Below are 72089 nucleotides of genomic sequence, written 5' to 3'. Positions count from 1 at the left end.
TAATGACATAATCACATTGTTGTTTTGCACTGATTTATCAGATGCTTTTCCAACGTCAAAGGTATGAATTAATATGCATTCTACACGGAAATGAGATTTGTCGAGGTTGTCGCGCTGCAGCAGAACGAGCTGCTCTGATGGGAATAATCCGCCGATTATTTAAACACAAACACAATCCCATTCATAAGCAGCGTGAATCCAGAATAATCTCTCATGTTTTCACTAGTTTCTCTCTTGTTTCGTCGGGTCAGGCAGCACGCAGAACATTAATTACTACAAAAATAAAATATTCGTTTTGTGAGTCGTCGCTCCTTCATCTCTCGGGCTTTCGTGATGCATGTGACAGCAAAAATAATAGTTTTAATCTATTTTGTAAACAGACATATTTCTCTGGGAATTATTGTCCTGTCGGAAAGTTCTGCTTTAGCTTTTGTCGTGCTTCTTTAATGTGAATATTTTCTGGTTTCTTCAAATCATTCAATCAAATAAAAAATTAAGACATCTGAGACCTTTGGAACCAAACGGTTACTCGATTAATCGAGAAGTAGTTGCCGCCCTAATCTCGTGTTTTGTTTACCAGTCATTTAAAGCTGCAGTGTATAACTTTTGGTGTTTGTTTTGTCGTTGGTATTCTGCCTCTGTTTGGTCTTTGTCAAGCAAAACTATCAGCGTATGTGAGGCCATGTGAGGCAGCAGCACCATGGCGAGCGGGGACAAGAAGTATTTAGTCCGTTAAATTGCATAACAATCATGGTTTTTGACAAGTAAAACTCACTTTTTTTGGATTTAACAATTTTATCGAAATCCCAATTTTCAAATCCCAGGAAGCGCAATATTTGTTCAAAGCCAAAATGTGTGTCAACATATCATTTTTAGATTATTGTCTCGTTCTATAAACATCTTATTCTTTGTTTCTCCCAGATCTGCACAAATATCACACCAGTAATCATTTTAAATATATCTTAACGACAAAATTATATAAAAAATCAGGGATGGGAATCAGTATCAGTATCAGTCCAATGTTGGTCAAAAATGACTGGATCTGATATCGGACAGATAAAAATGTCAAATCCGATTCAATAATCTTATATATCGCATGTTAACAGCTTCACATGTTCATAAATGGTCTAAAATGACTGTATCAGACTAATATCGGTCGTTTGTGATATCGGTATCTGACACAGAAAAGTCTGAATCCTATCGCTATCGCAATTCCTGTCAAAACAGTCAGCCTATTTTCCGTCGTACTTGCGACCACAACTTTCGCCTTCGTGTAAAACAACGGACGATAATTGTGACGACGGTTTGAATGTTTCTCCAAATATTTGTTTAACTCTAGATTTTACCTGTTCTTTGTGTTTGTTATCGGCGAAGAATCCAAAGGTTCAGAGCCAGAGTTGAGCAGGAAAAGTCACCACATTCAGGTTTTTTATGAGGAAACCTTGTTGAAAATGCTTGAATGTCCTGGTTTCTCTGTCAGGAACGTTCACAGTTTGCAGACGGCTTGGCTGCTCATCATCAAAGTCGCTCACTGGGTTTACTGGGTCCTCTATGTCTATGTCAACATTTATTATTATGATTATTATTGTTGTTATTTCCTTTATCTCATATGCTTTTTGAATCCATCAAACGCAGAGAAGCTTATTACAGCAGCCATTAGGGATCAGAGTGGTGAGGAAAGTGGAGGACAAAGCGTGTGTTTTCTTGTCCTCGTTTGCCTTTTTTTCATTTTCAATTTCCAGAGCAGAAATTTTTGATTTATGCATCTGAGTGCAGTCTGTCCGCTGACCTTTAAAACCCTTTGAGCTCGCTCTACAAACCGAAAACAAACAGAAAACCATCATACTTTTAATTCTCCTCCTCAGTTTGTTCTTTGCTTGCTGTTGTTGTTGTAGTAGTGATAATGTATTCCTTAAAATGCACTTAAACTAGTGTTAAGCAGAAAGATTAAAGCTCTTATTGTTGAGTATGCAAACAAATAAGAAATCAGTGGTGATCGTTAACCCATGTATTTTACCTTAAATATTTCACTAACGGGCACTTTAAGAGAATTAGCTTCAGGCTTTACCAAAATATCAAAACCTTTTTGATATTTTTAAAGTAAATAATTACAAATTAATTAAAAAATGTGTTGCATCAAACCATAAATGAACATCAGTCAACATTCATTTTCTTGTTTCTTAACAGCATGCTACTGAGGAACACAAAGAATTGCGCAGTATTTTATGTCTAAAAGTTACGTACGATTATTATTATTAATTAAATTGTATTTTTACCACCATATATATATATATATATATATATATATATATATATATATATATAGTTTTAGCTTCATTCATTTGCAAATACCATGACACAAAACCCTAACGCTAACCCTCATTACGTAAGCGCTAACTGTGCTTCCAGGGAAACTGGTCATCTCTAAAGATACTTCATGAGCAAAATATATACACTGATGTTTGTGAGGGACTTTGGTGGCCGAGACTCGTCTCATTATTTCCGTCCACGCTGAGAGCAGGACGCCCCGCGGACATGTTGATTAGCCGCAGAAGTAGCAGTAGCGCGTCGCTCACAGTCTGCTCTCTGGGTTCGGGGAGGGTGTGGGTTGTAAAAGGGATTTGGGAAGGGAGCGGACAGACGGACAGACGTCCAGAGCTCAGACCTGTTGCCAGCAGCAGTGGGTGATTTGTCTAAGAGCCCAGCTGGCAGGAGACACAGCGAGGACGTGACCTCTCTGCCGTCTTTCGTCTTCAAATAGAAAATAGAACAGCTTACTTTCAAGTACTTTCTTTTTAGAGGAGAAATCCTTTTTCATGCAGACTTTTAGGGAACTTTCTGTAACTATTATTGTGACCTTGACCACTTTAGGTTATGTGTATGAGGGTTCTTGCATTTAGGATACAAACACTGGCCTTGTCAGGACCAGTAGTCCTCGTGGAGACCCAAAAACCTGGTCCTAATGAGGCAGAACCTCATTTCTGAGGAACTGCTTAAGTGTAGGGCTGGGATTTGGATTGTGGTTATGTTAAGGTTAGGGTTAACCGTTAACTGGTTAAGGGTAAACACTTTGAAGTCAGCACAGTGTCCTAAGAAGTATAGCTGCACAAACCTGTGTGTTAGTGCGTATTTATATCTTTGTGAGGTCCAAAAACATACAAACTTAGACCTGGTTTTAGGATTAAGGTTAGGGTTTCGGTTAGTTAGGCACTTAGTTGTGATGCTAGGGAATGCATTGTCTCCTATGATGTGTCCTCACTAAGATATAAAAACAAGCCGGTGTGTGTGTCACACGTCACAAAATGGCATATTTGAGCTGAACTTTAAAGGTGTCTGCTGATGATTCCTGGAATCACATGACAGGCCGTTGCTCTTCTGACGGGATTCAGGGTCAGAGGATGTGATATTTCACTTCAGAAATAAAATGAGGATCTTTCCCCTGAACTTATGAGCATTTGCAGACGGCTAATGTCTAAAATATTCAAAATATTATCCCGGATCGGTGTATTATTGTCGTTAATCTCCCACCACTGTAATTACAACCACAGCGTGATGATGATAGTCTGCGGCCGACAACAGACAGTAAATACAGCTTCAGGGAAATGACTGACAGCTTCTTAAAAATAGGTAAGATTTCTCTGCAGATCTGTAGCCGTCATGAAGCAGTTCTTAAAAATTGAACCCTGGCTGTTTTTTCCCCCCCTCGTGAAATGTGAGACTTGTTTTGGCCCCTGACACGTCCACTGTCTCACTACTAAGCTGCTATAAAGAGAAAAAGCCAAAGGGAACGACAGCGAGGCTTTGACAGGCTGCCACCAAACTCACGCAGGAAACTGGAGGCTGATCCCTGAAGGCCTTTCAGAGTGAAAGTGATGCTGTACCCCACACCGCGCCACCCTCAACCCCCGGATCTCTGTGCCGCCACCAGCTACTCGTAAACATATATAAAGGCAGGGCGAGATGAATCATCGGCTCAACGTCGATCCATGACTGCAGTACACTGTGCTTTCACTCGATAACAAGTCTGCGCCGTAGAGCAGGAGCACACCAAGCGAGTGAAAATCACTTTTTTATTGAGAAATATTGTGAAATTTTAAATATGAATCAAATCGAGTGCCTTTAGTTTGTGTAGGAATTATTGCTGCACAAGACGTCACATGACTCGGTTTGTTTACGCCGCCATGTTTTGCAGGCAAAGCCTCCGAGCTCACAGGTTGTACAATATACAATATATATAATAATATACGATGTGGACGTTAGTATTCACAGTCTTCCACTCTCTCATAATCTTTCCCCTCATCCTACACAAGAGAACGCTTAGATATCGTAAAAAAAAAAGATATTAGAATAATAAAGATATAAAGGTAGTGATCCAACTCCTGCCATCTCTCAGGATCTTCAGTTGGGCAGCCCGTGGCCAAGTGGAAAGGGAACTTGACTTGTATTCTGTATGATAAATAGGCTTATATTTCCTCTGCATATATTGTTAATATGGGGGGAGGGGGAGGTGCAAGTTTGTAAATCTATTCTTATTTTATTCGTATTCTTTTAACTTTGTAATTTTATTCTTAGGTTTATTCTCACTTATTCTTATAGTTCTTAACTTTGTAAAAAAAAATTTTTTTAAAAATTGCTGCTATAATATTCGTTACCTTTGTACACCGGAGCGCTGTGACGGAAGAATTTCCCGCAAGGGATTAATAAAGTATATTCTATTCTATTCTATTCTATTCTAACCAAAGGGTCGCTGGTTCAAATCCCCACCCGGCCAAAAAGGGCTGGGGTACCCCTGAGCAAGGTACCCAACCCCCCAATGCTCTCCGTGGCAGCCCACTGCTCCTAATTCTAGGATGGGTCAAAATGCAGAGGAATACTTTCCCTAAGGGGATTAATACTAACTAACTTAACTTTAACTTTAAAAATGTCCTCCCTGTGCTTGTTGCCCTTTGTTTTGGTGTCAAACATCTTCGCTTTTGATTAAAAAAAAACAGCCAGTAAAGAGAAGTGTTTCCTGACGTGTTTTACTGGCACTGTTATTAAACTGTACGTCCATGGGGGTTTAGGTTATATTTATGTCGGGAGGAGTCCTTTTTTGTTGTTGCATTCTGCAGTCTCACCATTAGATGTCACTAATTCTTACCCCACGGACCTTTAACATAACGTAACTTGCTGCGTTTTAGGTCAAACCATGAAGGAACAGTCGGGAAAACACACCAAAAAAATCTGTGCCAAATGCTGAAAATATCAAACCTTTATTGCACTTTTCCCGTCATACACTTTTGTATGGTCGTATAATTCTCGCCGTGTCCTGTGGTGAACCCGATCCAAATATGAGGGGTTCATCATTGTGAAATGTTGCATTACACTTTAGAACTGGTTTGTTGTTGATGTTGATGTTGATGATGATGATGATGATGATGATGATGATGACAGGGTGAAAGAACAGCCTGTACTCCTCGGGAAGACTCGGCAGGTGGTGCTGGGTTGTAGCCAGGAAAAGACCAACTGCTTTTCAAACGCCACGCCGGAGGTGTTTGACACTAACATCGGCAGACAAACAAACAAACGCACCCAAATCCCACCTGAACGGGAAAAAAACGAGGTCACGCACCGTCTTAAAGTCTGGAAAGGTCGGACCGTGCGTGTATGTGTGTGTGTGTGTGTCTGTCTGCAGAGCGATTATGCGTCTATCAAAGGTTTAAGGTAGTTCTTTACAGACTGAGCCCTGCACACGTTCATCAAATAATCATGAATGAATCCATTATTAATTGGACAAACTTTACTGTTCATAAGAGACGCGGCATGGAAGGAAAAAAGGAGGATGAAACTATCCAGGCTTTGTCGAAAACATACGAATCTGTGGCGAGCGTTGGTGTCGTCGCGGACGATGTTGGGAAACGGAAAGAAGAAAGGTCAATGGTTTTGTAACGAGTCAGTTTACGTTAAGCGCAAAATAAGCGAAAGGCCCAGAAATCCAACCCAAAAACAACAGAAAGGTCAACCGTTGTCGCTCCAGCAAACGCTGACTTACTCCTGCTGATATCTGCTCACAAGATGACAGATTTCCACGTTGTTTTTGGTTATAAAACTTGTTCTAGCATTACTCGCCTCGTCGCGTCGTTTTCCATCACTTTGTAGTACGTAACTCCTCAGCGCGGGCTAGCACTTCATAGCACGTCTGACGTTGATTTATGCGCGACACAAACTCGATGAACCAACAACTATTTTGATGATCGGTCAATCGGTTTGAAGCTTTTCTCATGATTAAAACAAGATTTCCGATTGTTTCAGCTTCTTAAATGTGAATATTTTCTTCGTTTCTTTGCTCTGGATAACAAAGTGAATCATTTTGGTTAGTGGACAAAACAAGACATTTGAGAACATCATCATTTCCAGGTTTTTTAAGGTTTTCTGATATTTTATGGACCAAACGATTAATCGAGAAAATAATCGACCGATTAATCGATTATGAAATTAATCGTTAGTTTAAAAAACTTTTTTACTTTAAAAAAAACAAACACCAGGTACGAACTGTATAACGGAAAAGCGCCTGTCACCTTCGTTATCAGACTGAAAAGGTAATGGAAATGTTTTATGTTAATGACCTGTCACGACACACCTGCAGTACCTTCAGGACCCACCAGGGGGACTTGGCCCACAGTTTGGGAGTCACTACACTTATATGAGGAAAAACTGAATTTGGCCAATTAGCAAATAAAGATCTCACCAAAAAGGCTGCACCAAAGTCCATAGAGAAAATCAGTGCTTTTACATCGCAGCACACGGGAGCTGTTGATCCACTGCTGCTTCCATTAGTAAATTCAAATGTGTTCTTTTGTGACTTTGTTGTTTGAAATGCTTTGTTCTTATTTACCTAAATGACATAAACGTACCAAAAGAGGCAGACGTAGAACAGTAACTCTGAGCTAAAATTGCCGATTTTCTCTATGGACTTTGGTACATTGAAATTGAATATCAATAACTGTTGCACTCCACATTTACATATCTTTAGCGACATGGTTTAGCAGAGAGGGATCTGCTACAAACAAACAGGTTTCATGCCCGTCAAAGCTAATATTAGCTCAACACACGAATGATGTAACGTCACAATGGGGAGCAGGGCTGGTGTTTACTGTACACACGGGTTTATCCCGCAGTCATTCTCAGGGAGCTTAGAGTCTGCAGTAGATTTATGACAGGATTAGTTAAGCAGGGATTCAGGGGAACGCCTACGCTTGTCCAGCTGTTTTAATCTGGAGATTTATTCGGCAACCGGCAGCTTGTGTGGATCTCTTTGAACTGTTTCCTCACAGATGTGCAAAAAAGAAAACACACAAAAGTGATAGTGCACAATATTGTGCATTCAAAATGGAGGATGCATATATTTGTATATATATATATATATATACACATATACTGATATTCACACTTTCATTCAATTTAGAGCGTCCAATTAACCTTATCCACTTTTTCTTGGACTGTGGGAGGAAACCAATAATCACACGTTCAAACTCCATACGGGTCTCAAACCTGGTTCTTTTCTCCTTTTGTCCCTAGAAACCTCAGTGTCAGTTTTGTGTTTTTTAAAGCCTGTCATTCGTCGTCACGACAGGGTCAGAGTCTTCTCCGTTCCTCCATGAGCAACATGTGCAAATGCTCCACTCTCCTTCAAGCGCTTCAACGCATGAGGACAAACACACACACACACACACACACACAACATTGGAGAGTCCCTCGTTTGAAGGAGGAGAAAATCTTCCACTGTGACTCAGTCCAGTAATGTGATCCCCTTTAGTGCGACAGACAGCGGCGCGAGGTCTCAGTATAAACATAATTACATTTATGACTGAATCACGCCACATCTCATTAGTCAGCGCGGCGGCGAGCGAGGCTGAGCTTATCCGTTTTTTTTTGTTGTCCGTCCACAGAGTGAAGTGGGGGATATCACTTCACCCACTTTGAGCGTATTAGGCTTCAGCTAATTGAATGAATTGGACGGGTGCTCAAACCACACGAGGAGTCTATCCTCCCCACGTCGCCCCCTCAGAGTCTCATCTGTAATGACATCCTTCCACACATGAGTGGATTTTTTCATTTAAAAGCTTTTGTCCTCTTTGATCTCGCCGTAATTCTGCACTGTTTTTAATTTTACCGCAGTCATTTGGTGTTTTTTTGGTTTCTTTTAATTAGTCCCTTTGGGGAAAACAGAAATAAAGTGGAGGATTAGATTTGTTTAATAATGTTCACGTGGAAAAAAAAACACACGTCAGTTACAACATCCACCGTCGCTCTTGTCCAAGTCGATTATATGCACAGTTTGATGTGGGTGGTGCTGTGCCGGAGCGTGTGCGCTGAATACAAACAAGCAGAGATTGAAAACAAATGTGTGGGAAATGGCACCGAGCATAGTGTGTGTTTGTACCCCAAGATTTCCACTTATCACTCGGAGGAGAGACATCAGGTTTGTTTACCGGGCTGCGCTCTCCCTCCCAAAGTGCGTCTAAACTTAGAGGCGGGTGTCTTGTTTTACGGCAGACAGTTTTATTACACGGTAAATTTGGGCGGAGGAAGATTTGGTGAGGCCTGTGGAAGATTTCACACTATTGCCGCTGTAATCACGCGGACTGGAACGAGTGCGTGTACGCATGTGTGAGTCTGTATATCAATATATAACTTATAAACACACACAAGAAGCACGAAATGGTGAAGTGAAAGAAAAAGTAAAAGTAGACGCTAAAGGAAGGAGCATTATGTGTAACGAACATGAACGTAGTCTTAAAATCAGGGACGTAAAACCAATAGAGAATTGTCTGAAACCTGTATTCTCTTGAACGGCCTATAGGGGGAGACAAAGAATTTCAGACACCACAAATGTCGGATATATCTGATGTAGGGTAATGGGTAATTAACTGGCCAAAACAGTTGTCACAACAAATCACTTGATGTTGCTAATTATTGCGATAAAATATCATATTGTTAATACTAAGTTTTGCTACTGATCTAAACAAATTGGTTTATTGTGGTTTAAAACTTTTTAATTGGCAGAAAACAACAAACAATTGTTGTTCACAGAAACATTTACCTAAATTTACCTAAAATGAACAAGTACCGGTGCTAATTAGCGCTAACGCTGCGTAAACCAGGAAGACGGTGCGTCACAAATAGCAACTGTGCGTTTAACGTTGCGACACGTGAGTGTTTATTTACAGATATTGAAACTTTTGTGTGGAAAGCACGATTTATGTGTTTTACCGTTAAGTCTGTGCCCTGTTCGAGGTAGAAAACAAGTAGTGACTCGTTTCCCTGACTAAAAAAAAACAAGGTAGGCTGGTTTTTACCTGTTAGCATGCTAACACATACTGGTTAGCACGACACATCAAAAATGGCAGAGGCTGAAGTGTATGTTGTTTGCGTAGGTTTTTAGTCATAAGCTAGCTAGCTAGCTAGATAGATAGCATTTTTATAGCCATGTCTGTTCTGTTTTTTGCTCCGACTGTGATTTCTGTGTTGAAAATTCCTTGTAGTAGATGATTTTCATCATGGACAGATTGCCTCAATGGTAATGTGTGTGTATTGGAACTGATGTCACCATCTGTTCATGTGTTTTGTTGTTATTGTGGTAAATTTCAAGAAAAAAAGAGAAGGAAACGCTTTGGACAACAGGAAAGGAAATCATTTTCCCTCCTCAAACCTTACCCACAGCTCTTAAATCTCCTAAATCTTGTAGCAAGAAAACAAAACAGCATCTTTTTCTTCTCTTTTTTTATCTGTCTCCTTCCAGGTTTTGTTTTTCCAACAAGAGACGCGGTGATAAAAGCTTCCGAGCACACAAAAAAAAAAAAACAGAAGCACTTTGAATTGGCGGCGTTTCGTTCAAGCACAAAAACACGAATCAAACACGCACATTTAATAGATGAATCGTATCTCATGTGCGTTTCGGATTAAACATCGTTGCCTCTGCCAGACACCATTAACATACACGGCGTCACACAAAATTGGATCATTTCACAAAATGTCCTCCACCGCTCACGTTTTTTTTGAAATTGCAGAGATCAACGGGGTGGAATGTTTTCAGGTTAATGTAGCACGGTGCGTCCACCCAGATTTGAATTAATTATGTGTGCGAGTGGCTTCGTCGTCGCTCCATGTGCACGTGTGTGTGTGTGTGTGTCTGCTGTAGCCTGTTGCTAGGTTTCCCCCGCGCCGTACCTGCCAGCAGACGAACCAAACAGATGCCTTTGTGTCAGGAGACCGGCTCATGAGGTGTTCGCACACGAGAGATTGACTGAATTGTATTTTGTAGAAGGGCGAGAGATTGGAAACCGCACGTGTCGAGCGCTGAATAAACCCTCAATTCTACGCCTGTGTCACATTATTCTGTGTTTTTGGTGGTTGCCTTGTTGAGCCTGAGGATCTCTTTGTAACCATATATTGTTTTGTCTTTTCAGGACTAGTTGAATAGTAATTTAGCGGTGCAGCGGTTGGCACTTACACAGCGCAGCCTTGTTCGGTTCAAATCACCCAATTTGGCCCCCTCGGTGTGGAAATTTGCATGTTCTCCTCATTTGTGTGTTTTCTCCAGCTTTCTCCCACAGATGTGACTTGATGAGAGATTTTAAAAGACGCGTGGTACACATTTGCGAAGATCAGAGAGCTCTGTCTTGACATGCGGACTCCACGAGTGATTGAATGATCATGCGGAGGCTGGAAGAAGAAGATAAGAAGCAGAAATCAGCAATTTATAACATCACAGCTCACTGCAGTTGTCGATCCACTGCGGCCTCCATCAGAAAGTTCTAGCGTGTTATTTTGGGACTTTGTGTGTGTGACGTCCTTTGTTCAGAGTTAGCGACACAAACTTTACCAGCAAGAGGAGATTAAGTGTCTTACAAGCTTGAAAATGCTCTCTAAACCTGGACGTATACATCAGCTCAGCCAATCAGAACAAGTTAATGGGGATTTTTAGAATATTTGATTATGTTTTGTTTTTTTATCGTATGTACATATGGCTGGTGGCTGTTTGTCCCTAACTGTGCTGCTGACCGATTTTGGCCAGGACACACTTGGAAAAAGATACTTTTAGTCTCAGTGTGGTTTTTCCGGGTTAAATAAAGGACGACGCTAATCTCTGACCAATCGGTGGCCAGGAGTCTGTCAATGACACTAGAGCTGCGATTAATCTGACGATTATTGAATAATCTGGTTTGAATTGAAGGTCTTGTTTTGGTCCACAAACCAAAATGATTCCGTTTTTTAATGATTTCTTTGTTATACGGAGCAAAGACACATTTAAGAAGCCGAAAACAATCCGAAATGTTGTTTTAATCCTGAAAAAAAGCGATGAATCACTTATAAAATAGTTGACATTTAATTTAGTAATCCAGTGATAAGTTTCATCGAGTTGAGTCGAGTCGTTCTGGAACTGTGTGATGGAAAAGTGGCGTGATTGTCGACCTGTCGCACCAATTTGGTCTCTTTGGTCCGTTGGTTTTGGGCTAACGGCGCGCAAACGATAACCACGGACTCACACAGGATGCATGTGGAACACAGCTGCATTGTGGGTATGTAGGAGCAGAGGAGAGCGCCGGAACTGTGTCGTCAGTGGGTTTACGTTGGCGTCAGTTGAAAAGCCCGACGCGTCTGCACTTTTGGTAGCTCCTCGGTTAATCGCGGTGAAACAGTGTTTACGCTAATGAGTCATTCTCGTGTCACCGAACACTTTCCGAGGACTCCTGGAAATGTTCTTTTTGTGCACCTCCTTTTATCTTTAATGGTGTTGATTCAACGTCTAGACAGTCCTTGTAATCGCGGGTGCTCTTTCGACGCTCGTCTCTCTCTCTTTCTGCCCGACCTCTCTCTGTGCGTTCCCTCCCTTCAACTGACTCCGACGTTTCAATCGGCCACTGCTTTATTATTAGCCTCTACAGAATAATTATGGGATGTCAGGAGGCTTTCTCTCCGCCTGATGGACAAAAGCTATTTGCAATGTGTTCCTGTCTTTCTCTGCACAACTTGCTCTTAGTGTACGCGTACGCCGTGCTTTCGAGAACGACAATCACACGCCTGTTGAATCTGGGAAAACTTTGAGGTTTATGGATAGTGATCACTGTAGGGTTACAATTGACGGTGACCACGGGTTTGAACCTGTCATTGTGAGGAGGAGGAGGAGGAGGAGGAGGAGACTCGGGGACCCTCAGAGACCTCGCCACCTGAGCCTTCGCCTCATTAATTGTCACTCTGGCAGGTGTGTTGCATAAGAAACGCAGAGAAAACACAAAAGAAGCGCTTCTTCAGTGTCATGGCTTGATGAAGGGATCACTCATCCTTTCATAGAATTGATCTTGGCGCAGCAGAGTTCACTTCTCTTTTGCATGATTCACTTTTCTCGAGCGAACACCTTTGCAGATGCAAATGTTCTTGTACTTTAAAGGAGATACTTCAGTTAAAGTACAAGTATTTTGACCAGGAAATGACTTTGGTTGAAGTAAAAGTCACCGATAAAAGTCTTAAAGTTTATGACATTTACTGTACTTGAGTATCAAAAAGTCATTTTCTGATATAAAATGTACTAAAGTTGTCTTCAACATTGCCATTTAAAAGATATGTAAGAATTAGCGACATCTAATGGTGAGACTGCAGATTTCACCCCTTGGGGAACTACGGTGGCCTTCGCATACCAGAAAAGATCCTCACCCTCTTGGAGGTTTCCTCCTCGAAAGGATTCAACATTGATGGAGGACGTGATGGCTCGGTAGCAAGCGGAGTTGAAGAACTGCTCGAGTTGTCTGAGGGAAAAGGATTCTTTGATTTGCATTTCTCTAGAACGGCGGACTCCGACCTCGCTTTCTTCTGCCCACGTGTGTCACTGTGTCGCTTCACAAGAGTAACCGCATGTGCAGCTGTATGTGCGATGTATACTGGGTATTTCCATTGAGTGAGATGACTGGCACTGCATGGAGTCAACGAGAGAGGTGTCCACTCAGGCTGTCAGCAGCGCAACTGTTTGACGACTAATAATAATTCAAACCTCTGAGTTTGATTGGATAGAAATGTAAGCGGGGTTTTGTTTCGTCATTGAAACCTTTGGCGAGCTACTTGTTGGAAAACCCCTGCTCTACAACGTCTTTCGGCAGCTTACCAGAGCTAGTCGGGGGTTGGCTTTTTGAAAACCACCTTTTTGAAAACCTTTTTGAAGACCGTTGCTCTTGCTTTGGTCAAAAGCGACAATAAAGAAGAAGGTGGTAACCATGGAAACTTGAGTCCACTGGAACCTGTACTCGTGTACCACAGGGACGTCAAGGTCATACAAAATGAGAATCCACGCATGGAACACTACAGTGATGGTGGACAGTCTGAGTGTAAAGTACGACCTGGTCCAAAGAGGCATTTATAAAGAGTATAATATGCGTCCTCATAAAACCTTGTATATAGCATGTGGCTACATACAGAAACGGTCACTCCAGGTGTCATAAAGCCACATAAACCCCTTTCCTTCAAACCTTACCCAACAATAAGCCTCCAGACAAAACACCACCAGTGCTTTTGGTGTTTTATTTTTTCCCCCCATCGATTGTCGGTGTGTTACAGCGGCGGTTCTTTGTCTGTGCACATGGAACTCACCGTGTCCTGGTTTCAGCGCTGGCATTTGCACTCACATATGAACGCCGTTTTTTTTTTCTTCTTTCATTTACCCCCGGCTGGATATTTCTGTAACCTGAGTGCTTCCACATTAAAGCGCTCCCAACATGAGCACTTGACCTCGGCCTGGAGCTCCAAACCAGAACAACTTGACATCAACACCCGCCGCCGTTGGTCTGGCTCCTTCGCCTCGCAAAAGATATTTAAAAAAATTGTGCTACGGGGGTCGCGTAGGTAATTCCATGGAACGCGGTTGCCGTGGACACTGGAATTGGATGTGGGGACATTTTCTCCAGAGCTTGCTCGCGCTGCACAGTCCAAACACTTCATGAACAGCAGTCAGCAGAGGAATGTCATATATAATAGTAATTACTTCTGCTGCTGTGATTGCGATACGATGAAGGGACACGTTCCCCGCAGACCGCGGCACAGAGGAACACTTCTAATGACAGTCGTAGTGAGACTGAGGCTGTGCTCTGAACGCAGGAGCTGCTGTTTGACTCCAATAATGTACAGAATACAGCGGTGTAGTTACAGAGGGGAATAAATGTCCCCTGTTAATCCTATTAATCCTAATAAACGATTTGTATATGTTAAAAGTTACAGGTTTTTTTTGTATTTAAATCATGTGATCGAGACGACCTGCTGAAGTTCAAACTGAAGGTACAGTGTGTGAAGCTGAATATGTCCGCGCTTCCGTGTACGTGGCGGCCGACAGATTTTCTCGTTTTAAGAAAATAAAAGCAAAAATCAGATTCCCGAATTACCAAATCGACAATCATTGAGAAGGGAAAACAATAGAATGATCAAATAAACGGAAATTCGGGAAAACAGTCTGTTTTCTGCTAATATAACAGTCGAAAAGTCATTTCATTTCCCGATTTCCGTTATTTTATTTCTTTGTAGCCTTCAGTTAGCATCAAAACTCAAACTCCATAGAGTTTACATGTTCTCAGAGTTATACTTCCACAGTCCAAAAACATGTCAAAATGAAGGGATTAAGTTAATCTGACACCCTTTTTTTTTTATTATAACCATAAAAGGGCCAGAAATTGTCCTGTGAGTAAATGCTTTTGCCCATTTTTCCAGAATAACGTTCAATATCTGGCAGTTATTTACAATGTACTGCACAAAACACTAAACTAGTGTTTTATTACTGTAAAAAACACTGTAGCTGTACACAATCACCATATTTTGTGTGTTCAATTTGAATATTGAACAGTAAAAAACATATTTTGCCTGCTTGAAATGACCGTAATAACCACACGTTGCTTTTTGATGTGCAACTTCTCAGCTTTCGAAAAAAAACAAAAAAAAACAATGCCACACAAAAAAAAAACATTTTGTCCGGGGAAAATTGACATAATCAGAAACATTTATTTTCAGGTAATGGATGAGAAAGGAGTCAAATGGATGCGTCCCTTGTTATTATTATTATTATCATGATTATTTTTGTGTTTTTCAAGTCACAGGGTGATTTAGGAAAACATTCATTTACATAAAGGAAGAAAGAAAGAAAGGTTTTCAGCTCCTGTCACTGATGGTTTTTATCACACACAGCTAATAGTCCCTTTGTGTCTGAAATTAAAAGTGCTTTTCAAGAAATCTCTTTGTGTCAAATCGTCTGCGTGAGACGTGACAAAATGTTTCAATACAACATGTTACACAATTCGTCCACCTTTCCCTGACATGTGTGAGCTCGTACTTTCGTCGCGTTGACACCTTTGGCCTTTGCCGCGCTGCGTCTCCGTGTTGCCTTTTTTGTGCTGCTGCTGCTGCTGCTGCGGTGACCGCTCTGTTATATCACACATCTTTGTTACATTCACGTGTTGCACTGTGAGATAAAGTCAAGGCTCCATCGCCCCTCACTGTTTGTGTCTCTCTCCCTCTCTCCCTCTCTCTCTCGCTCTCTCTCAGTGAGTGTGAGTGCGTCTCTAACTCCACCTGCTGGTTCAAAACCAATCAGGCCGCACTTCACCCTCTAATGTGACTCAGTGGGAGGTTTTGTAACAGCTGAAGGTTGTTGTCTCCTGTTTTTGCAGGTTTGGACAAGGTATCCTTCATTTCACGTGCCGTTCAATTTTACTGTGATAAAAAATATGATATTTTTCCCTTCGTATCTATATATATAGCATATTTTCAGGATTATTTCAATTATGAATTATATTTTCTGTTTTTTGTTATGAACACAAATTCCTACAGTTAATATATTTTGTAATTTTAAAAAGTTTTAGTGTAGTTTAGTGCAAAATGAGCCACGTATTTTGACGTGTCACAATTATTCAGACCCAATTATCTGCGACGCTCAACAAAAAATAGTTATAACTAGCTTTTCTTGAGTTAATTTGTGCCTTTAAGTTTAGTTCGTAATGACATTTTTGCACATTTTTTACAAAGTATCTAATGCCACGAAACATTACTGATTTTCACAAATGTTGTCCTGATACGAGAAAGTGTCACTGACGGAACAAGGAGTGTTTTTTTACGTTACAAAATATTACAAAAACACTGTCGTAATCGCACTAAAACTACAAACAAGATACCTTTCCTGAACGTTTTAAAGTGAAAACCAAGAAAGTATAATATTGTCATGAATTACGATTTCTTGGAAGGACTGGGGAGAGAAGCATTTTTTTCAAAAGAGTGATGTTATTGCGATATCTTATCAGCGTGTGAAACTCATATATCTGGTTTACCCATTCAAAAATAATATTAATTGTTACAAAAATAGCAGTAAATTAGTCAGAAACATTGTAATACACACATATTGTAATGGGGCCTTTGCATAGCGGCCATGTTGATATGTTTAAGTAGAAAAAGCTGCCACTCCTGATCATATCAACGATGATTAACGATGATTATGATGGCAATTCAGATCGGTGTGACACAGAAACAGCATTTACTTTTACAAAATTTCAATCCCAAAACAGAAAAGAAGATCACAGTGTTGTAATGTAACAAAGTACAAATACTTTGCTATCTATCTTTCGAACGAGGAAGTCCACGCTTTTAATTTGAAAGTCCAACCAAGAGACTTCCTGTTTGCTGCCGTCGTCTTCTCGCTAGCTTGACGTCGCTGCGTGTGTTTGTAAAGTTTGGATGAAAAAGTCGACTTCAGTCACTAAATTCAATGGGAAGGTGAACGTTCACGATGAAGCCGCGCTCATAGTTCGGACTGAACTCGGCTGTACATCTGCGGGAATCCTCGTTTACATTTCCTGGGCTCGAAAAGTGTAAGTTTACGATTTATAAAGTTGTTTTCAAACATTTTTCCACTTCACATTTAAACGGGATTTAAACGTCCCGCGATTGTTAGCTTAAACTAACGATGTTGAAGTCTAAGCTAATTCTTGTGTTAATGTCATTAAATTTTGATTTGACGTGGTTAAATATGCTGTGTTTGTTTTGGCTGATGTCCTTACAGAGAGTTGACCCTTTTTAAATCTCTATTTAATGGGTATTGTTCCTTTTTTGTCTGCTGTGGATAAAATATTATATTTCCCAGGTGTGCTATTAGCTTATAGTTTGTTACGTTTGTGTTAGCTTATATGTTTAGCTTCTTTTCTAGCATATTTACTGTTTATATGTGGGGATTACATTGTTATTTTTTTCTAGGTTTTTTTAATTATTATTAATAACACACATTCCGGTAGTTTGTATCTGTAGGATTTATAGTTTTGTATAATTTTGATTCATTTTTAAAGTTTTAGTTTATGTTCATACTCTGCTGAACTAAGCTAAACAATAAAGTAGATATGGGTAAGATATGTCACGATTATTCATTGAAAGCTTACATATTATCTAGTCGTACGAAACATTACTAACATTACCAAAAAACTATACTAATCGTACCACAAATAGATACATGAATGTTATCTGAACATTTTAAAGTGAAAACCAAGAAAAATATCGTCATGAATTACGATTTCTTGGAAGAACGGGAGAGAAGCATTTTTAAAAAAATGCTTCTTTACTTTCTTCATTATTATTCTAAAAATGGAAATTCACTGTGAGACATGATAGTGTCTTATATTTGGCTCTTTCTAAACAATAGCATTGTTACTTAGATTTCTTAACAGCAAAGTTCTTATCCTGCTTTCCATAGAGATTGAAAGAAAACAGAATACTATGAGATAATGTCATTTTCCCCCCAGTCTTCAAAGCAGTGAATTCATGCTTTTTAAATTTAACCAGAGCTGATTTATGCCTCACATGTCCATTAATGTAGTTGCCAAATACTGAATCATTGCGGTGAACCTCCAGTTAGACTCAGTTCGGTTCCCAGCTGCAGATTCGGCAGAGGAGACGGGCTATTTTAATCTGCTGCTGGTACAACGGTGGCTTCTTTCATTATCAGTCTCAGACTTCTGCAGCCTTGTTTGTGAAAACCTTTTGTAGTGTACATTCGTTCAGGAAAAAAAACCTCCCTCCTGAGGCGCTGCATGACCTGCTGGCAGCCCTCCACTCTGAATGCGTCTGATGATGTGTCGGCTTCCAGGCAGAGAAACAGAAAACAAAAGATTTTTATTCCCCTTCTCTTCTCCGACAATAACCATATTTGTACGTCCCAGCACTCTCCTCAGCTAACGTTCCACAGCTCTGGAAGCTGTTGCACGTTTTGTCACGCAGCCATATTTGATGTCACAGTGGGGGAACTTGTACACTAAACACTTTTATGCTCTGGTATTTTACAGGCAGGAGTAAATAAAACGAATCTCCTGGCAGTTATTGCTCAGTGAGGTAGAGGCAAAAATGGAGGCTACAAAGTTGATACGCTTTAACATCAACATGCAATGATCCTGGGGAAGAGATTCTCGGTGTGTGGAGGTGTCACTTTTAAGGCTACCTCCTCATTACTCTGTTATTGTTTAAAAATGCATATGTTCCACTCAGGAAATGTCTGCCTTCCACCATGCCCCTGTAGAAAACATAAAACCTTGTAAACACTGCTGGCTCCATTTTTGTTTGAAAACTCTGGGGCAGTTTAGTCTGGATGGGTAGAAATGGAAACCTTAACTTCCTGATCGGTCGTTAGCGACCACAACTTGTCTGACACTTTGCCCAAGTAAAAAGTTGTCCTTAAACAGCATTTTGAGACTCCAAACACTGCAGTACATATGCCAGGCCTGTATATGGCGCTGTAACGCTAGGGAGATGGGGCTAAGTTGTGTATTGGTTGTATTCATGCAAGTACGAGATAGACGTTTTGAGATTTTTGAGCGTTTTAGTGCTTTGTATGGATGAAAAAGCCGATAAAATATAAACCAGATTTTTTACCATTGTTGTTTCGAGTATCAGAACTATATCCCGCCCCTGTGGTGTGAGGGGTTAACAGACGCTGTTTTAACGTAATCGGACACACCAGAGTCTTCCCAATTTCAAATCGTTAAGTAGTAAAAACCTTTTCAATATTTATAGCTGAGGAGCAAAACATCGCACACACAACAACGCTGACAGTCCATCTCCTTATATTCTGAAGTCATGTTAAATGGCGCGTGTTTCGGTAAGATCACAAATCCCTGGAATCTCCTCCCTGAAATCATAATTGTAAAGCGTGTGGTCCTGTGTCTTGACTGGATCATCTAATCTGTGCTTTCTGAGGATTAAAACATTGAAAATTGTTTGCAAAGTTCGTTGTGTGTCTGTGGTCTCCCAACTGAGAATCAACTTCCTGTTTACTCCAGCACATACCCAGTGCACCTCAATAGTCACATGATTTGTATTTTTAGTTGTGGATGTGGATCATTTTTTTTGTTTTCAAATGCTAGTAGCATGGATGTTCTCCAAGTCACATGATGACATGATGTTTCTGAAGTTAAATCAGTATCAGCAACTTCAGGATTTTAATTAAAGACCAACTTTATGTGAACTTTTGAATGTGTCTGTAACTCAAGGAAGATTAATACCCCAGTGATTTTGCTCTGTGATGTAATGAAAGCCGTGCAGTGGCTTTTTTTTGAGTTTGGAGATTTGACTGTTGTTGTTGCAATCAGTGCTGGGTGTACTGGGAACTGGCCGTTTCTGACCAAGAGGAAGACATTTTTCCAGAATGTGCCAGGAAACGCTTCCTGACAGGGCCGAGTGAGGGTCTTCCTGTGTGTGGGGATGCCTCCATGTCAAACCTGTTTATGGTTTTAGGTCCTTCATGAGCTGAAACCATAATGTCTATTAATGTGATGGTGGAAAAAAAGGGGAGCTGCTTTTGTGCTGAAATCTTGATAACAAAAGCAGAGAGGTGTTTTTTCTTGGCCAGATGAGGTCTCTTACACAGTCGCTCCAGCCCCCTTTCCACTATCCTCTTTACTTTTTTCCTCCTCCAGTGTGATCGCTCACTGTGATGTAGTTGGAGCCACGTGGAAAAACTGCAATAACTTTGGATTAGTGTCGCAGCGCTGCCATCGGAGTCTGAGAGAGACAAAGACTTATTTGTGCCACCACCGCTGGTGCTGCTGCAGTAGTGAGTGAGGAAATAAAGCACCAGTTTAAAGGCAGGGCCGTTGTTTCTGTCAAACAGTCTGACCTCACAGCAGCTCAGACTAAAGGTCTGACAGACCACCTCTCTGGGGGGGAAGAGTAAACAAAAGCAGGGTGTTTGACTGGAGGCTGGATTTCATGTGGCTCTGGATTCCAAAAGTCCATGACGTCCAAGTTTTCTCTACCAAAACGAACTTGTGTAGCTGCACTGGAACAATCAGTTTGTCAATCAAATATTTTGATTAGTAAGTGAAATTGTTTGGGCTTTGAACAGACAAAAAGACATTTGAAGACATTTCAGTTTCGTACACTTTTCACTATTTTACATCCATAACAATTAATGAAGAGAATAATTGGAAAGTTGCTAACTAATAGAACAGTTTAACTGAGCCCCTAAACCACTTTCAGGGGAAAAACGATAACCGATACTTATACCGATGTATTTACGTTTTTCCCTTTGTCCAATTGCTGAGGTTATTTATTCTCCCCTGTGGTGAAATTAACATAATATTTTTCATACTCGTGTCATAGCAAATGTAGATATACATTTTCTTCATTGTACAAAATAATGAGACATTAAAATATAATAGTTGTAGAGGGCGCCAGCATAGTATTCAAGGAAGTAGCAGTAGTGATTTGTCTTATCTGGGGATCTTGTCATGTTGGTCAATATGCAATAATATACAGCCAATATTGCCGCTACCAATATCATTCCGATAATACCGTTCATCCCTAGTGTATTTGAGTATCTAGTAATGCTATTCCCTAATGCAGTTGCAAATCTTTACAGTTTAAACTATTAAAATTATACATGTTGTGTTGTCTGGTCAAACACCAGCTACTGCATTCAAATCTTGCCATTGGCTGTTTCCTTTTTAGCCTTAAACGGCTAAAAAAATAAGCAATTTTCCACTTTCCACTTTTACCCCTTCTGAATGTTGCACACTGGACCTTTTTATTTATAAAATACAGCTCCCTAAACAGATTTCCCTGCCAAGTTGTATGTCAGTACTTCACGTTCATTACTTGTAGCATTAACAGAGTTTTGAGCGGTCAAAAAGCAGCATAATGATGGACAGCAGCTGACGTAATCCTCCATTTTACAGTTTTTAGGGCCATTTTATCTTCCCGGGTCAGACCCATACTGTGTTGTATATCATTGTTATGTAAAATATCAATGATGGAATCTCTTATTCATTGTGGTACAGTAACAGTCTGCCGCTTAAAGCCTCTGCTGTTTCTACTCTGAGCAAGTTTACATCTGAAATCCACAGCTGTATCACAGCTGGAGCTCCACTGTTGGAAGCGAGTGTGTGTGTGTCTTTCAGGGAACGACCACTCAGCACAGGGTCAAGTAATTTTACTTTTCAGATGCACACTGTCCCTCCCCCACTGTATAGTTCCCATACTATATCCTCACCATCTGGTTGATGTTAAAGCCAACACACAGCAGCAGAAAGCTCAAGCCAGAGTCTCTACTGATTCATAAAACAAAATCTAAAGTATCTTACTTTAGTCAGATACAATAAATACTTTAATTTGATGCCTTTTTACTTAACTTTTTTAAGTGCAGTGAGCAGAAGTGGATTCACTGTGCAGAGATTAATGGATCCTGGCAAAGAAGTTAATCTCTGGTCTTTATCCGGTAGAGAATTTTATTGTCTCCGTCCCAGATTATATTTGCTGCTTTTCACACATTAAGCTAAGGGTAGTTAAATAGAAGAAAAAATATATTGCGGGGACTCAAGCGAGTTAAACATTCTCCCAATTTAAACTTGTTCATCCATCTCGCGTTACTGTGATGGATAAAGCTCCTTATATTATTCTACTGTTCTCTAAAAATCAATAGATCCCTTTTCAAAAAGACCAAAGTCAGCAGTGCAGTTTGTGCCTGTATAATTAACAGTTAAGTTAGGGTCCTAAGTCGAGTGAAAAAAGTAATTTATATCACAATATTTCACAGAATTTCCACATCCTCAATCCTCAAAATCATGATACAGCTAGAAAATGATCTCACATACCTACCTATGCTAACTACGCTAGAGAGATTTGTTGACATTTGTGTTTCTTTTGTTTGTTTTTAGCTTTTATGTAAGACATGTAGTATAAAGTATTAGAATGACCACGATCATTCATCCGAGGAAAAAAGAATCAGCATTTTGAAATGCTGATAATGCTAATTTATTTAAATTACAGCCTGCACATTCTATTAATGTCTATGTTTATGGAAAAGTGGTATAAGTGTAGATTGGTACCTTAAACTACCTCTACGGACGGAGAGAGTGGACACTGGTCTCCAAAGTTTTTGATTTTTGATTGCAGTAACCCGTTTTGAACATTAGTTACAATTCCTGCATTGAAACAACTCTTAAATTAAAGTAATTAAAGTAACCAAGTTTCAAGAAAACTGGTTGGGTATTTTGACATATCCACCTTGCTAAAGGTAAATATGTAATTTTTAATTGAGATTTCCGGCCGCCTTGAGGAATTGACTCTAAATAAACAACATGATAATGAAGGAAGATGTCGGACAGTGCGTCAGTAAATCTTATTTATGTGTCTTTTAGGATGTTTTAGAACAACAATGGAACACTGTGACTTGGCATAACAAGAGGACACACACACACACACAGGAAGTTCTTGTTTGTTTTAGCTCTTTTCTGTGTTGACGAGTAGAGAAATACCAACTGGCCTGATGTCTTAGCTGAAGTCCTGATAAGTTTTAGTGTGAAGCTGTGCGTGGCTGGGTGTGGGGTCACAAGTCTCAGCAGAGGTCAGCGGAGATGTCGGTACCAGGGGTTAGTGTTTGGTTTTCAGGAGAAATAACCTGCTCAGGAATGTGTGTGGTGCTCACTCGCACTCTGTGGCATCATCCATCATCGTGATAACTTCATTGAAAACACTTACTCACATGGCTGGATACAGAGGTGGATCCTCCTCTCATGAGGTTTTTGATCTGAAAGATTTTAATGGGCCTGTTTCGTCCCTCATGTGAGAAGAAGTGGAAAATAAAGTCTTCGTAGTCCAAAATCCAGTTTAATTTTCTGCCGCATTACACACATTATTATTTACTTTAGTTTTTTAAATTTCTACTTTGATTCACTTTCAAACAGAAATTGACTGTTAAGAAGCTTTGCTTTCGAAGGATTTCCCATGAGAAGCAAAACCAAAAATTGGTGGTGATGCTACCTAGCTACATTTACCATACATCAACTATTTCCCTCATAATATCAAAACTAATTTGACTTTATGTCGTCATATGTGCTGTATGCCTGTGATTGATTGATATTCAACTGTATTTGCATAATTTCTTATAGATTTAGCCAAGCTCATGCTAAGATATATTGTTTACCAACTATATTTAAATTCCCAACCTCCAATTTTGGAGAAATTCCCTTTAATTCCAATAGAATGTTTCCAGTTTTGAGAATTTCTGGTGTTTTAACAACCCTACTGATACCAATATTAGTCAGCCGATATTGGCTAATGTATATAAACTGTTTTGTCATGAAATATTATGTTAATTTCCTTATGGAAGAGGCTAAATTACTTTGAAGTTGGATGCAGGGAACACGTGTGTGTGGGTATATATATATATATATATATATTGGTATTGTTAATCAGCAAAATCTAATATCATGCATCCCTAGATTTTTTTTCTCTACCATGTTTTGGTTATTTAACTGTCAAATATAAATGAACTAATAATAAGTATCCAAACTAATCTGTATTACTGACTCAATGTGTTTAGGATAACGATGACCTGGATGAATGAGAATCTACACAGAACAGAAAATTCGCCATGAGACTCAAAAACCCCGATTTGATGTGGCTTTTCCTACAAGAAAGGGTGACCTTAGTCTGTAAGACACAAGAACACTGATTTACCTCATCTTAAAAATGTTATAAATCCATCTCTAAACCCCGTGGACACTCTGTGACCAGAAGAATACTCAGGATAGTTAAGTTAAATGGGGCATATGATGGCACACACTGGTTTTTCCCCTCTCTTCAGACCATTTGTTGTTTTCAGCAGTCGCACAGAGCATGAAAATATTTGAATTTGCAACAAAAACCCTCTGGAGGAAAAGCAGCTGACCAAACATATCCCCCTCCCCGCTGAGAGTGAGTGATGGTTTTCTGTCATTTTCCGGAAATACCTGTGGAGGAGAAAGACTGTGACCCCCGCTCCCCCATGGGAACTATAAACTTTTATTGGAAAACAGGTTCTTGTATTTTGAAACCTGAGGTATTGTTTGGTTAACCAGAGTCATGTTTTTTCCTGCTTTAAATTACGCTGCGAATGTGTTACGTTTTTTACGAAACCTACTCGCCTGTTTGCAGCATGTGAAGTGGAATTAGGTGGATGCAACTCTTGAAGGCCCCCTCTGTTCCCCCTCCCAGCCCCCTCCTCATGCAGACGCCATGGACTTAATTACACACCTCATACCCATGTTTTTTACCATGCTAGGTGTGACACTGTGACCCTACGCGGGGAGGAAATTAAGTAAACCCCCTGCCCTCCCCGCTACCATGGGACATGAGGACAAGTAAAGCCACTGTTTTGTTTTCTACCGTTTAAGTTCTGGGTTTTTTAGCTTCTCTCTCCCACCACAGACGTCTCACTGTTGTCTCAAGCACCTCAAATCGCGTTAGGTTTGCAGTGATGAGTGCTCAGTGAGAGTACAGGACAGCCATGTGATAAGCATTTTGAAGCCAGACACCGTCGTCACAGGGGCTGCTGACCGACTTTGTTGTGGAAGTTTGAGATGCCAAACATGCCAATGCTACGAGGCACCGGGACCCCTGGGAGAATAACACCATTATTCCAGATAGGAGCCCGCACATACGCAGCTGCGATTGGTTGGTTCTGCAGGAAACGGGGCCTGCTGGGTAATTCACCCCCGGAGATTTCACTTTGTTTTTCGTCTCTCAAGCAGTCCAGTGTTTGACAAACCTCGGGGTTAATTTAATGCAGTAGTTGTTTTGAGAAAGAAGAACAGGGGCTTGTCTTACATGATTAGTGATAATGCACTTATGGAAATGGATGGAACGTACAAGCGGGGCTTTTGTAGTTTCTTTGCCCCTTTACATAAGGGGCAAAGAAATGCAGAAACGCGATCCTGGCAACTAACAAGTGTTATTTGTTACTGATGTAATGCTTTATTCGTCACAGTCGTGGCTTCAAACTCCAAAATGTTTATTTAATGCCCAAACAAGACAAAGAGAAACAAGAAAAGTTAATTTAGAAGTCACTATCCAAGTAGTTGTCTGCTATTTTTCTTTGGAAGCTAGGGCTTGCCTGCATCTAAAAGAAATACTACTGAGATTTTCAGTGGGAGTGGCCAGGGTGAACAGGATTAGAAATGAGAATATTCAAGGGACAGCTCAGGCTTAATGTTTTGGAAATGAAGGAAGAGAGTCAAGGTTGAGATTGGTTTGGTCACGTGCACGAGGTGATTATGTTGGACAAAGGATGTTGAAGGTGGAGAAAACAGGAAGACCATAGAAAAGCTTTATGGATGTGAAGGAGGAGGACATGAGGACAGTTGGCGGCACTGAAGAGGACACAAGTGATAGGGCAAGGATGGAGGCAGATGGTGCGCTTGTTCTTTTGGCGTCTCCCTTTAGTTGTTTGGACGAGAATGTGGTGAGAAAAGTTTATCGGATAACAAACCTTGAAATGCCAACGTCTTCAGATGTCTTGTTTTTTTCCACACAAACCAAATAATCTAATTTAATTACCATTTTACTATCTTAGGGGAGCTAAGAAACCTTAATACAGTGACATTTAAGAAGCTGAAATTAGATAACCGTTTTTATCAAACACAGTGAATTGATGACCCAACCTAAACTATACAGACTTTCTAGTATTCACGTAAACAGACTTTTTCCTGCCTCTTTACAAACTCCCGGCCACGAGTCTTGAAAACGACTGTAAAAATGTCTTAAAGATAAAATCTTTTATCTTTTTTTCACATATTTCACATGCTTTTCTTTGACTGAAGCCAGCACACTATTTTTTTATTGTCTTTGATAACGACAGACTGTACATTTCCTCATTATTTTAGAACCTGCCCATGACCTTATTTACTTCACCCAGTGGTTCCTTTTCAGTATTTCTTTCTGTTTTAAAGCTACATGGACACTGAAAGTCAGTTTGCTAATCTTATCAGCAAAAAAAAACTTGCCTTGCTGCTGCCTCTGTTATCTGACTACTGTACATTTTGGGAAGCCTCCTAGGAGTCTGTTATTCTTTAAAGTCTTGGCGTTTGCAGATCTCTTTGTGGATCCTCCTCCTTTCTTTTTTTCTTTTTTGTGCTCCCTCCTTCATCTCTTCTTCTCTCTCAAAACCTCTTCCATAGATCCACTGCACAGGAGATGATGATGTCTGACGCCAGTGACATGTTGGCAGCGGCCTTGGAGCAAATGGATGGAATCATAGCAGGTAAACCACACTGTTCACTTGGACTTTTAAGACCTGGCCACAGCACTTGAGGTGGGCATGGCATGCTATGGGATACTATGGGGTTGAGCCACATCTGGAAGCTATTAAAGTGCAAGCTGGGAATACTATGTCCAGTGGACGGCAGCAAAACGTGCCCCCATCTCCTCCTCCTCCTCCTACTTGAAATTTAATGTAATCCTCCTGAATATACATAAAAGTTTGGAACAAAGCTGAAGCTGTGCTGCAGGGCCACTGGCTCTCTTCTGCCTCCGCTGGATTACGCCACCGAAAAGAAATGAAAGTTTCCATTGTCCCCGCAGTGACGGAAACTAATGATTATCCAAGCTCCGTGAGTTTGGAAGTAAAACTCGCACTCGGGGAACTTTTAGCCACACTCTCACTGAAACATAATGGTGCAGCTGCAGATGAGCAGAGCAGTGCTGCCGTTTCAGAGTCCCTACTTTTCCGCTGATGTGTGTAATTATAGCGCTGACCTTTCCAATAGGAGCGAGATGGCTTGATCACATGACACCGCCCCCCCCTCCAACCTTTGTTTCCACAGAAACCACAGCCATCATCAAGTCCCACTCCCACTGCCGCTACTGTGTGGAAGCCATGATTGTTGGGACATTCAGTCGTGTAGTTGTCTCTTTGTTAGCACTGGACGTCTTCATTATGGCTGACATTTAAGACGGATGACAGACGGCGAGGAGGGAGGAGGCCCGAAACACACGCACACACACGCACGACGGGAACATCACACACTCGAGTTCAGTCAGCAAGAGAAACCTGGGAAATTTTACTTTCGACACAAACGAGGACATTTAATTATCATTATTCGATTATACTGTCATCTGATGCGGGATAAATCGCAGCCAAACATGTGCTGGTCCAGTATGTCGGTGGCTGAGTGGGTGTGTGATGAAGACGCAGGGAGACAGAGAGTTTATCAGCGAAGTCGTTGATGCTGTTATTCAGCCGAAATGTCTTCATGACGGCCATTAATCAAAGTATTTCACTAAGTGAATCAGCAGGACTGGATAAATTGGTCATGGCAGTTTAACCATGAGGATTATTATTACTATCAGAATAGTTTGCCTCCGTCACATGCTGTGGTTGCACACTGGCTTATATGCCTCTCATTAGATTTTTAACAAAACCATATTTGTATAGACAGATGTAGAAACCATGTATAGGGCATGTGATGTAAATTGATTAAGGCACAGTTTGGAGAAATAAAAAGTGTAGAATTTTGGATTGAATCCTCCCTGTAGCTCACTCTACACGGATGGAACAGAAGAATACACTGATATAATTTAAACAAACAAGGTTGCTGGAGCTGTACGGTTACCATGGAGACAACGAGTGCACCCTTTTGTTGAAGCAAATTGAAAAAACTTTGTTGGGCAATAATTATCAAAGCTGTCGACTGACGGAGAATGAATTGAGGACAAGTACAAGTCAACGCCACCTGTAAACCCTAAACATCGTGTAATATAGGGACTTTTTGCTGCTATGAACCGATCCCAATTATGTACGTTTTGTTTCCCTGAGATCAACTGCAGAGGTTGTTCAGTGTCGTCTTCACTGAATTTAACATAAGACGTTGTAAACTTGTGTCACAGCAGATGGAGATGTACATTTTTATATGCAAATGAGAGGTAGCAACCTATTCAGCCTACTTTTTAAGTTATTAGTGATATCGGGGGTACATTGTACAGCAAATATCGTCCGATAACGATATAGTGCAAATACTTTGTTACTGTACTTAAGTACACAATTCACTTTGTTATTTATATTTCTAGCAACCTTTACTCCACCTCTAACTATCTTTGTTACTCGTTACTACCAAATACAATCATAAGAAGAAGAGTTGGTATTATGGTCTGTATTTATATAGAGCTTTTCTAGTCTTGATGAGCTGCTTTACACTATAGTTTTCACCCATTCAAACGCTGCAACGTGGGGTGTCTTGCTAAAGGGTACATATAGACTAGCAGAGCCAGGAATTGAACCAACTGCCCTCCTAGATGAAAGACAACTCGTCCGACCACTGATCCCGCTAAGACTGCTAAGTTGTGATATCAGTATTATCAAGCTGTTTCTACTATAAGTCAGGCCATATGTGCAGTTATGCCATTGTCTGAACCACAGCTGATATTAATTAGAGATAATATGAACTGATCCTGTTGATAATATCGGGGGCGGTGAAGGTTGAGTGCAACGATGGCTGACGCTCGTCGTCGACAAAATGTGAAGAGCAGACAGAAATGTTGATGTGCAAACAATTAAGTGCATGTGTGCGTCAGTCTACAGCCAACTGTGAAGGTCGCGTGCATTTCGCAATCAATGACTTTAAAGGAAACCGCATGTTTTTTACGAATCTGAGGGAGAGAAAAAAAGAATTCTGCCATGTCTGTTGTCAGACCCCACGGTTAAGTGATCTCCTCGGAGGACGGAGGTGTTTTTCTTCCGCGTGGGGAAAAAAGTTCAGTAAACCGACATTTACGCCAACGCTACGATTTACAGCTTTGCCCTGTCATCGAGCCTCCACCACACCCACGCGTCACCCAAAGAAGCTTAAGTCATGAATTCTTCCCTTTTTTAAATCACACGCTGCCATTTTGTCTGTGAGAACTCGATACATGGGATTTCCATATTCAATGACTCAGCATCACATCTCTGTCTCTCGCCAGGCTCCAAGGCGATGGACTACTCCAACGGGCTGTTCGACTGCCAGTCGCCCACCTCGCCGTTCCTGGGTGGCCTCCGCGTGCTGCATCTGCTGGAGGACCTGCGAGCGGCGCTGGAGCTCATGGACAACGAGGAGAGGGACAACCTGCGGTGTCAGATCCCCGATTCGACCGCAGAGGGCCTGGCAGACTGGCTGCATGGACGATTGGTAAAAAAAGCCTATCTATAGAGTTCCATCTTTGAGCTCATGTCCACACAGGAAGTAGATGTTTGTGTATATATAGACATATTCAGACTTCTTCTGATATAAGATTTTACACAAATACCTGACATCCTTTACAACAGGGGCCTCAAGCTTTTAAATGATTAAATCTGATTAAAATATAACCTAGTGTATTATTGTTGTCCACTGTTGGTCAGTTTGGGCCAGTTTTCATTGTAATTTTGAAATAAGTGTAGGGTCGCAGGACGTCGACTGTTTGAGACCCCTGCTTTACAGTCATACCATCTTTCATCTTCTCCCACACACGGCGTTAACTGCATAAACTCGCACTTAATGAGTTTAATTAAATTATGAGAGCAAGGCTTAATCATTAGGAGTTATAATTATACAGCCGACTGTTGTGTGGGCTCATGAATTTAATCATAACTGGTCGGAAAAGACGAGTTGAGCTTTCATTCAGAAAATAATTGTTTGGCAGTATCACTGACTGGATAAAATAAAAAAGGTTCCCATCGTGGCTCATAAAACTAAATCACAAGGACTGTATGGTGGTGCACTAGACAGGATTTTCAAGTCACTTGCGTGAAATATTAATGTTTTTCCTCCATTTAAATGTGGTCACGTTCGTCCTCAAACCACCTTCAAACTGACTGTGTTCAGCCCCGAACTTAGAGCGGTCCACATGTGATTGGTTGAACTCAATGTCTTTGGGGCGGGGCCTCGTAGATTGCGATCACATTGAAGAGCGGAAGGTTACACTTGTGAATCTCAGAGAAACAGATGCAGTTCCTCCTTTTTCGACATCTGGAGGGAATGAAACTCAAATTGCCTCCCGAGTTTGTTGGAGTCATCAGATTTCAGCCTTCGCCTCATCTATCAGACCTGGCCAAGGCACACACACACACACACACACTGATGCAATGTGCTAAATACGGCCTCTGATTCTACTCGTCAGTGGAGAGTGAGAGGAAACATTTGTCATGATTCTCAATATTTTTTACGCAGAGATTTTAAAAACAATCTTCTACTGTTTGCAACAACTCCGACACGTTTATAAGAGGTCACCTGGTGTGAATTATCCCCCCGCTCTGCTTCTCATCTCGCGTTCCCCACCTCCCATATGCGGCTGTGTTTATTATATAAAAGTGTGCTGTTATGACGTGTGCCGTGAGTGATGGCAGCTTCTATAGGAGCCCTCCTGAAAATACTTTCCATCTTTTTTAAACCCGAGTCGACTCGGAGCCAGGGTCTTTGTTTTTCTTCCCTCTCCATGTGCAATATCTGAGCGAGCAGTTTGCTTTTGATTCGCCGTTCAAATAAAGTTAAACACGAGTTTAGTCACGTGTTTCTCAAACCATGCATCTGTTCTGTTCCTCAGAGGTTACGGGGGCGTCGTGGTTGTATAATTATGTGGTATAATATATATTGTATAATTATCATTTGACGGCCACGCAAATCAACGCTGTACTGTTTGTGATTTTTCTAGAGCAACGGACACGGCTCGGACGCCGTCTACCAAGAACGTCTGTCACGAGTGGAGAGCGACAAAGAGTGTCTAATTCTTCAGGTATTTTCCTTCAGGCGGGAAAACAACCACATGTTGAATGGCCAATTAAGTTGCATTATGCTCGTTTGATTAGCCATTTAGTGTTTGTACAAACACGGTTATGTTTTTTTTCCATATACGGTTGACGCGTAATCAGCCGAGTGTTTAAATATAGAAAATAATAAGATAGGAAAGGAAAAAAAAGTGCTGTTACACACTGAGCTCGACATATTTGCCTTGATAAGTCACCTGCTTGGTAACCTTTACGGCCACTTTTTTAAAAGCCATGTTGTTTTGTATTAAAATCAGATGTGCATGCTTTTTAAACAGTTGGAGCAGTGTTTCCCTGCTCCAGCACACCTGATTCAACACATTTTAATGAATTTAAACCAACTTGGCACATCATTTTTTAAATCTATCATATCCTTTCCCAGCATTTTGTGTCAAGCTTGTTCAAAACATGGCCTCTAAATATGAGCTGCAACAAATACCGAACAGCCACAATAAAAGAGGCATTATTGTAATTCCATTAAATTATGGTGCAGTTTAGATCAATATTAGCCTTGAACTCAGTATATCATGTCAAAATTTGGTGGAAAGATGGACAAAATGTCACCTTTTAGTCTAAAATCTCATGATTCAAAGTGAAGAAGCTGATTGAGAAACTGAAACATCAATATTGATGTGTCATTATCGTCCAGATAAGTGTTCTGACAGACCAGGTGGAGGTGCAGGGTGAGAAGATCCGGGACCTCGACTCATGCCTTGAGCATCATCGGGAGAAACTAAATGCTACTGAGGAGCTTCTTCAACAGGTGAAGCCTCCTCACCTTACCTTCCATCAGTCTTTCTTTTCTTTTCCTTTGCCTGTTAAAACTGTGATTTTTCGTCTCCGTCCACAGGAGCTGCTGAACCGAACAGCACTGGAGACGCAGAAGCTGGAGCTGATGACAGAGGTCTCGAGTCTGAAGCTGAAGCTGTCGGCCGCGGAGCGAGATCACAGGGGCGACGAGGTAACGGGACCTCGACGTGAACTTTGACGTTCTCGGCTGCACCTGTTATTTCATGTGACGTCTTGACTCCAGAGTCCTGGCAGCGGCCCAGTTATTGTTTTCACGTCGCAAAGGTCCGTCTCACTCAGCGGGAGGACTCTGATCTGTCAGTGTGAACTTCTTTAAGCTTTACAAAAGAGGCTTTACCAGCCATTCTGCTCCTGCAGCTGTTTCCTGGCAGAACCCCCGACCCACCCACCTTTACCTCTCCCCCTCTTTCTGGGCGTGACTTACAGTTTCCATACATTCTGTCAAGGAAATGGCAAAAATTGGAAAATATAGTGTGGTATTCCCAGACACTTTTATTTGTTTCCATCTGAGCAAAGCTGACATAGTGTATTTGTTTGACTTTTTAGCTCCCGGTTGAAGCTCACTTCACTTCTTCTCAGTGTGTTAACTCAGAGCACACACTCACACTCTCTGTGAAAATGTTGGATTTGACCTTCTGTAAAGAGGAAACATTTTACATTTTTGTGAAGGTATTTTATACACGTCACGGCAGCATTTGTAAAGTGATGTTGTTTTCAATCATTTGCAGCAAAAAAATAAGGATAATGTTATTAAAATCCATCCTCGGTGATCTGATTGCATGTGGATAAGTCCTCATAGCGTCACACGATCCAATCTGGTATAACTTAAACCTGTATTTAAATTAAGGAAATTGTGTTTTTTGGCCAATCTGACTGTACTGTTGGAGAGAAGCGGGGGGAAAGCAGATTCAGTAGCAACGGGAGTGAGTCAAATCTCTACTCCCGCTGCTGTAGCATGAAATAAGATTTTAGCCATGTTTGTGTGCTGGTTATTGTAAAACTGCCGCAGGTGAGCGGACGTGAGCTGGAGGACAGAAGCGCACGAATGTGTTCTTGGTGTTTTCAGAATCCGTACTTGGTGCAGCTCGGACGGGATCGGATCACTGAATGAGATCAAACGTTTACGTGGCATGTTTTTAAATGGTTTAAACACATTTAACACATTTGAACACACAATTATGGGGACATTTTGGTTCGTTTCTGCAATGAATACTAAGTTGTGGTACAATGTGGAAAATTTAACTACTTGCCAAACCATAACGACATTCATCACCAGGAAAATGCTTATAATCACTGCCATTTTCCCCAAAAATGTGGTGAAAACACCATGGTGGTAGCATGTGTTATGTGATTTTTAGCTCAGAGACGTGAGCTCTCACAGAAACATACCAGAGTAGCAAGTCATTCTGGTGACTGTGTTGCCTCATACAGTGCATGTGGTTATTTCATAAGTAATAAAGTGAGAACTCAACAGCCTTTTTTTAAATAAATGAGCTGTTAATGGTGTAATAGTCCACAGAAACAGCGATACACATTCCACTTAATGGCAGTAATGATGACGTTTCATCTTTTAGACGAGGATTTCAGCTTCTCATATTCTCTCCAGAGGGACATCAGTCTGAAAATTATGTTTTTTCTGCCTTTGGTAGGAATTCCTCCCCCGGTTTAAAAGAAAAAAAAATATATATATATATATTATATCAGACGTCTCCCCCGCACAGTGTCCATTAACCTTCCGGGTGCAGTTAAGTGCGTAATGCGAGTTGTTGTCTCCTCCTCAGGGTTTATACCAGGAAGTAACGGACCTGCGGTTCAAGGTGACTGACGTAGAGAATGACAGATTGCAGTGTGAGAAGAAATTCAGAGCAACCAAAGTGAGTGTTTGAAGGTCACAATTCATTTTTTTCATCATTTCTCCCTTTTGTTACTGCATACAGAGCTTGTCCTCCCCTTTTCTGCCCTTGTTTTCCTGCTTCTTCTTTCTGTTTTTCTCACGTCTTTGTGCCACATGCTAACCCGTGAAGCGTCCAGAGTGGAACACTTAAGTGGTTTGCTGGAGGCCGAGTGAACAAGGTCATATCTCCTCCTTCCTCCTTATCCTCTCCTCCTTTCTGGCCCCTTAAGGTCCTCTAAACCTGCTCCTTCTCTGCTGCTGCTGCTGCACTCTGTTTCCAGACTTTCACCACACTTGCTGTAAGTGCTTCGTTCTGAACTGATCACGGGATTTTGTTCCAGGTGCAAATCTTTATAGTAGCTTTTTGTAGCTATTAAAACCTCTCGACACATTAAAGTAATCTTCTCCTACTTTAAAGGCATTTTGCACATCAATGGCGGCATGAATTAGTAGCATGTAATTGTGATAATTTAGTCATTTGGAAGTGCTTTTTTGATGTACTCTCTTTACTCTGTAAATCTCTTCAGACCTGTACTAGTTTTAAAGTTAAAAGTGTGATATTTAACATTGGTCATAATCCAAAGGGCTAAGTTAAGTGCTAAATAAAGGTTTAAGTGACGAGAAAAGACTTGTGGCAGCTGCTTGTTACATACGTTCAGATTGTTTAGATGTTTTGCTCTGCAGTATCACACTGTTAACTTGTCATGGCTTTGAAAAGTATTATTGAAGTGCAAATCACTCGTGGTAAATCTAATTCCTGTTAAAACCCCTTTAAATGTGTCTTATGATAAGACTTTTTTGTTTTTGTCCAGTTTTCCGCTCTCCTGCTGCCAAACATTCACAGCATGACAAACAAGTTAAATTAAATCTAAAGCTACTGACTGGCTGTTTCTCACTAATGTCGGTTCAGAGGTTCACTCCACTCTTACACATGACATTCACTTGATTCGATTCAATGTGTTTTCTGAAAACTGATGTTTTTTCTGCCTCTGGGATGGGGGGAAATTTCCAGAATTTGAAATTAGTCAAAGTCACGCAGCGACTGAAATGTTCAAAGTCTCTGTCTGGGATCTGTAAATCTGACTCGCTGATGCAAGAATAATGCTTTACCTGAGATTATCATGTGTAGCTGACATGGACTTCTAATGTAGTCGAGCAGGGTGTTCTCCAGAAATAGATTTGCGTCTCTTTATTTTATTATTTTGTTGAAAAGAAACAGTTATTGTATATGTATCTGGTAGGGATGAACATTTCTAGTTAGAATGGAGTTTGAAATGTCATCGCTTCTGCTCGGAACTGTGAAGTTTCCAGCAGCGGCTTGAAGATGCATTCAAGGAATCTGTTCAATTTCATCACTTCTGCAAACACAAATAAGGTTGTCATTGATGAAAGCATTTTTTAATATATTACAGGTGTCACAGTTATAATGAAGGGAATGATTGAATACAGTTGATAAAACAAAGTGATGAAAAACCCTGAGACGTTGACTTCCTGTCGTCACAGGAGGAGCTGCAGCTTCTGCAGAGGCGGCTGGACGAGCGAGAGCTGGAGCTGATGAAACTGACGAACGAGGACAGATTGAAGACTGAGGGAGCAGACAGAGGTGGGGGGCTGGATGTAATCATTGTCTGCTTTTACACAAGGGATTGTCGAGGATTAGAGAAACGGACATTTCACATCCAACAAAAAAAAAAACAAAAACACACCAAATCTCCCTCCAGCAGCTTCATGGAGCAATAAAAGAAAGCAGTAGTTACTTATTTTGACTGTTTTACATTTCACAGACATTCTCAACACTGTGATTACTTTATCTTATCCACTGTGATGCTGAAGGAATTCCATTTATCTGAAGGGAGGGAGTCTCTCATTGTGGTGATCACATGCTTTACAGTGTAATCTAAATAATCTCAGGTTTTTGTTTGGACAAGACTCACGGTGTCTGTTCACTGGAGTTCACCTCCGACCTTTCTATCTTTTTTTTGAAGAAGCAATTAATTTTCCACTGGGTAAAGACGGTGCGTCATCGCTCAAAATCATTAAATAGAGGGAAAAAGTAGTGCTAAAAAGAAGTTATAATGTTGTATATATTACTATGATTAATGATTGCACAAAGTTTAACATGGTTCTTTTAAAAATGAGTTTTTAAAGAGCAGATACTCATTAGCATTGACCTTGGAAGTCGCCAAGTTTCCACTTTGGACTAATGATTATTTTCATCACTGATTAACCTGTGAAATGTTTTCTCCAATAATTGAATGAGTTGTTTGGTCCAAAAAAATATGTCGAAAAATATTCGACCTCGACTTTGTCCACAAACAGAAAAACAAAAACAGAAAGTATTCACATTTTAGGAGGCGTACTGGGACTCTGTAATGGAAAAGCGCCACAAGAAGCATAAACATCAGAGAACATGTTTTAATTATTGAAAAGAAAACTAACAAAATAGTTGCCGACTCATTTATTAATCCATGAACTGTTGCAGCCTTAGTTAGGCGGAGCTTTGATTTATTATTTTGTTTATTAGAAACAAGAGTCCTGTCTGGTTTTTCTAACCTTTTTTTCCTCAAACATTATGTTTTTGCTGCGTAAATTGCAATTTGCTTCGCTTTGTTTTGACAACAACGAGCTATAAACACCACACCGACACGTTATGATGTTGTACAGTCACAGTTTTCAGGAGACACAAAACAGCTCGTCTTTGTTTCTATTGTAGAGTTGAAGCTAAACAAACCATTAACTTGTTTATTTTTTCTTGCTGTGCAGATACAGAAATGTTAAAGATGAAGAGCGTGTTGGAGACTTTGACGTCGGTCAATGATGAGAAGGTACAGTGTGACGCGATGTTACTGTCGTCAGCTGCTTTTATAATATGTGATAATAAAAAGTGATATTATTCATGTTGACCGGCAGGAGAGAAGAATAAAGGAGCTGGAGGAGTCGCTTATAAAGTGCAACAAAGTCCAGCAGCTGGTTAGAGGTAACAGTTTAATAAAATCATGTATTAGTAACATTTTTAATTTTCACTTTATAAAAAGTTTGTTTGGAAACAAGTTACTAAAACATCTTTTGTGTCAGTAAAAAGTCAAATTTATGGGCTGAATTCACTTCCTGCTTCACCAGTGTAATGTTTTTCAGTTTTTCCTCGTCTTTTTAATATTTTGGTGTCTTTCACTTTTGGCTGTGGAAGAAAACAAGATATTAAACGATGTTACTGTTGCTCCGGGGAATCCGATTTAATTAAAAAAGAAGTTTGACAGGAAGGACTTCAGTCATAATTAAAGTAAATTGCACATAATGGAATAATGATGAAATCCGGATGGGTCCGGACTGACCTTCAAATACTGAAGAAGTCATATTTGAGAAGGGAAAAACCTCCCTCAAGAATTTCTTTTCATTTGATCCGAATTACTGAGATTGTTTTTCTTAATACAACATATTTTTTTTAATTAAGAAGTTACATTTTTCAGAAAAATTTGAAGTAACAAGATACTTTCATTCCCTAGTTTGGCGGAGGCAAACATGTCCAGGTTGACTTTATTATGAGACTGAAATAAAGTAAATAATCGGAGTTTGCTCGGTGGTTTTTCACCTCACTGCTGTTGCCTCCCCACAGAGAAGTTGAAGGAAGACGACTATGACGATATCCCAGATGATGCCTGTGCTCCCACAGCCATGGACGTGGATCAGGTCACGCTGGTGTCCGAGGGGGAGGCAGGAAGGAGCTTTGGCGAGGTAAACACAACCTTTGTCCACACAATTAGCTCACAGGATGAACCCAGACTGGAGGCTTCCTTTTTAGAAGAGAGAGAAAAAACACTGAAAAATGTTGACCTCCCACACTGAAAATGTTTGTGTGGAATTCAGAGCTTGTGTTCAGACTGTCTGTGGAGGTAGGAGTTCTCCGTAGGCAGCTGGACTTTGCTTGAGGGAAGTCTGAAGACATTTCCCCTCTCATCCTCTCAGACTCGTCCACACATTCAGGAAGGCGTTGAAAGTACACCACCTACTGTCTCACGCCCCGCGTTGCTTGACGTACGTAGACTCTTTGGTGAGACAATGCATAAGGAAAAGTGATTGTCCTTGGGACTGAGCTTGCTGCAAATCAATAAACGTGGACGCCATCATGGACGACGTGGCTCTTACAAGTTGCCCCTCTCATCTTAAGCCGTGTCGGCACATTCTAGTCCTTGAATTTGAGGAAATTGGTCCTGGAAAAACCTTGACGTGGGAACTGGGCTGGATTCTCGTCTAGAGAGTCGGGTTGTTGGTTTTCGCCCGATTCAAGGTGTGAAGATTCCTCTTGGAGGAGAAGTGAAAGTGTTTTTAACTTGACTCAAAAGCTACAGCTAACTCCTGAAGATGACCATGACCTGGATGACTAAGTTCTTCGAGATTCAATACTACTTTGAAAGTGTGGTGTGACGTAGTACTCCTTAGGATCCAATAGAGGCCGCTCATAAGGTTTCCTAATAGAAACTGTGATGTTTGTGGAGTAGTGAGGGAATTACAGGTTATTATAAATGAGTTTGAACGTTTTAAGAACCTTCACAGTGTCGTTAGAGTGTTAAAGTTGATCTTTTGTTGTTCTTAAAGTGTGTGTTGATCCTGTTTTTGGTAGAAAGCCCAGTCAAACATTGTAGGTGACTTGATAGTGTGTGTCTTCTGAGGCCACATCTGTTGTTGACTGATAGTTTCTCCAGGTTAATGTGAAAGGCTTCTGTCACTGCTCTTCTCTATGAATGTCTGTCTAACGCAGACATTCTTATGATTCCAGTCTGGTTATTACAGTATTTGCCGATTTAAAAAGTTAATCTCATTTTCCTGTGTTGTTGTTGTCGTCTCAGTCTGTTCCATGTATCGCCGTTCTCTCTGAAATGAACCAACTGGACAGAGAGCGACAGCTGCAGGCCACAGACAGGTAAAAAAAAAAAATCATTCCTGGAATTAAATCCAGCTTTAAATGTTGAGAATGTTTCATTTTTAATATGAAAACGGAATCACATGACGTTCTCAGCTGATGAATGAGGTTCGTTTTATTATTTGAGTTCTCAGCAATGTGACTTTTTATCCTGTGATTTGTCATAAACTAAACTCGTGTGTTTGAGGTGAAGCAGAGTTAACGCTTGAAAATCCCTTCTTTTTATTTCAGCTTGACTTTAAATGGCAGCAACATCCAGGTAAGACTCAAGTCTTCTTCTTCTTCTCTGATGTAGTTCTCATTTTCAGCAGCTTGAACTCTCAGAAGTGTGTGTTTATTTCCCTCTTGACCTTTGGCTCAATGATCCTCACGATTCTACTGCTTTTGAGAGAAAAGTCTGAAGACTTTGTCCCGTCCACAGTCCTACTCTGACCTCTAGTGGTCAAATAAAGCAACTGAACAATGTCTTCTTTCTTTCTCCTCTCAGGCAAACAACAAAGCAGGACCTGGTTCTCCTTGTTCTTCTTCTTCTTCTTCCACCAAAGCATCAAACGCCGCTCACAACGACAGTTTTGGAACAAAGAAGATTCGAGCGTCTTTCGGCCGTGGACTTTTAAAATTGCGCGGCGGAGGCAAACGCACGTCCAGCGCTCCGAATCTGGGTGAGGATTATTGTGTTTTACTGCGTTTATAGTCTTTATATTCATGACTGTTGCATGATGGGAGCTACTGGATCTCTATAATGTATAACTATATACATATATATCCTACTGTCAATCCTATGTCCTTATTTCTAGTGCCTTATTTTTTTATATTTAGTTTTTTCATGATCCAACGTCGTCAAAGTAAGAGATTTTCATTATTGCACAAGAAAATATCTTCTTTTGTTGTGTTTTGATAACACGGATTATTTAAAAACTGATTAATCTTCTCAGAAACGTGATACCTGCAGCTGAGTCACTGAAACTTTTTCTTTTTATTATGCTAAAGCAATTTTTTGGACTATTAATTTTTATGTTTTGATTCCTGGGTTTCTACATTCATTTTATATTAAGTACACTAGAGTGCAGTTTTTAAGAAATGGTTGTTTAATTGTATGAAAAGTGTGTTGTTGATTTTTTTATTTATGGATGGAAAAATAAGGAAATTGGCCACAAACTTTAGAGCTATTGGCTGCAGTGTTTCACAAAAAATCATCAACTACAGAGAAACTCATAATAGTCGACCTCTGGTGTTTAAAGTTCAGCGGTTTATCATCCACGATGAATCTGTCGTGTTGTGTTGGGAGTGTTGAACTTTTTATAACTCAGTGACGTGATCTCACCTCGTGTTTGTGACTTGCTCTCCAGCTGAGACGGAGCGTCAGGGCACAGATCACCTGGACTTGGCCGGAGTTCCTCAGCAAAAATCCCAGGACGGAGCCGCTCTTCTGTCGTCGCCGGAAACCAAAAAGAAATCCAAAGGCTTCAAGAGGTTCTTCGGCAGGTAAAGCGTCAGCGCCTGTCGTGTCGCGCCACGCCGCGCCGCGACGTCGGAGGGTTGTCTGCTAATGTCTGTTTTTCCCTCCTGCTGCAGACTGAAGAGGAGCCACTCCACCTCCTTCAACCTGGACGACGAGATGGAGTTCAGGAGGGGTGGAGTCAGAGCCACCGCCGGCCCTCGACTCGGGTGGTCGCGTCAACCTAAAGTCAGGTACGCGACAAAATACGGGAGCAGTTCTGGTAAAATCCAAAGCCTCTACTTTTATGTGTTTAACGCCGCTCTCTGTGCGCTCGCGCTCGCCAGCGCCGTCGACGTTCCTTTCTCGCGGTGGAGTCGAGAGGAAGTGTGCGAGTGGCTGCACGAGCAGGGGCTCGGCTCCTTCGCCGCTCAGGGTCAGAGCTGGATCAGGTCCGGACACACGCTGCTGCAGGCGTCCCAGCACGACCTGGAGAAGGTATGAGCGCCACCACCAGGTGTTTGAGGGTCTTTTTTTTCCCCTGGATTGACCCATTTTTTTTACAAATTTGCATTTATGATTCCATCCACTGCTGTTAGTTCACTGAGACGAACAGCAGGTGGTGCTAACGTTCTACATGTTTAATTTCTGCATTCGTCCACATTCAGTCACGTGATATAGTTGGTGATTAAATGATTAATTGTCGCAGTCCAAGAACTTTCATGATAGAACAGGAGGCAGGCGAGCGAAATGGGACGCAGCCTTTCTGAGTGATGATGATGATGATGGTGTTTCCTCAGGAGCTGGGTCTGAGGCAGCCTCTCCACAGGAAGAAGCTGCAGCTGGCGTTGCAGGCCCTGGCGTCAGACGAGGACGACCTGAGGGGGAAACTGGACCATAACTGGGTGACCAGTGAGTGTGACGTCATGGTCGTAGAAAACTGATGTGATGCACAGTTCAGGTGAGACGCTCAGGTTTGTCTTCTCTGTCCCAGGATGGCTGGACGACATCGGCCTCCCTCAGTATAAGAGTCACTTTGACGAGGCTCGCGTCGACGGACGGATGCTGCACTACATGACTGTGGTGAGTGACTTTATTCTCTCTCTGTCACAGAATAACTCGTTTACTCTGCCGTTAACCTCCTGTGATGCTCCGACTGCAGGAGGACCTTCTGTCTCTGAAGGTCGGCAGCGTCCTCCATCACCTCAGCATCAAGAGAGCCGTCCAGGTTCTCCGCCTCAACTCGTACGACACTAACTGTCTCCGGCGACGGCCGTCTGACGAGGTAACTCGCACTCGCGGCCTTCTTCTTCTTCTTCTGTGTGCACATTTAAGTTAAAAATCTGTGTCTTGTCCAGAACAACGTCACTCCAGCCGAGATCTCACAGTGGACGAACCACAGAGTGATGGAGTGGCTGCGCTCCGTGGATCTGGCCGAGTACGCGCCAAACCTGAGAGGCAGCGGCGTTCACGGTGGACTGATGGTGAGTTAACGCGTGTGGTCTGTGTACAGATGACAAACAACGGAAAGTGTGTCTGACCTTTTTGTCAAAGGTGCTGGAGCCGCGCTTCAACGTGGAGGCGCTCGCTCTCCTGCTCAACATCCCGCCCAACAAAACTCTGCTGCGGCGCCACCTGGCGACGCACTTCCACCTGCTCATCGGCTCCGAGGCCCAGCGGCTCAAGCAGGAATGTCTGGAAAACCCGGACTACGCCGTCCTCAGCGCCACCGCCAAGGTCAAGGCAGGTGTCCGGACTCTGCCAACAAAAATTCTGTATTTGTCTTTAAGAAGCAGCAGCAGCTTATCTTCTCTGTCTCTCTTTGTCTCGCAGCCGAGACGCTTGTCCTTCGGCGGGTTCGGCACTCTGAGAAGGAAACGCCACGATGAAGGCGAGGACTACGTTTGCCCCATGAACGTGGAAATGCCCAGAAACGGCAGCTTCCAGACGGGAGCGCGAGTCTACGACGAAAACATCGGCCACATGGAACGGGTACAAATAAAACTCAGCACCATCTTTAACCCTGTTTTTAGTATTTAACAACTGGTTTGGCACCAGAGCGAGTTCAAGTTGAAATTCTACTCCAAGTAAAGAGAAGACACTGTTCTTTGCGTCTTTTGCACAGATGGACGACTCTGAGGGAACAGTCCAACAGATCGGAGCTCTGTCTGAAGGAATCAACAACCTCACGGTGAGTTTGTGTCGTCATGTCCAACGAGACGCTCCGACGCTCGAAGGGAAAAACAAACAAGGCGGAGAACTCACCTGAGCTGGCGTTTGTGTTTCAGAACCTGCTGAAGGACGACGAGTTCTTCGTCCGCCATCAAGCGGCGGACGCAGCGGAGACGCTCGCGTCCTCAGACTCGTCTCAGCGTTAGCACATGTGAGAATTAACTACTTTTTTTTTTGTTTTTTAGTATTTCATGAGTCAGAAATCCAGCCGCCGTCGTCTCCGTCACCACATCATAGATATATTTATTGAAGCTGTCAAATATAAATGCATGAACAGTTAATGTACCGCTGGTTTTCTTTTATTACTCAACTATTTGTGTGGTTTTATGTCGTCACTGAGGACAGCCTACATTTAAATGCTTATATTTGTTTCCCCCCCTCAGCTGTGAGATTGGTCTCCACAAATAGAGAAACGTCCACAACCACGAGTGACTGAAATCATAATGTAAAAGGCCGGAGATCTACTCGCATTTTAACGTACAATTATTTCTACTAGTAATTTAAATCATTGGTTCTCACACTTCTTTATTTGCTGTGGTGTTGCCCCCTAGTGGACAACTGCAGTAATGCACATTTACTTTTTGAAACCCAAACACACGTCGACACTGAGTTAAAAATAGAGAATAGTAGATTCTGATGTTCACCTAATGTTTTAAATAAACAACATAGTGCTAATAACGGCCCAACTGCACTGTCCTTATTAAGGTACGTAAAAAGCAAGTATATCTCCGGCGCTGAGAACAAGTCAACATTTTGGGGAAATCAGGTTAGGTATTTGTTTTCTCATGACCAAAAACCTAGTTTCTGCATGCAATGGCTCCTAAAATCACCTTTTTTTTCTCCTTATATTTAAGCAAACAAGATAAAATGTTGCGTGTGTTTTAACTGCACAATTAAGATTAATTAACCCTTTATTTTTCACATCAGAGCTGATAATTGGATGAAGGAAATTAATATTTTTTATCAACTGTTTGAATAATAACAATTTCCTTGACTGAGGTTAAAATTAAATGTGTTAGGACTTAACTTTTCCCCAAAGTCTTAAAACTGTAAATCCCAAACGTCATCATCTCTGTTTTCTTGTTACTATTCTGCATTGTTTTTAAATTTTTGATAATAAAAAAAAATAAACCTTGTGTTTATTTCCCCCTTTGTCTTTTTTCTTAAACACATTCATTCTCACACTGTAAAAAAAACAAATAGATTAATATAGTTATGGATTTTTTTTTTATGTTGCATATCATACAAACATGTTTTAACATCACGACAGACGAACTCCAACACGTTTGACGGCCGTGATTATAAATGCTCTGATATATAAACGAAAACAACTCATGATTGTTTTTCTGTGCATAAGGAAAGCTTTGCATGTGTTTAAGGCACGAAAAACCCTTAACTCGTCCGACACTGAGGCCTCAGTGCATCTCATTTTTGGTTTGGAATCACGTCCTAAATTTCCACACACACACACACTTCAGTCATAATCAACGTCCTCTGTCCATTCATTGGTCCAAACTACTGCTGCGTGAAGAGTGTCAAAGTATACGAGTGCTTTAATGCTTTTTTTTTTATAGCAGGAGCGAGAATTTAACATAAGTGCGCTCTGTAGTTGTCTCCAAACCTCTCGTCTAGAAGGTGAACCTGCGGCTCTCGGCGTGGCCGACCTTGTCCAGGTTGGGGTTGCAGGCGAACTGGATCATGGGCGGGGGTCCACACATGAGGACGAGGGTGTCCTCGCCGGGAGGAGGGAGGCGTTCCCGCACCATGTCCTCACTGATGAAGCCCTGGCTGTACTCCCACTCTGAAACACACACACACACACACACTAGAGTCAAATCTTTATGTCACGACTCATGGACACAGCAGTGACGCCTGCTGGTGAGGAAAAGAAATGCAATAGCAGTGGTTTAAGGCCACAGCAGCATTAAACTGTATTATTTAGTCATTTAAACAACTGAGTTTAACAAATAAATCATTAAAACTAGATTATTTGGATTTGAAAACATCATTTTAAGGTTTGAGAAACAATAACTACTAATGGCCCCTAATCACAGAATGTTCATTTACAAGTGTGCACTAGTGACACCTACTGCCCAGGACCTGCTATAGCAGTAGTAAACGGTAAGACATTTTTTAGTTCACTTAAGTTAAGGTCAATGCATTAATTGATATCCTTTAAGACATTAACTTATCTCCTTAAGTGCAAATAATAAGTTATTAATTTTTACACAATTTCATTCGTAAAAATTCATTTTTAGCACCAAGAAAACAAAGCAACACAGAACAAAATACAAATAAATGATGGAAAATGTACTTTAAGTGTATTCTGAATGATAACACTACATCCTTCTAGCGAGTACTATATAACAGAAATCCCAAATGTATACAACAGCATGATGATCCTCACCCTCAGGAGCTCTGTCCAGGGTGAACCACAGCTTGAATCGGTCAGGGTGGTTCACCTGAATCTCCTCCAGCTCTGGCCGCAGCAGGATGTCCTTCTCCGTCTGCAGACAGGGACGCAGGCGCAAGACAAATTGAGTGAATTTGTGACGTTTCCTGGCTGCATACTAACGTGTGAAAGTTTAGAGTGGAGTGAAAGTCACCTGGTTGGCAAAGAGCAGGTGACAAACAGTCTGGTCTTCAGGATCCTTCATCACTGCTGTGATGAGCTGCAGCATCGGTGTGATTCCTGAGAGACGGAGACGCATGAGACAACACGTAGGGTACGTAAGCCGTTAAAAATGACAGTGTTTCTAAGCAACCAGATGAGACGTCACCTGTCCCTCCAGCAATCATCCCCACATGTTTGGCCGTCTTTGTCTCAGCTGGAGACTTTTTATCAGCCTGAATGGCAAAAGATCCTGTGGAAAAAAACAAGAAAGTCACAGATTAACTTTGTTTTTATCAGAGATTAAAATTCTAACTTAATTAAAATGTTCAATAATAATACAATCTGGACTGTGACAAATGAGTTTTTCATCTCATTTTGGACGGCATATTAACCTATGACTTTTTTTGTCAAGTTTTGGACAGCATATTAACCTATGACTTTTTTGTCACATTTTGGACGGCATATTAACCTATGACTGTGTGTGTGTGTGTGTGAGAGAGCGACCATTGAAGCGTGGCTCAGCCGTTGGGGAACTATCGCACTGATATCCCTGATCCTTCTGGAGTCAGCGCCTGGTTCTCAGGTCCTACTGCGCCCCCCGTCTGCTGCACAGGGAACTGCATCCACCTCACATGACTCCCACTCTGAATCCATCGATCCATGGTCATGGTCTGGTTCTGACCTTCGTCCACAATCAGTGACCACAGAAGAGAAGAATAGAATAGAACAGAAAATAATAGAATAGAGTAGAATAGAATTCCTCTATGAAACAAACAAACTGGCTGTGCAGCTCCTTTAAAACGCAGAGTTCTGTCTGCACATGTTTTCCAAACGTCACACACTTTGTTGTGTATTATTAAAACTCACATACAACCATGAGTTAGAGCAGAGGTGTCAAATTGGCGGCCCGTGGGCCACATACGGTCCCCCAATCGATTATATGCCACCCATTAATAATAATTTTAACCTCATATTTTGCACTCGCTACTGAACTGTTCTTTTGTCCCCACTTGTTTTTCTCTGGACCGGCCCCTTCTTGACCAGACTAGACACTGATTGGCCCCCCAGATCATTTTTAAATAACACAGTAATCTAATGATAAAAGAAGTCAAAGATACAAATAATACGAGAATAAAGTCCTAATATTAAAAAAGTCGTAGTATAAAAAAGCCGTAATTTACAAGAAAAAAGTTGTAATATTAAAAAAGTCGTAATTTACGAGAATAAAGTCGTATAATTAGAAAAGCGTTAATTTACGAGAATTAAGTTGTAATATTGAAAAAGTCGTAATATTAAAGAATTCGTAATTTACGAGAATTAAGTCGTAATATTAAAAAATTCGTAATTTACGAGAATAAAGTCGTAATATTAAAAAAGTCGTCATTTACAAGAATAAAGTGATAATATTAAAAAAATCTTAATTTTATCACTTTATCAGAATAAAGTGATAAAATTAAAAAAGTCGTAATCAGCTACAAACTGTGACAAGATGAGAAAAGCTACATTTTAAGACTTTGTTTCTTTGTTGTTGTTTGGCTCTGATACGACGTCACATGTCAGTGGACACCTGCTCTCGTCCAATAGGAGCTTGGCTGCAGACGACGCCTCTGAACTGAGTTCAGATTCTTTTAAGTGACATCATCATCATCCTCCTCGACAGTGAACAGTAAATGAAGAATCATGAGGACGAGAGAACGCGACTGTGTCGTCTCATCGATCTCCAACTGTCGAGTACATATTTCCACTTTGAGGAGACGTGACACGTCACGCACATTCAGCAACATAACAAACAGACGGCTGAATGAAATTGTTTTCCCTCTTTGTTTACCACTTAAGCTCGGCAGGTGCCACGGAGACTCCCGTGGGAAACTGAGAGCGGAAGAAGGAACAGCCTGTGGAGAGTCACCGAACCAGAGAGCAGCTGGTTCTCTTTGGAAAAAGTGCTACAGTCGCCGAGCACAAGCAGAAGAGCGACCACTGCGTCTGCTCCGCTCTCTCTGCGCCGCTCTCTCTGCGTCTGCGCCGCTCTCTCTGCGTCTGCGTCACTCTCTCTGCGTCTGCGTCGCTCTCTCTACGCCGCTCTCTATGCGTCTGCGTCGCTTTCTCTGCGTCTGCTCCACTCTCTCTGCGTCTGCGTCGCTCTCTCTGCGTCTGCGTCGCTCTCTCTGCGTCTGTGTCACTCTCTCTGCGTCTGTGCCGCTCTCTGTGCGTCTGCGTCGCTCTCTCTGCGTCTGCGGCGCTCTCTCTGCGTCTGCGGCGCTCTCTGTGCGTCTGCGTCACTCTCTCTGCGTCTGCGGCGCTCTCTGTGCGTCACTCTCTCTAGGCTGCTCTCTCTATTTTTCCGACAGTGATAAGTTCACTGTTAAAGGGTTAATTACAATGAAATCAAGCTGTCACTGCAGAAAACAAAGTGTGTGGACGAAAGACAAAATGGCTGCATGACGTTAATGCAGCGTTTGTACTGAGAGTGAACGAGGTCGTCGTGAAGGACGTAAAGAAAACGCAGCACTTTTAAAAGTATGAAACAAAAAGTCACCGCGGCCTCGCTCGCTGAATATTCATCACGCCCGTCGACGCCGCGTGTGCATTAAAGTCAGAGGGAGCAGCGACACACAGCTGTTCAGATGATGAGACTCATTAAAAGTTCAGGACGTGAAAATGCTGCCAGTTTTTGCTCCGACAGATGCACGCGGTGTGTTCTTCTGTTCATGAGACTGCAGTGAACACGCATGTGACGCCAAGTCTGTCTGACAACGCTGGAGTTCATAAACACCGACTGGCTTTCAGATGGCAGCGCACGCACACGCGCACGCACGCTCACACACGCACACACGCACACGCACACGCACAAAACTCAATATTTAGTTGACGTGACTGTGATTTTCTGTGGACGGTGGGTCAGCGTTATTGGACAGTACGTATACGTGCGAGTTTGACTTTGGTTTTTACAACTTTTAAAAAGACACAAAGCCAGAGAAGAGGACAACAGTAAGTGAAACAGATCAGGTCAATAATGTCTGTGGTACAAACACCAGCATTAAGTTTGTGTTTAGGCGTTTTCTGTCCAATAATGTCAGCAAAATGAAAATAGCTGCGAGTTTGCAGCTTTGTAAACAACAATAACGCTGGTCTGTGGCGCCTGTTTCTACTTTTAAATAGAAAACAAACATGACGTTCATTATCTAGATCATGACAAACTACTGCAGCCAAATTAACCCTCGTTTGCACAAATGCACTTTGCATCACCGTAGTCACGCGACGGTTTGTGCAGTTTCTGAAAGCTGAGAAGTTGCACGTCAAAGCCGACGTGTGGTTATTACGGTAATTTCATTTGTCACCAGAGAGGAGAGCGTAGCAAAAACACCTTGGCCTGTTTGCAGACATTGAGACATTGAGACAAATTGAACACGCAAACTGTGCATGTGTGTGCATGTGTGTGCATGTGTGTGCCTGTGTGTGCATGTGTGCATGTGTGTGCATGTGCATGAGCATGTGTGTGCATTTGTGTGCATGTGTGTGTGCATGTGTGTGTGCATGTGAGCATGTGTGTGTGTGCATGTGTGTGCATGTGTATGTGTGTGTGCATGTGTGTGTGTGTGCATGTGAGCATGTGTGTGCATTTGTGTGCATGTGTGTATGTGTGCATGTGTATGTGTGTGTGTGCATGTGAGCATGTGTGCATGTGTGCATGAGTGTGCATGTGTGCCTGTATGTGCATGTGTGTGTGTGCCTGTGTGCCTGTGTGAGCATGTGTGAGCATGTGTCCATGTGTGAGCATGTGTGTGCATGTGTGTGTGTGCCTGTGTGTGTATGTGTGAGCATGTGTGTGTATGTGTATGTGTGTGCATGTGAGCATGTGTGTGTGTGTGTGTGCATGTGTGCATGTGAGCATGTGTGTGCCTGTGTGTGCATGTGTGTGCCTGTATGTGCATGTGTGTGCCTGTGTGTGTGCCCAGTGTGCATGTGTGAGCATGTGTGTCCATGTGTGAGCATGTGTCCATGTCATGTGTCCATGTGTGTGCCTGTGTGTGTATGTGTGAGCATGTGCATGTGTGTACATGTGTGCATGTGTGTGCCTGTGTGTGTATGTGTGTGTGCATGTGTGTGTGTATGTGTGTGCATGTGTGCATGTGTACATGTGTGTGCATGTGTGTATGTGCATGTGTGCATGTGTGTGTACATGTGTGTACATGTGTGTGCAGTGTGTGTGTGCATGTGTGCATGTGTACATGTGTGTACATGTGTGTGTGTGTGTGTATGTGTGTGCATGTGTGTGTGTGTGTGTGTGCATGTGTGTGTGTGTGTGTACATGTGTGTGTGCATGTGTGTCCGTGTGTACATGTGTGTACATGTGTGTGCCTGTGTGTGTATGTGTGTGCATGTGTGTGTATGTGTGCTCTCCGCCTTCACATGTAGCTCCTTAATCAGACATCGTAAAGGACATGTAATCACGTAATCATGCAAAAAGTGAAAGAATGGAGCAGAGTGGTGATTGTCACAATCACAGCCTTAAATCAAAGTGATGAGAGTAAGACGGCAGCAGACACTGCAGCGTTTAAACATGACAAACTAAAGAAGGTTCACAGCTGTTTGCCTTCTAGGTAAGAATCTGTTCTGTCAAATCTTTAAAATATTAGGTTTTCTTGTCCTAGTCACAGTGGGACGATGTGACACATGTGCTTACCGTCGTCATCATCATCATCATCATCATCATCATCGGTAACACGGAATCCCAAACAGAAACAAGGCAGAATTCATTGATCGATAGACTCGGGACGACGCTGGACATGCTAACACTGAGCCTCAGAGTCAGAAACTGTTTCATAGACAAAGACAGAAGACAGACAAGTGAACGTCCGTCTGAAACACAGCTGCTGATTGTTCAGGTCGACTTCTCCTCTTATAAAGTACTGAATTTACTTTGTGTAGAGCATGAACACACACACACACACACACACGGAGTGATAATCCTGATCGTCGCACCAAACCACGTCCAAAAACCTGACACACGGTTAGAGACTGAAATATTTAAAATAGAGTCTGAAAAAGACGGCGTTTGAACCCTTCAGTGAAATTAAAGGGCAGCAGCCTGAAGACACACACACACACACACACACACACACACACAGTGTTCCCAGAACTGTCCGGTCCGGCCGACCTCCACCTGAACCTGGTCTCGTGCACGGACGCAGGTGCTCCGTCTGCACTTGACTGCGGCGCACACGCGACAGCTGTGGTTCAGGACTGGACTGGAACTAATGAAGCGAGCGACTGCAGCATTACAGTGAGAGTGTGAGCGCGGAGTTAAGTGGCGGAGACGATGTTGATGAATGACGCCACTGACGACACCTGGCACTGGAGTTCTAATCCACTCAGACGCAGATTACACTTCAACACCAGGGTTACACTAAGTTATTCTGACGTTATTTCTCCGTCCTGGGGACAATTTGCAGAATCTGAGAGTATATCGTACATAATATATGCAATAGGGCAAGAGGGAGGCAAATCATCCTCAGTGGCGACCCCTACAGGCAGGAGCTGCAGATATATAAGCCAAGAAACTCCCATAAAATACATCTTAATCCACACCTGGCTTTTTAAAAAGACATTTAGACACTTCTAAATCCAGTCTTTGCGTCTAACGTTGCCCTCGCCGCCTGACGGGCAGATTCACCAGAAACTACACCACCTTTCAGAGGAAGTGAAGCCGGTGCAGAGTCGAGCACTCGGGAAACTTAAAAAGCTTCGCAAGACAAGAAGGATGAGATTTGTTTTTTGAGTGGCTCGATCTGCGTCTAATATATATTTAAACTGTGTAAAGACAAACTTTCCTTCAGTCGTCTCTGCTTCCTTGTCGGTTCCTTTCCTATGCGCTCTCTCCTTCCCTCCTTGTCTCCACATTTGCAGGAGAAACAAAATAATCCTCAAACGGGGCCGTTTATTTATTCATTTGTTGCATCATCACTTTCAAAGGGCAACTGGAAGGGCTTTCTTCAGCTGATAACGCCGCAGAACGACTTTAAAAATGATTGATGACACAACAAAGTGTGTCGGAGTGTCGCGGTCGCACGCGGCGCACACGGCCGACACCGAGCAGCTGCGAGGAGATTAAAGGTCCTGCCAGAGCAAAAATATGGCAGTGAAATCATTTCAAAAGGTACGCAGATTATCCCGCCACGTTCAAATCTGGTTCAGTTCTGACTGCAAACAGGAAGATGAGGACATGTCATGATTCTCCTGTGCAAAATAACAGTGATTCACCATCATTTAAAGGTCCAAACTTAGAATATGCGACACATACGTGTGTTTATATTGTCATAAAACGATTATTTTCACCATTGATTCAACTGTCGATTATTTTCTCAATTCATCGGGTAATCGCTTGGTCCATAAAATCCAGAAAAAAACTGAAAATATTCACATTTAAGAAGCTGAAAAATGACAGAAAGCAGAAAATATCCACATTTAAGAAGCTGAAAAATGACAGAAAGTAGAAAATATCCACATTTAAGAAGCTGAAAAATGACAGAAAGTAGAAAATATCCACATTTAAGAAGCTGAAAAATGACAGAAAGCAGAAAATATCCACATTTAAGAAGCTGAAAAATGACAGAAAGTAGAAAATATCCACATTTAAGAAGCTGAAAATGACAGAAAGTAGAAAATATCCACATTTAAGAAGCTGAAAAATGACAGAAAGTAGAATACAAGTTTAAGAAACTGAAAAATTACAGAAAGTAGAAAATATTCACATTTAAGAAGCTGAAAAATGACAAAGTAGAAAATATTCACATTTAAGAAGCTGAAAAATGACAGAAAGTAGAAAATATTCACATTTAAGAAGCTGAAAAATGACAGAATGTAGAAAATATTCACATTTAAGAAGCTGAAAAATGACAGAAAGCAGAAAATATTCTCAATTAAGTAGCTGAAAAATGACAGAAAGTAGAAAATATTCACGTTTAAGAAGCCGAGAAATCACAGAGAGTAGAAGAAGCTGAAAATGACAGAAAGTAGAAAATATTCACATTTAAGAAGCTGAAAATGATAGAAAGTAGAAAACCACATTTAAGAAGCTGAAAAATGACAAAAAGTAGAAAATATTCACATTTAAGAAGCTGAAAATGATAGAAAGTAGAAAATATTCACATTTAAGAAGCTGAAAAATGATAGAAAGTAGAAAATACTCACATTTAAGAAGCTGAAAAATAACAGAAAGTAGAAAATATCTACATTTTAGAAGCTGAAAATGACAGAAGGTGAAAATAAAGAAGCTGAAAATGACAGAAAGTAGAAAATATCCACATTTAAGAAGCTGAAAATAGAAAATATCTACATTTTAGAAGCTGAAAAATGACAGAAGGTAGAAAATATTCCCATTTAAGAAGCTGAAAAATGACAGAAAGTAGAAAATATCCACATTTAAGAAGCTGAAAAATGACAGAAAGTAGAAAATATCTACATTTTAGAAGCTGAAAAATGACAGAAGGTAGAAAATATTCCCATTTAAGAAGCTGAAAAATGACAGAAAGTAGAAAATATTCACATTTAAGAAAAATGACAGATGACAGAGTTTACGACGAGTGTAAGTGTTTTTTTTTTAACCGCGGCTTGATGGCGTGAGTGTTAACGTCAAACATTAAACATTCAGAAGCGACTCAGAGGAAACGGAGTATCACTTTGAAATCTTTATTTATCACAAAACAGAAAGCAGTGAGGAGTGAGACCTCGAGTGCCGACTGTGACGTGATGACATAAATCCATTTCTGGAGTGAAGATGAATGAGATGAAGACGCAGACTGACAGGTGTGACGCATCGACTGCAGAATGAAGCTAACCCAAAAACGTCGTCACCTTTGTGCTGCGTCCACACTCAGGAGGAGGAAAAGTGGACAAGCTCGCTGCTTAACAATGTGGTTGCCGTGACAACCACATAACTTGGATGGCAGTATGAGACGATGAGTGAAGCCACTCTCACAGAATACTGACATTAACCTGAGTTGCTCCCACTCTGTACTGACGTCTGGGTAAAAACAACAAACAGACAAAAGAAGAACCTCTGCTGCCGTCTGGTGAGGAAGACGAGAGAGAGATGAAGACAGGAAAGGAAAAGTGAAAAGGAAACAGAAACAGTCGAGCGACACGGATCGATGTGTTGCTCCAGGCGTCTGATTTAAGGCTCTACCATTATCCACTCGTGATAGAAGAATTTACTGTGCCTTGCACTTGAATGCAGCATTTGAACCATTGAAGTTTGAAATTTCAAAAGGAATTTAGACGAATAAAAAGCACCACATACTTCTAACCCTTAAAAAAAACTAACTTAAAAACTGTTTTAAGTTTGTTTTCTGTTCAAAACACAGAACAATGCAGCGTTATTAACTGCTAATGCTAACAATGTTCACGTGTACTTGACAGTCTGTAATTAAAGGTCAAATGTGTAAGAATTAGAGCCATCTAGTGGTGAAACTGCACAGTGCAACAGTGAACCAGGCCTCCGGACCTGTGCTGTGAAAGTCTCTGTTCACTGAGCTCCACACAGTGCTTCACAGGTCAGGCCCCGCCTACTTCAACGTTCTCCTACACGCTCACGCTCGACGACTCAACACCACGCACAAGACGATCCAGACTCTGGTGGAATCATCAACCGAGCGCTACCACAACTCCAGACGCTCTTGGAAGAGCCCCTCCCCTGCACCTAAGCCCCTCCCCTGCACTCTCACCCTCCGTCAGTCCACTGTTGGAGTTGTGCTGTATTTCCAGCTGCTTCAGGGAACTACAGTGGCCTTTTCATAGAAAAACAAACTACTTTCTTAATCCTTCTTTGTAGGTTGACGCCTCTCATGTGGACTAAGCCGCTCTTTTTTTCACTGTGTGTGAGCGGTGTGCGTGTTCAAGCTGCTACAGATACAAGAGAAGCTTCTGTAAAGCATGGACAGAAAAACTCTTCAAAGGCAACAAAAACTAAACTGTAACCACTAAAACACTCAGACTTACGGTTGATTGAGTTTCTGCCAAAAACAGCCCATAATGTCACACACTGGACCTTCAGCTGGATTTGACCATCCACTGATCCTCGGCATGACTTTTATTCGGCGCCGCAGACACATCGTGACGTTCTTTTGAAATAAGAACATTGTCAAACGTTCCCTCGCTCTCAACTCTGAAACTCTGAGGCCGCGTCACGTCTGCCAAATATGTAAATAAAGAGTTTTTCCTAAAACACTCAGGAAGACAAACTTCATGAAAACATTTATCTGACTCGCACTCAAATGAAGAAAATCTGCGGGCGGAAATCCAGAGAAGAAGAAGGTCACTCGGCTCTGCCACGTATTTCTATACAATTAGTTTGAAGAGCAATAATTCATATTAATGCGACTAATATTTGCTTATTCATTACAAAAGTTGCATTTTAGATGATACGTTATTTTTCATTTTGGACTAAAAGGAATTATTGATTCATCTCCGGTCTCTTTACATATTTCACTGTCCAACACCTCAAGACATTTGCTACGACATTTTGTCTATTTTCTATTTTCTTGAACGGCTACCAAAGATTTAATCAAACTAAAGCAGTGTTTTATCATCTTTTTAAGTCACTGACACACAATTTATGACTTGTGACAAGAGCAAATGTGTGCGTATTATAATATTTACAGTATTTTCTTCACAACAAATACAACGTTGTTATGTTTTTTCTTCATGGGATGTGAGCGTTTGTCTCATATTTGGAGCTCAGTGTTTGTGAACGAGCAGCTGATGAGAGCAAACAGCACTGCATCACTTCAACAGCAGAGAAGAAGAGCTCAGCTCGTGTTTTCCATGTTCTCCACCTCGTGTGATGCTTCCAATCTATTACAGCGAGAGCGGGAGGAAGGGTGGAGCTAAAGGGAGGGAAAACATGGTGGACTTCATAAAAGGTCTGTTAGGTAAATGTTACACGACTCCCAAACGTTCCAAATGTCAAAACTCAAAGATTTTTTCTGTGGTCCCGTAATGCTGTGCACATCCCAGCTGACATCAGGCGGTCAATACAGAGCGTCCAATTGACCTCTGACCTCATCTCCCCCCACACACACACACACAGGGAGAACATGTGACCTCCATGCAGGCCCTTGTTCTGACCGGGTCGCGGGCCCCGGGTCTTCTTGCTGCACAGGCAGTAGTGCCAACCACTGCACCCCCGTGTGAACCAAGCTGATATTCATAAATGAGATAAAACGACATAATTACAAAATTACAAACTGCTTAAAGGGGACATATTATGCAAAATCCACTTTTTAACCATTTTAATACTTATATTTGGGACTCTGGAGGCCCTACCAGTCGCCAAAGTGTGGAAAAAGAATACTCAGTCATGTTTAGTGTAAGTATAGGCCATAAAACATGTGATGTTGAATTCCCTGCGCTTATGACGGCAGCATGCGCATTTCACCGCGAATGTTACCGCCCCACCAGTAAGTTTACTTGGAGAGCTCCACCTTAGCTCCACCTTAGCTCCACCTTAGCTCCACCTTGTCCCTGCGAGAGTGCAGGCGAGGGAGGAAGAGCGCTATTATGTCAACGCGGAGGGACAAGTGTGCTGTTGGTGGCTGCACAGTGGAGCACAGTGTTTTACAGAGGATTTTATATATGAAGCTAATGTGCTGGATAAAGTCAGCAAACGTGTGTTCGTGTGTTCGCACCACTTCACATCAGTATTTAGTCAGCGATGTACAAACACACACATTGTTAAGAAAAGGTCACACAGAGGTCATAACTGACCATTCTGACACGTCCTAATTAAACATATTAGTTCAGTACGTCCTCCATGACCGGAGCACACACTCAGTCTGATACAGTCACATACAAAGGTCAGCGGTGCCGTCCCGAAGTGTTTTTAACTGATTTGTGTTCGGCTCCATCCTTATGTAGGACGTCTCTTCCTGTGACGGCACTCTCTTAAATTAATCTGATCTTTTACTCATAAAAACAGAAACACGTGTCGACTCTTTTCAATCCCAACTTCCTCCGTTTTATCTCAGATCCGCTGTCCGACGATGGAATGAGTGACATCTAAAGATGAGACTGCAGATTGTACGTGATACGTTGCTCTGTAGGAACACGGCTGCGTTATCCATCCGTACATAAACCCTAAAATCTTCCACACATGGAAACATACGTGACGTGGGTTCATCTGTGTATTCTTGGTTAGGTTTCTTTGTTTCTTTTGTGGAAATTCCACCTGTCAGGTCTCATCACTGTTGCATTGTGGTTCGCGTAGTTGGAGTGGCTGAAGGCGGCCGAGGACTCAGACTTGCACAGACTCTTGTATCGACTCTGTCTGTGAACAAAACCCTTTTATTTCCTTTTCTTTTGGAGTCTCGGTTCTTTGCGAGAACGCCGCGGTCCGGGCTCTGGACGCGGCCGCCCCGAGGCTGCGCGGGAACCTCGAGTGTGCCCTCCACAGAGTTCATCACCATCAGTGTCAATCTCCTGGACCATTACTTCCGGTGTCTGGGCCGGTGAGTCTCACAGACGGCATCAGACTCAACTGTGTATAAATGAAGCCTAAACTGCCAGATTTCTTCTTCCCTCAATCTTCCATTAGCGCAGTCGTGTTGGCAGAGAGCTCTGAAGGAGGTTCATCAGCAAGTGGCTCCCTAAAACACAACCTCATTTATATGCAGATCAAGTAAATATTGATGTGCCTCCACGCTCCCGTTGTGTTTGGTCCAACTGATGCCGGCACTCGTTCTCGTGCCACTTGTGCGAGCTAGGACCGAACAAAGGCCGGGTCTCAGCGCGACAACGGCTGCCTGCAACAACAGCGGCAGAAACCACGTGACACCAGGACGAGGGAGAGTGTGTGTGTGTGTGTGTGTGTGTGTGTGTGTGTGTGTGTGTGTGTGTGAGTGTGAGAGTGTGTGTGTGTGTGTGTGTGTGAGATTACAGATACTGAGAGATCTCAAATATCTCAAACACGTCAAGGTTATAGTAATGACTTTATAATGGTTATGACGCGTCTATAGTAATCACCAAATAATAGCTTGGTGATAATAATGTGTGGAACATAAGGAGGGTTACATCTCCACTTATTCATCTGAAGACTTTATTAATCCCAGGACCATTTGGATTAGAAATTAGAAACACCTTCTTTTTTCCCTTTTCTTTTCACAAAAATGATTATTATACTTTCACCAGGTTGTTACTGATTCATGAGGTCACAACGACTCGACTCCATCTTTGACGTGACTGATCTTCTCCTGAGGTTCTACAAAGATCCTGTGTTCACAACAAAGTCTAACGGTTCGAGTCACGGCGAGGAACCGACGAGAACCAAACACTTCAGCTGAGGTTCAAACTACACGTTGTAAGCGGGATTATCGTGCGGTCAAGCAGAGAAAACGTAACCAGATTATCCCGCGTCTCATCAATTCCAATAATAATTTCCATGTTGGTGGTTGTTCGAGTAACTAGTCATGGAACAAACAGAACCGACAGAAGCAGGCCCGACCTGCAGGTGACCGTCGTTAGCTCAAAGACCCACAGGAACGTTTTAAAGGCGTCAAATAAAGCAAACGTGTTTAAAGTGTTGAGCTCCAGCTCGTGGTACAGATGTCGTAAACACATTTAAAGCAGCAGCTGATTAATAACTCCAGTGTCGGAGAAGAAGCGAGGCGGCGTCCGACTCTCTGCCATTCTGTCAAAACTAGAGTTTTGAGATGTTTTGTTCACCTGCGACTTTCTCTGGCACAAAAGAACAGTTGATAAATGGTAGAAGATAAATACAGTGGTTAAGAACACGTCCACTTGACTTCTTTAGCAGTTTTTTTCCTCAAAATGTGACTCAAATTTCAAGAGATTGAACCTTAAACTTGAACTTTAAATCTCTTGGATCTAAAACTCCATCACTTCATCATCCCGTCATAGTGAATGAATGTGTATGAATTCTTAGGTTGGTTAGGTCACATGGTCGGTGAGGTCACGATGACTTGACCTTTGATCGCGAACCCTGACGGCTTCACTTCCAGATTAGATCTCTGGAGGTTTCACAAAGATACACGACGACATGAAAATATCACGGCTCATAATGGACAAGAAGCAAAGACATTTGGAGTAGATTAGATTAGATATGAGATTATAGTAGAGTTGCAAAAAGGTTCTGGAAATGTCCTGGGAATTCTCCTGCGAGACACTTTGAATTAGGACCGAGTCTGGAGGAGACCTTAAACGAGTCACCTTCAGAAGTGAGCTGTTGGCGTCTGGTCCAGCGTGAGTGAAGCTGAAGACGTTTCTTCTCTCATCCAACAAGATTCAGAGGTGAAATTCATTCATTCAAATAACTCAGGTGAGTCTCAGGTGAGTCGTGTCAGTGTGTCTCTGCTCTGTGATCGTCGACTTATATCATGTAGCTGAAGGTCGTCCTCGTCGTAAATAAAAAAAACAGCGACGTCGCACGAGCTAAACGAGACCGTGGAACATCAGCTGAGATGAGTCGTCCGTCTGTGCTGACATCACTGTGGGCTTCAGCGGCGAGCCGAGCACACCGAGCCTCGAGCCTCGAGCCGCTGTCCTATTTTCAGCTTCAGTGGACAGAGGAGACGAGGACGCCGGGCCGAGTCGGGGCAGACGATGTTTAACCCAAACACAGCACACTTCACTCACACACACATGCAAACGCAGCTTTTCTCAAACGGCGACGGAGGCGGAATAAACAATAATAATAATGAGAAGAAGAAGAAGAAGGAGAAGAAGGGCGATGATGGGCGAGTGTCTGTGCTTTTTTCACAGTTTTCCCATCCAGTGGTCACATGGTCTTAAAATGAGGCGTGGTCAATCATGTGTGTCGTTTGCTCGTCGCGGCGTTCAATGGACCGACTGAAGTTAATGGAGTATTTCAACAATATCTCACAGCGTCGTCTTATTATCGCGGCGAATCACAATCATATACTGATACTTATCAACTATCTTATTTATACGTTTTTGTAATTTGGTGCCTGAAGGCAGACGTGGACTTCTTACCTCAACACCAGAGGGCAGTGTCTCTCATTTTAAACCAATGCTTTATATAAAAATGCTGATTAACTGCGTTAGCATCTGTCTGAATTCCAACCATTTTTAAATAAGGTTCGACCAAAAGTAACAAAGACTGTGTGACATTTTGTTTCGACATTTATTGAAACGTTGGAGCCGTTTTTGTCGCTACATAAACTACGTGGACAAAAACTTTCTGTCCTCATTTTTCCTTTCACCTCAACCTGTCTCAGCAGATGAGTTTTTTCTCTCCACTGTTACCTGGTGTTTGCTCATGGTGTGAATTGTTGTGTTTCACTTGTCTCTCGTCGTCACGTTATATCGATTACTTTTACTTTCATGATCTTGAATGACTTTGTTTCCATTTAACTCAAGTTTTCCGGAGGTTTCATTGGATTTGATTACGGATCGTTTATCTTATTACAAAACTAAGACCAAAGCATCATGGGACGCTCAGAAGATCACGCACCAAACTAAAGGTGCAGTGACGGTAAACACTGTGACACTGTGCTGTGGTGCTGAACATCCTATTTTTTTTTATTTTTGCCAGAATACGTGCACAATTAGTAACAAGCTGCTTAACTGAATAATCTAATGAATCATACGCGTGCAGGTGTTGGAGCAGACGACCTCCATGTCTGTTGTTTGTGCACATGAAGGAAAAATCTCATTAAAACAACATTAAAAAGTAGTTATGAAAAATAAAGTGAGGCTAAAAAAACATCTATTCACGTTCCGTCATATCAGAAATGATGTCTGTAATAAAGTGGACGTCATTAACTACACGCGTGCTGTTCACTGTGCCGCGGGCGACCTCACAAACCGGGTATTTGGCTCATGATTGATCGTCAAGTGAAACGTCATCTCATTTCACCTCATTACAACGAGCCAATCACATTACATTAGTGTCAGTGCCACTGACACATGCTCGCAATACCACAGCGAGGGGAATTAAAGCCTCCGCCGAGCCCCGCTCCGCCGAGCCCCGCCATTTTTAGAGCTGAAAACAATATTTCACCGGCTGGAGTTTGTTTAATGGAGCCGTGAGTCCAACAAGGAGCAAGAAAAGGTTTACAGGCGAGTCAGAAATGTCTCAGAACACAGAAATAAATCATGCTGCTGGTTACGTCAACAACAACAACAACAACAACAACAACAATACGTTCTTTGTCTTAAAAAGGGAGTCGAGGATTGTCTTCATCCAAGACTTGTGTACATTTACAAGCACTATTATTCATTTTTATTAGCGCTGTCAGTTAAACGCGTTATTAACGGCGTCAAATTCTTTTTATCGCAAGATTAACGTTCTTTTTGGCCACAAGAGTAACGTTAGAAAAACAACACTTTTCTATGTTGTAAGGGATATTTAGAATAGATAAAAATGTGCAATAAAAATGTGCAATAGATGAATTGATTATGGAAATGATCGTTAGAAAAAAAAAGGATTTGAACGCAGGTTGAGATTAGGAGTTTTACACACACACACACACACACACACGAATATATATATATACTTCTCTAATCTTGACTCTGAATGAATCACCTGTCACCCTGTGTTAATGTTTAATGAACAAAGTCATGTCTCCGTGTGTCCCTGGTTACACATGAACTAAAAACATCCATCTTTTCCTCCGCCCTCTGTTTTTTAATAGAATTACAAAGCGGCTCACACACTTAGAGTAAAGGTCAAGTTATAATAAAGGATTTTTTTCTTGTGTGACTGTGAATTAAAAACGCCGTCCTTCAGCACACATGCATATTCTATGAGGCGCGGACATTTTTTCAAACACGCGGTTTGTACTTTCAGGGCCAGGATCAGGGTTCAGGGTTCAGGGTTCAGGGTTCAGGGTTCTGACGTTATTTCCAAGTCTTTCTCTTAAATCCACAGCACAGGCAAGAGAAGAGGTCAAATACTAAATGATGTCAGATTATGTTTTTATTTCACAGACACAGAATTAAACATTAATCTCTGATCTGTGTGTGTGTGTGTGTGTGGATCATGTGCGAGTTGCTCTGCTATACAAAGGTGAGGGTGAGGGTGAGGGTGAGGGGTGAGGGGGTCCCAGCTGACTGCAGCTCGAGACTGCCATCTACAGGGAGGGACGGGCTCACGTCACACAGATCTAACTCAACAATGAGAGGCTGAAGTTTCCCGATGCTAAACCTGAACTGATCCTGATCCTAAACTTTAACTCTCTTATGATCGTCATGAATATTCTGGATTTATTTCCATTTTTATGGCTGTAGAATTGTCTTAAAGAAAGTTCTTCTGTACGACGGTGAATTAGGGCCACACTGAGATAATAATTTACGAGAATAAAGTCTTGATTTAGGAGAATAACGCCATAAATGTACCAGAATAAAGTCGTAAATTAGGACTTTATTCTCACGACTTTAATCTCATAAATGTACACGTTCATTCTTGTGAATTTATGACTTTAATCTCGTAAATTAAGACTTTATTCTCACTTTATTTATAATACTCGTCGTACTTCTGCTTCTTTTTTTCCAAGATAACGTTAACTTTTGCTTTAAAAGCCAAGAATCAACGTCAGTGTTTTTCCAGCACATCGTGCAGAGCTCATTACGATGATATGAACAGGTTTAACGTTTGCTGCAGATCTGGATAATGATCGTAACACTTGAATGTTGTGCTCCTGGAGAACTTTGAGGTTTCGTAGAGATGCAGACACACGAGTCTGCAACAACAAATTATTCATGACCAAAATAATCTGATTCACAGAGATATCCTAGCAAGCACTTTGAGAGTGAAGCCAGTTTTTATTCATTAAGGTTAAACAGGTACGCGGAGTTCAGCTTCTTCACAACCTTAAACACACCTCTGCACACCATGACTGCACTGCACTGCACTGCAGGCACAGATATTCAAGATGTTTAAGGTTTTCAAGCAACCGAGCGGCTCAGCACTGAACTTCCAGGTCTGAACACTTGATCTGAGACTAAATCTGTCCACGTGTGCTGCTGAGAAAAGCCATTTTATATTTAACCCAGTTTGACTGCACTGTGCTCTGGAACTGGAGCGCGATCGTCCAACTCAACAAAAGGCAGGACGTGTCCATTAGTGTCGTCCTGCTGAAGCACGAGGCGACGGAGAAAGAGTCGAGAAGCTGCGTCCACTCACACAGACGTCTACCTTTTTATAGAGAGAGAGCTGCTCTTAGAGATCCTTCATTATTCAACAGCTCAACAGAAAGTGACATCTTCACTGAGTCAAACAGACGCAGAAGCTTCATCCTCCGTCACAGAAAAAGACTCCGAGCTCTTTTTTCCCCCAACAAAGAGAGAAAGCTCCTTTCCTAATGATGTATGAAAGAAAAAGCACATTTCTAACATCACACTGACTTTATCACATACAGTATGTATATACATATATATATATATATATATGTAGACCGTCGTGAGACAGGTTAGTTTTACCCTACTGATGATGTGTTGTTGCAATAGTAATCCTGCTCTATATATATGTACATACGCATATGTTTAAATCCAGATCTCTCTATTTTCCATGCACTGCATCTCAATACGACTGCAACAACGTCCCACACACACACACTTGTCATTTCTCTGTGTCTCTGTTTGTCTCTTTTCATTTCTTCAGTCACCTGGAGCGAGTGTTTTCCTGCCTGTGCAACATCTGTATTGTAATTGTTCATAAACAGTCGCCGCCGACGCTCCCGGGCTCAGTTTTCAGCAGTGTTCACAAATGAGAAGCTTACAGTACATTCAGAGCCTTGCAATGACATTATTCATCACCCCAGCGGTGGGGGAGGTGAGGGGAGGTGGTGAGGTGGTAGGGAGGTGCATGACACGAGAGGCTCAGCAGTGTTCACCTCTCTCACCTGATATTCTCCAAGCTCCCTGAACGCAGAGGAAATCAGGGCATCACGTCGACTGTCTCTCTCTCTGTGCACACGTGATTATGAGATTAAAAAGTCATAATTATGAGATAAAAATTGTGAAATTGTGAAATATAAAGTCAAAATTATGAGATAAAGTCGGAATTATGTGATAAAAATTTGAAATTGTGAAATATAAAGTCAAAATTATGAGATAAAGTCGGAATTATGTGATAAAAAGTCAGAATTATGTGATAAAAAGTCAGAATTATGAGATAAAAGTCAGAATTATGTGATAAAAAGTCAGAATTATGAGATAAAAAGTCAGAATTATAAGATAAAGTCAGAATTATGAGATAAAAAGTCAGAATTAATAGATAAAAAGTGTTCTACCACAGATTTTAGCTTTCTGTGAGGCGGCAGTGTTTAGCGCATCACATACACGTCGTACAACTTTGACTTTGTGGGAAAAGTGAGCTCTCATCTGCCAGAATAACTCACCATGAGCACATTATTATTATTATTAAAGTCCCATCTAACATTATTGTGTCTTTGGAAACGACTGCTCTCAAGCTTCTGGAAACATGGCGTGACGATCGTCTGACGCTTCCTAAACTAAAATGAGCTCATAGAACAACGTTTATTCAGGCTCATCTTTTCTCTCACAACTGGTGAATGAAGACAAACACAATGAAGCTCATTCATCACAGAGTTCAAATGCATCACTTCAAACATTCAAACATTTTTCACACACTCATAGTTTCACACAGTGGGATAATGAATCTCACACACGGTGTCTCAAACCCACGAGAAACGACTCGTAAACTGTAAAAATCTCGCCGTAATCTTTACTGAAGAAGCGGAGGTTTCATTTCCTCTCCGCTCCGACAAACAACTCTTCACTGAACGTACGGAACGTTACCAAAACTATTCTTGGAGAGCGAGTGGGCGTCGCGCCCTGATTCTGCAGCGTCTTCATTGTTGGGCCGCGAGCGTCTGACACGTTAAGCACACACTCACGACGACACAAAACAAAAGCGCCGCAGATTACATGTCATCATGCCACGCCCAGCTCCAGCAGGAGAAACTCACCGCTCAAACATCGGCTGTAATTGCCGACGCATCATCCTCAAAGGCCTAAGGTTAACCTTTAACCTTTAACCTTAACCTAATTTCAACCATGAACAGAACCTTAACCACCTTCCATCGCTTCAGAAATTAGATTCTGCCTTAAATCAGGCCCAGGTATTGGTCTCCAGGAGGACCAGTGGTTCTGACAGGGTCCACACACACACACACACACACTATACTCTATACAAAACAGTATTCACAAACATAGACCAAGGTTCAATTCAAGTACGTTTCAAGCACTTTCAAGGACCATTAGGATACTTTTGCAGCTCACATTAAAAGACGAGTGTTTTAAATAAATTACACGTTACAACTAAAGTATGAGGTCTGACACCAGGCTCCACCACTGTCCGGTGTACCTAATAAAGTGGCCGGTCACCCTTTTTTTTTTACCTGGACATGAACACATTACCTGCTGATTCTTTTCTCTTGTCTCACTCAGCTGCAGCACACGGCAGCGTTTCCCTCTCATCTCATCTGTGGGTAATTACACGACCAGGATTCATCCTACTGGCTGATAAAGTTGATGAGATTTCCCTCGCTCCCCACTTTTGCACCCCATCTTGCCCCCAGGTAGTAACCATGGCGATGGGAGTGGAGCTCGCACTCGACTGAAGGAGGACATGTTGTATCGACACGAGCAGACACACAGTGGAGCTGTGGTGGTTTGAATCCTGTCCACTTATGTTGTGATTACGTCTCCATGTGGACGTTTTCTCTTTTCGTCGTCGTTCTGATAAAAAGATAAAAGAAATCTAGTCTTTTAATTAATTCAATAAAGCAAACAAATGATGTACACGCCATGGTCACCTGCCACTTCTGACTGTCATGTCAACAGTCGGGGATGCTCCGCCCCCAAAAAACAACGATGCAATCTCAGCTGTCACAGCAGCGCCTTTTCTAAAACTGCCGTCTCGGCATGAGCGTGCACGTCTCCGTGCACTGACCGCACACGCTCACAAGACGACGCCAGAGCTTATGCTAGCTCGCTCAATCCAACGAGACAGTCGCAGAAAAGTCGGTCGCAGACCAAAGACGACGTTTTTAGAGGGAAAAAAGAGTTGATGTTGTTTTTTAGTCAGTGCTCCATTAATCTGTGTTTGTGAGCTCTGGAGGCGGAGCTTTGGAGGGAAGTGTGAAGAAAGGGGCATGGACTTTTCTTCTTGAACTTACCGAGCACTTTATATTTCTTTCCTCCCGACCGTCTCACTGCACCACGACTGAACTCAAGTCACAAAATGACACCAGTTGTCGATTAATGACAGTAAAGACGCTAAAAAGTGGTGATCATACATTAAATCCAACAGCTCATAACAGCTATGCTAACATATGCGACACGTGTACACACTCAGATCAATCAACACGTGTCGGTTCAGTTTTGCAACGCGTTTGAACGACGTCTCATCGCCGCTCTGCGGGAGAAACACTTACGAGATGCAACAAGACGAAAAAAACGAACCGCGGGCAGCTCTGACAGATGATGCACTGATACATGAGCAAACATGCAGCAGCAGCAGCATCAACAGCCGCAGCAGCAGCATCAACAGCAGCAGCATCAACAGCATCATCATCAGCAGCAGCAGCAACATCAACAGCAGCAGCATCCTCAGACAACATTAGACATTTACATTGAGATGCCGCCGGCGTCTCCAGGGAGCAGTTAAGGTTGGAGCTCAAAGCAAATATTCAAGTGTTTGGTTCACAACTAAACATCACTGACAGCATACAGATATCTAAGTGTGTGTGTGTGTGTGTGTGTGTGTGTGTGTGAGCGTGTGTGTGTGTGTGTGTGTGTGTGTGTGTGTGTGTGTGTGTGTGTGTGTGTGTGTGTGTGTGAGTGCGTGTGTGGTATGTGTGTAAAGTGAATCGTGAGCAGCTCGGGGCAAAGTCTGAATAAAGATTGGTGGCACAGGCAGATTCGACTACATTTTCTGTCTTGTACGTTTGTCCTTCTATCATAGACGTGTAGATTTGTAGCATTGAATTGTAAATAATGCAAAATGATGCAAAAGCAGACTCTGACGGGTCAATCCACGAGATTCTGATACAGTGCAGCCATCCATGCATTCATCTTACAATCAGTAAAGAGACTTTGCAAAGAACAAGGACTGGATTATAGTGTTATTATTATCATTATTATCATTATTATTATTATTATTATTATTTTACAGCTGAATAAAATTTAACTTCACTGGAGATCACTTGACGTACAGACGGTGTCTCTCGCTAACGCGTAGCATCGTTAAAAATATGATCATTTTCTGCAAAGTTGTTTATTTGAATGAATGCACAAACACATAAACACAGACTGAAAGTGCATCAGCAGTTTGAAGTCATTAACAACTCGTCCAGCAGAGGGTGCTGTGAGCGCAGCACTTTCATTTGTAATTAAAAACAGTTCATGTGAGATTTGCGTTTAAAAAAGTAACCAAGTAACTTTTATGCATTTTAAACAAGTTACTTTTTTACTTCAACTCGAGTACATTTTTAGACTTTTACTACAGTACTAAAGTAAAATTAGTAGAACATTTGTTCTCAGCTGAAATAGAAAGGAGCAGATTTCAATGAGGCAGATGCAGATCTGACGCTCGTCGAGCAGCTGGACGACTCGAGTGAAAGGATGACGGAAGAATCACTTCCGGCGCGTGTGTTCTTTTCAGAACAGGGGAGGAGAATATGCTAATGAGGGAAGGAAGCTCTTCTGAGAGGAAGCCACAGAGGTTACGATCTTCAATCCTTCTTTTGTCTTTCTGTCTCATGACCAGGAGCTGCTGCCCAGAGGTCAAGAGGGGGTCAAGTCGAGGTCGTGACTCCCAACGAGGGAATAAGAGTGGTAAGAATACATACTGTATATATGTGAGAGTGGATCTCACGCTGTGACATGAGGCAGAAGCAGCTGAGTAATGGTGCCAGCTGTTGTGTGAGTCAGTGGATGTTTCATCTCCACATGTTTCAATAATAATCTCACAGAACTTAACACAGCTGTAGTGGTTTCATTTCACTCTATTTACAACTTCTCTACCAGTTTAAAATCTCAGGGTTTCTCTCAAGAGTCAAACTTAGACGTTAGAACCAGGTCTGAAAAAGGCCCAGTCGACTTTAAAACAAAAACAATGTTAAAATAGTGCATCGTGTGTTTTTCCCACTCCTGCTGTGGGACAGTGTCAGTTATTCTGCAGACTCACAACCTTTAACAACCAAAAAACAAAGACACATTGTGTAACACAACAAACTACACAACAACAGGGTTTAAGAGACTTTTACAATCTTCTTCACAGCGACAGTCCATCATGGTACGGTTCGGTTTGGAACAGTAAAGCCCAGAACTGCACCTGTCTGTGCCCGACAGCCGCTTCCACGAGATATCAGCAGCGCGGCGTCGTACCGGTGTAACGACAACCGTAACGCGAACCGTCTACGTGCGGCTGTACGGTGTCATTTCACTCTCATACCCAAAGGGAAAGGTGCCAAGAACGCTGCAACAGTACAGGCCTGTTATAGAACACTGTAAAAAACTCAACCGTTGCACTCGATGGAAAACATCATCAAAACATCTTTTTTTCAAATTCTTAGAACAGAGTCCGTATTGGAAAATGAAAAGACAAAAAAGGACAGAAACTGAGACAGAGAAGAAGAAGGAAATGCAAACAGAGCCGACTGATGCTTCAGGTGTGTGCCGATCAAAGAGACGCTCGTTTTTGTAACAAAGCTCTGGACACAGTGTTCAAGCATGACCTTCCTTCAACCCTGCAGAACAGTAGCCACAGCAAAGTTGACAGAAATGCAGTATTCATGGAGCCAACAGCCCCCAGACATTTGACATCATTTGGAAAACTTGATTTTCCTCTGAACTTCTGACAGAGCTCAACCTCCGTGTCAATTCTCTGCTTTTCTCTCTCGCTCTCTCGCCGTCGGACGTGATTTGGAATGTCGTGCTTTCGCCAAATCAGATCTGCTGAGAACGGAGCCTCGACTCGACTGAATCCAATCCCAAAATTTCACTTCCAAAAGGACTGAAGCGATGGAAAGTGGCCAGAGGCGCAGCTGCACGGGCGCACGGGTCTGTTCTTTTAAATGTGAACTGGGTTTTTAGTGAAAGACCAGAACAAGCTCGGTGGATGAAACACCCTCAGACACTACAACACAAAATAATCCACATTCATAATCCACATTCATCCAGCAGAGGTTGAGGAATTCAGCCAAATTACTTCACAATCCACTTGATAAGGTTGATACTCACTCAGTCACTCATTCACTCACTCATCTTCTACCGCTTTATCCTCCACATGAGGGTCACAGGGGTGCAGGTGCCGGGCAGGGTCACACCCTGGACAGGTTAGGATTAGGTTAAACCCTTTGGAGCACATGTGTCAAACTGGTGGCCCGGGGGCCATATGTGGCCCTCCAATCGATTACCACTGTGCGAGGTGATGGAATAGAGACAGAATATAAGATTTTTGCTGAACTTTCGATTTAATTCTCCGTTTTTGTGCATCATAAATATGTTTTCATTGTGAATCATTTTATATCAAACAAATGGTTGTTTTTTCCCGCTTGACCAGACTAGATGCACGTTGGCCCCCAGGTCATTTGAGTTTGACACCCCTGCTTTAGAGTGTCCATTTGACCTAATCCCCAAATCTGCACGTGTTGGGATTGTGGGTGGAAACCGGAGAACACGGAGAAAACCCACGCACGCTCGATTCTCGAAGGTAAAAGTCAAAGGATCAGCCAAGTTATTAGGTTTCAGCTTCTTGCTGGAACTAGGACTGGATGATAACCTTTAAAAATGTGCTTTTAATAAAAGTGGTTAATTGTGGCTTACAGATTATATCAATCTGGTGTCTCCATGTTTTCTCCTCAATAGCATAACCACACAGCGACAGGTCATTTGCACACCTGTCATATTAACAGCAACAGAGACAGTTAGAAGGTGGTGATGACTGCACAAAAACTGCAGAAATCAGCATCACCTGAGATTCCTTCTGCAGTCACCAAGGCAGGAATGAGTCTTCTGTTTGGACAAAAAAGAGCTTAATGTTGGAGCTAAAACAGCAGGGAACCAACAAGATTTCAGCCATAACAAACCTCAACCACAGCAGACCATCAGATACTGCAGATACTGCTCCTCCGACTGTTTAAAGACCGTCTGTGGTGAGTCACTACAGCGGGAACCATTTACCCTTTTGGATTGGATAAAAATCAGTGGGGTTTCCGTTTGTATTTACCAGCCTCAGACGACTCACAGGGTCTCACATCGCTAACCTGAGTTATGACACGGATAGCAGGAAATGTATGTATGGTTATTTTTCTATATATACACACACAGTACTGTAGGCATGAAATGACATAAGAGTCCAGGAAGAGAAAGTCCTTCTTTGATAGTAAATCTGGAGCTTAGTATAGTATAGTATAGTATAGTATATATATATATATATATATATATATATATATATATATATATATATATATATATATATACACACACACACACATATATATACACACACACACATATATATACACACACGTATATACAGTGCTCCAATGCAACAGATGGAGCTGCGACCATCACAGAGACGTGATCTGCAGATTCACAGTATACATTTGTTTCCTGATAGCGTGTAAGGCCAGAATGTTGTATATTAAACCTTCAAACATCCAGCTGCAACGTGCTGGCATGAAATGTCTCCACGTACCAAACCTGAATACAAACACCCGGCAAACATCACAACGTCACCGTCTTTTTCACGGCGTCCCCTCTCAGCAGGAAATGGCAAACGGCCATTGATACAAACACGTTGTGACAGAACGCCGTCATCCAAGTCAAGTAAATAATCTCTTTGACGGGAACGATCCCCCTTTGCTCAGAGATTAAAACATCCAATCAGAAGGGCGTGACACTGTCTAATGAGCACGGAACAATGATGGGAAACCATACGCCAAGTTTGCTTTCGTCAACAGGGTCAGGAAGTTCAACTGTCATCAACCAACGTGTAATGAGATATTTTTTCTACTGACTGTGCAAAGATGAATATGCCAAGAAACGGGTTACACTAGCAACCCCAAAAACAAGCTAATGTTGAGCAGAGCTAACATTTTGGCTGCTGCCAATCAAACTGAGTGATCCTCGGTCCAGACTCCCGGCTCCGACTCTGACTGGAAAAAACCATAAATGTGTAGCTTTATGATTTAGACACTGTTGGCATCAACACTAAGAACTTGTAATTTAAGCGATAAATAAACGACAGTCAAGCAGCCGTCACCCTAAACGAGGAAACACAACTCTGAAAACACCTCTCATGTCACGCGGCTGTTGCCAAATGTCTTGTATTACAGCCATTTAATGGTTTAAATAAAAGAGCCTGCCCTCTGGTGGTCAGGTTAGAACACTCCTACTCGTAGCTCTTCACCACATCTTTGAGTTCAGCTGTCCTCAGCATCTACTAGCTACTAGCATCTAGTTATAATGTACAGAGATAGACTCATCTTTAAACTGTACTCTAACAAAGGTTAGTCCACTTACTGACTGCCAGGCTGTCGGACACAGTTCTTCTTCCCTTTTCTCTCTAACCTGAACTGAAGGGAGTGGCTCCTGCTACAAAGATATGTTAATTGCTTTAAGCTAATAAGGAAATGGCGGGGAGGAAATGAACGGCTAAATCCCAGCCACTTCTCATTGTTTCTCTCCCAAGTGCGGATGCGGGATTGAGGAAGTGGCGGCATGCGGCAACGAGAGGCGAGGCGGGTTTTTGTTTGGACGCGGCCGCTCCCAGGACGCCAGTCGCTCAGTGTGAACCAGTGGAAGCTCGAGAGCTGCGAGACTCTTTGGGAACAAAGTCAATAATACCAGAATGTAAAAGAAATACAAATAACTCAACAAAAGAGTGGCGGCAATAAATAAGGCGACTGTTTGATTGTTCTGGGTAATTCCTTTCTGTGGAGCACTCATTAATGACTTTACAGCCTTAAGGACGTCTCTTCCCTGACTGGTGATTAATCTGCCCATCTGTGGGGAGCAATAGAGAGAAAGAATGGATCGTTCTTGGGTCTCAGGGCCATTCTGTTTCCCTGGCGAGGCCATCTGGGCCAGAGGAAAGCTAATCAGTCTTAAGTGAGCTGCAAGCTTGAATCCATGAAGCCACCTGATCACTTTTGTCACCTCAGTAACCAATATCTGAACTCAGCGTACAGATGATTGTGGACGACTGTGACTAACTTACTCTAATGGTTTCAGCAAATTACGAGAAAAGTGGCTCAACCTGAAAAGGTGTTTAAATCTGGGGTTCCTACACCTTGGTTGACATCAAATTCAAGGACTTTCCAGGGGCAGTTCCCTCCAATTCAAGGACCGGGATGGCAACATATAAGACCTCCAGCACCAATGGTGTCCACTTTTATTGATTTGCAGCACTCTGAACCTGGACAAGTCATGGTCCTTCCACGATGTCATTTGCTCTCTATTGTTTTCACGCTACTCGCTCATTGTTCAGCACGGAATCTCACGTCAACGGCGGAGAGAGAGAGAGACAGTGGACACGACGGTCCACAACACCACTCGTAACAACGACTCCACGTTTGGTTCTGCTTAGGCCTAGTCCATGTGAACTAAGCCATGACACGGGGGGGGTGGGGGGGGTCTGTCAACACTGGCAACACTTGAAGTATGAAGTGTCATCGTTCATGGGTCATTCTCGCTAACGTTTTCATGGTAGTCCCTTGAGCAGACGTCAAAGAGGCAGGGCTTCTCTTGCCAATGCTCAACGAAACATTCTGTCAAAACTGTGATCCTGTTGGTCAACGTCCAGGAGCACGAGGTCGTAGATGATGTCAGACGAGGCAGGAAAATAGAAGAAATTCAAAAACCATGCTAGACTTATCGTATGTTACACTACATGTCTTTTAATCGTTCCTGGAGTCGGATTCTGGCATGACTTTGCAAGCAAAGGTGGAATGTCGCTATCCAAAGACAACATTCTGCATCCATCGAGTATTTCAGCTCTTGATCAGTTCCTGGGCTCAAAGGTATTAAGGACAACGGGAGCATCTGGAGAAGAACTTATGCATTTTGTTTTTGAATGACAAAGACCTGTGATGTCTGTGA

At 41.9% G+C, this 72089-nt stretch overlaps 2 protein-coding genes across 2 annotated transcripts; one reads left to right on the top strand and one right to left on the bottom strand.

Annotated features, from left to right (window-relative positions):
* Nucleotides 1-16731: 16731 nt before the first annotated feature.
* LOC122766943 (liprin-beta-1-like) lies at nucleotides 16732-43503 on the top strand. Its single transcript, XM_044022214.1, has 25 exons — nucleotides 16732-16871; nucleotides 26478-26560; nucleotides 29257-29462; nucleotides 30964-31044; nucleotides 31725-31838; nucleotides 31926-32036; nucleotides 33667-33759; nucleotides 35283-35382; nucleotides 36543-36604; nucleotides 36690-36756; nucleotides 37393-37511; nucleotides 38624-38697; nucleotides 38929-38956; nucleotides 39185-39359; nucleotides 40047-40182; nucleotides 40273-40389; nucleotides 40483-40633; nucleotides 40936-41047; nucleotides 41130-41218; nucleotides 41298-41420; nucleotides 41494-41619; nucleotides 41690-41878; nucleotides 41969-42127; nucleotides 42261-42326; nucleotides 42424-43503. Exons 1-25 carry the CDS (start codon nucleotides 16738-16740, stop codon nucleotides 42511-42513), a joined length of 2805 nt encoding a protein of 934 aa, XP_043878149.1. The 5' UTR covers nucleotides 16732-16737; the 3' UTR covers nucleotides 42514-43503.
* Nucleotides 43504-43580: 77 nt separating this feature from the next.
* LOC122766820 (NADH-cytochrome b5 reductase 3-like) lies at nucleotides 43581-45255 on the bottom strand. The gene is made up of 4 exons (XM_044022011.1): nucleotides 45148-45255; nucleotides 44974-45059; nucleotides 44775-44874; nucleotides 43581-44168 (listed from the first exon to the last, which is right to left on the bottom strand). The coding sequence occupies exons 1-4, from the start codon at nucleotides 45164-45166 to the stop codon at nucleotides 43996-43998; spliced, it is 378 nt and encodes a 125-aa protein (XP_043877946.1). The 5' UTR covers nucleotides 45167-45255; the 3' UTR covers nucleotides 43581-43995.
* Between the last annotated feature and the right edge of the window lie 26834 nt (nucleotides 45256-72089).

This window comes from Solea senegalensis, linkage group LG3 (assembly GCF_019176455.1).
Source record: "Solea senegalensis isolate Sse05_10M linkage group LG3, IFAPA_SoseM_1, whole genome shotgun sequence".
In the NCBI taxonomy this organism is placed as follows: Eukaryota; Metazoa; Chordata; class Actinopteri; order Pleuronectiformes; family Soleidae; genus Solea; species Solea senegalensis.
This window is presented reverse-complemented; position numbering and strand designations above follow the sequence as displayed.

Coding starts and splice junctions, on each gene's coding strand:
- LOC122766943 (XM_044022214.1), top strand. CDS start 16,738: ATGAAAAAGTCGACTTCAGTCACTAAATTCAATGGGAAGGTGAACGTT. Junction 41,421..41,493: donor GGCGACGGCCGTCTGACGAG/GTAACTCGCACT, acceptor TGTCTTGTCCAG/AACAACGTCACTCCAGCCGA. Junction 41,620..41,689: donor GCGTTCACGGTGGACTGATG/GTGAGTTAACGC, acceptor TTTTTGTCAAAG/GTGCTGGAGCCGCGCTTCAA.
- LOC122766820 (XM_044022011.1), bottom strand. Junction 44,875..44,973: donor ACCTGCTCTTTGCCAACCAG/GTGACTTTCACT, acceptor CCCTGTCTGCAG/ACGGAGAAGGACATCCTGCT. Junction 44,169..44,774: donor CCTGGACAGAGCTCCTGAGG/GTGAGGATCATC, acceptor TGTGTGTTTCAG/AGTGGGAGTACAGCCAGGGC.